General features: G+C 38.5%; 3 protein-coding genes across 9 annotated transcripts; 2 read left to right on the forward strand and 1 right to left on the reverse strand.

The window, feature by feature from the left end:
• Positions 1-7,929: 7,929 nt before the first annotated feature.
• Positions 7,930-9,942, reverse strand: CUNH11orf71 (chromosome unknown C11orf71 homolog). Its single transcript, XM_073903779.1, has one exon. The coding sequence runs from the start codon at positions 9,769-9,771 to the stop codon at positions 9,376-9,378; it is 396 nt and encodes a 131-aa protein (XP_073759880.1). The 5' UTR covers positions 9,772-9,942; the 3' UTR covers positions 7,930-9,375.
• Positions 9,943-9,970: 28 nt separating this feature from the next.
• RBM7 (RNA binding motif protein 7) lies at positions 9,971-37,241 on the forward strand. Of its 7 annotated transcripts, XR_012381512.1 has the most exons (10): positions 9,971-10,201; positions 11,085-11,247; positions 11,882-11,969; positions 14,797-14,887; positions 17,907-25,837; positions 28,977-29,187; positions 33,558-33,634; positions 33,720-33,826; positions 33,922-34,040; positions 35,454-37,240. XR_012381512.1 is itself a non-coding variant. In XM_025893893.2 (5 exons), the coding sequence occupies exons 1-5, from the start codon at positions 10,106-10,108 to the stop codon at positions 18,258-18,260; spliced, it is 792 nt and encodes a 263-aa protein (XP_025749678.1). In that variant the 5' UTR covers positions 9,971-10,105; the 3' UTR covers positions 18,261-26,624. The 7 variants fall into 7 exon arrangements, 1 of the variants encoding a protein (XP_025749678.1); XR_012381509.1 differs by having other exon boundaries at positions 33,720-34,040; positions 35,454-37,241; XR_012381511.1 differs by lacking the exon at positions 33,720-33,826 and having other exon boundaries at positions 33,877-34,040.
• Positions 37,242-37,341: 100 nt separating this feature from the next.
• On the forward strand, positions 37,342-47,429 carry REXO2 (RNA exonuclease 2). Its single transcript, XM_025893899.2, has 7 exons — positions 37,342-37,546; positions 38,513-38,596; positions 41,432-41,509; positions 42,104-42,215; positions 43,577-43,685; positions 45,046-45,099; positions 46,970-47,429. Exons 1-7 carry the CDS (start codon positions 37,400-37,402, stop codon positions 47,097-47,099), a joined length of 714 nt encoding a protein of 237 aa, XP_025749684.1. The 5' UTR covers positions 37,342-37,399; the 3' UTR covers positions 47,100-47,429.
• Positions 47,430-71,692: the final 24,263 nt, after the last annotated feature.

Consider the following 71,692-nt stretch of genomic DNA (forward strand, 5'->3'; position numbering starts at 1 on the left):
TATTTTCAAAATTGCCAGTATGTCCTAATTTGGCAAGTTCTACAGAATGCCTCCACAACAATCTTGAAATTCTCTATGGGGTGGCAATATCTTTTGCTTTGCCTAAAATGAAGTAGACTATGAAAAGAATTTCTATGTAAAATACTGTCCAATATAACCAGATAATCCAGGCCAAAAAAAAAAATACCTGTGTATTGTGGGTTCATTTACCAGTTAATGGAGAGAAAGTTAGGAGTCTATTGGAAAATACTTAAATTGGCAACCGTGATAGCCAACTCTTCACTTTGGCCATAGAGGCTTTGTCAATAAGTTGAAAAAACTGAAATGGAATTAACGTATTATCATTGCACCTGTGAAGCTCAGGGAATGTGAAGGGAATGTGACCTAAGAGATGCTAAACCAAGGGACTGTCTAGATAAGATTTTCTAGAATAGCAGTACGTTGATATGGATACTTTGTTCCAGGATCTAATCTTCAGGCTTCGTATGCCAAGGAGCTTTTTGTAAGGGCCTCCCAATGTAAGCAGATTCTCTGGGACTCTTTTCATGCTAACCAAACTCAAAAGAAGCTGACACATAAAACCGGATGCCAATAATTATGGGGCTTGGAATGCTCAGGTGAGCTGATGGTGTACTCTTTCCCTTATGACAAGCTAGATAGGTGTTTGCTTGGTCAGCTTGGAGCCAGAGCAAGGAAAGTTGATGGATCTCCCTTATCAGTTTTATCTGGCTGCATATCCATCTCTATAGATTACATGTTGTTGTTCTCACATTGGGGCACACTCTTCCTTCAACAGGAGAAAATTCTTACCTATTGGACTGCTTTTTTAGAAATACCACGTAAGTTATCCCTTCTATTAATGCGATCTTCCTTTGATAGGGTTTAAGACAAATGACTCCGCAGAGCTAATATATTTGTTCTTTAATCTAGACTATACCTTGTGCCTGACTATCACCCTTATATATCATCCATGATTATTGTGAAATGATCTACTAAAAGGACAATGTAAGAATTGATTGAGCTATGCTAAGTAGTTAAAAATATCAACATAACTGGGGCACCTGGGTGGCTCAGTCGGTTAAGCACTGGACTGTTGGTTTGCGCTCAAGTCATGATCTCAGGGTCATGAGATCAAACTTCACATAGGGCTCCATGCTTGATATGGAGTTTGCTTGAGATTCTTCCCCCTCTGCTCCTCCCTCTGCTCAAGCTCACGCATGCACTCACACGCGCATTCTCTCTCTCTCTCTCAAATAAGGAAATAAATACAATCTTTAAAAAAATCAACATAACCTAATTGAAGTTAATATGATTAAAGAATAAAGAGAAAAAATAATGGCATTATTAAACTATTTTACAGATGATTTAAATTAAAATTTTTTTATGAAAATGAACAATTATTTTGTAAATTCAGGAAAACATAATAAGCACATATTACAAATCACACAAAATGTCACCACCCAAGAATAACATTTTGGCAAAATTACTGAATCTTTTCTATGCATATTTTGTTCATATAGGTTAGAGCATATAATATATACAATTTTATATCATTTTTGCCAGATAGAACATAAATGTCATTATAACACAATATAAGACAAATAAATTCATCTGTTATTAAAACTTTCTAACCTAATGGCTACATGAGATGTCTTCTTAAATCGGGTATCACAAACTCAAATGGCTTCAGAGGCCTGGTGGGTAATTAAATACGTGAAATGGTTGGTGTAAGATATAAGGGCTGATGGTAACTGAAAATGTAGATCCCACCCAAAGGCATCCAAATCTAATTTTATTGTTATTTTAAAAAATTTTTTAAAGATTTTATTTTGAGAGAGAGAGGGAGGGAGAGAGAGAGTGTGTGAGCAGGGGGAGGAGCAGAGGGGGAGGGACAAGCAGACTCCATGCTGAGCAGGGAGCCCGACAATGTAGGGCTCCGTCCCTGGACCCGGAGATCATGACCTAAGCTGAAATCAAGAGTCAGACGCTGAACCGACTGAGCCACCCAGGTGTCCCAGTTTTATTTTTAAACGTGCCAGCAAAATCAAGTGGAGAAAATAAGCCACAGAACATGTTTAGTATAATACCATTTATCTTGTTTTATTTTATTTTATTTTATTTTATTTTATTTTAAGATTTTATTTATTTATTCATGAGAGAAGAGAGAGAGAGAGGCAGAGGGAGAAGCAGGCTCCCAAGGAGCAGGGAGCCCGATGCGGGACTCGATCCCAGGACCCTGGGATCATGACCTGAGCCAAAGGCAGACGCTTAACCGTCTGAGCCACCCAGGTGCCCCCATTTATCTTGTTTTAAAGCAGGTAAAACAATTCTATGTTCCACTTAGAGATACACTAGGGGTACATGTATAGTAAAAGTTGTTTTTGAAAATAAAGGAGGGAATGCAAAATACCAAATTCAGGACAGTGATTACTCAGGAAATGGTATGAACACAGGGTTATCAAAGCAAGGTAAACAGAAGGGATTTTAAGTGTGGGGCAATATTTTACTTAAGTTGGATGGTAAGTACATGGGTATTGGTTGCATTTTACTTCTTCTGTTTTGTACATATTAAATATTGTATAATACATCTTTTTAAGAAAAAAAAAAAACCCTCAACTGTTAGCCAAAGCAAACTCCATGCTGGATTTGGCCACAGGCTGCCCATTGGCTACCCTAGCATGATAAGTAGTAGAGCGTAGTTACCAAGTGAATGGGCTCTGACACAGGCTGCCTGATCATATTTGAATCCCCATTCCACCACTAAATAGTTTTGTGCCCTTGGGCAGATAATAAAATTCTCTGCAAACTGAGGCACACAGATCAAATCCAGCCCTTTGCCAATTTTTACATAGCCCTCCAGCTAAGAACAGTTTGTACATTTTTAGAAATGATTTATTTATTTATTTATTTATTTGAGAGAGAGAGAGAGAGAGAGAGAGAGAGAGAGAGAGTGTGATGGGGGTGGGGAGAGGTAGAGGGAGAGGGAGAGAGAGAGAATCTCAAGCAGACTCCCAGCTGAGCATGGAGCTGGATGCAAGGCTCAATCTCAGGACCCTGAGATCATGAGTTGGATGCTTAACCAACTGAGCCACCCAGGTGCCCCATGTACATTTTTAAGTGGTTGGAAGAGGGGCGCCTGGGTGGCTCAGTCGTTAAGTGGTTGGAAGAACTACCCACAACCACTGTTGCTGAACTGTGAATGGCTTTGGAAATTAGCTTTTGCTGCAGGCTTGATAATGTTTCCCAATGAATTAAGTCTAAAGCTGTAAGGCAAAACAGCACTTACACACCAAATTTATACTGTGGTAATCTCCACAGCTAGCATTGTTTGAATCACAAGCAATCTCAAGCTGTTTTATGCACTTCCTGTGCTGTTGAAAAGTTAAGAAGCAGGATCTCCATACCCACACAAATTTGTAGTAGACATATTTTCTGAGTTCAAACTACAGCTCCAACAGTGTCTTTTGGACCCGGATGTGAGTGCAAAAAAATTTCCATATTTCAAAATCCATTCAACTGTGCAATTGCGGAGCTTCCACCTTCAATTGGAAGCAATTAATCTGCAACATAATGACATACTAAAAGGTAAATATCAGGAGAAAAATTTAACAGAATTCCATAAATGCCTTCCAAGCAATGAATATGCTCAATTAAAACCATATACTCATGGGCCGATATCAGGATTTGGCAGTACCTATGAAAAGAATATGTCAAAGACATTTTCAAAGATAAAATATATAAAATCTTACTAAAAATCAGCATTAACAAATGAGCATTTGCTATTGACTTTGATGATAGGGAGCACGAACTTTTAAGTTGAGTAGAATGAAATGTCTCCCCCACCCCCGCCAAAAAGAGTTCTATCTTTGCCTTGATAGTATAGGCATCACCAAAAAATGTATAAACTATTAGATTTTGAAATTCATCAATACAAATTTTGTGGAAATTTGTTTTCTCTCGTTACATAAATGCCTACATAATAGCCTCAGTTTTGCCCCTTAGTCTGCAAAGTCTAAGATATTTACTACCTGGGTCTTGACAGAAAAATTTTGCCACCTCCTGTCATATAATGATTGTAAGGATTAAATAAAATAATCCTTGGGAAAGTGGTTCGTGGCAACCTGGTATACACTAAGCACTCTTTCCTTTTTCTTTCCTCATCATCTATTTTGGACATAGAAGCTTTGCCACATTTTAAAAAATTATAAATAGGGGCATCTTAAAGTGCATTAAATATTTATGTGCATAAATATTTGTCCACATCTTGGATTAGGATTTATCTTCAGGTTATGTTCCCAGAGGCAGATTGATTCTAAATTGAAGTAAAACCTTTAAACAAAACTTATTTTGTCTTACCATATTACTCTTATCTGCCCAGATAACTGGATAATTTTAGATTAAAGGGCCTTCAATTTCTGCCCTTGCCTTCCCGGAATGCTCCACTTTTGGATTTTGATTCCAAGAAGAGATAGCCTACGTGAAGTTCATTCATTCATGTAACAGGCATTCATTAAATATCTACTCTTTGGGTAATAGGTACAAGTAAACATAAAAATAATTTTTTTTAAAGATTTTATTTGTTTATTTGAGAGAGAGAGAATGAGAGAGAGAGAGAGAGCACAAGAAGGGGAAGGGTCAGAGGGAGAAGCAGACGCCCTGCTAAGCAGGGAGCCCCACGCGGGACTCGATCCCGGGACTCCAGGATCATGACCTGAGCCGAAGGCAGTCACTTAACCAACTGAGCCACCCAGGTGCCCTAAAAATAATTTTTTTAAAAAAGATTTTATTTGAGGGGGTGAATGAGAGAGGTGGGGAGAGAGAGAGAGAGAGAGAGCACACAAGCAGGGGAGGAGCAGAGGGAGAAGGAGAAGCAGACTCCCCGTTGAGCAGGGAGCCCAAGCCCGGGACTCCAGGATCATGACCTGAGCCAAAGGCAGATGCTTAACGACTGAGCCACCCAGGCGCCCCTAAAAATAAATTTAGACATGTTGTCTGCTCTCAGGGAGCTTCAAGGTAGTAGAAGAGGTAAGACATGGATTATAACTCTAAACCTGGAGGTAGGTGTTAAGCTTCTCCCCAGATACATGAATGGAGGATGAGGGAGGCGGCTCCACAGAAAAGAAAAACCAAGGTGCTCTTAGAGGATAAATAGTTGCTTAATGGACAGAACATCCCATATTCTCTGCATGTTTCCAGCTCTCGGCGTCAGTCTGGTCCATTTTTTGCTTAACCTTTGTTAAAATGGGTGTGTCCTTTGTAATGTAAAGAAACTGGACCAATCTGGATGGATAGAAGTTTAACTGGCAGAAAACAAGAAGTACAAACGACTTCGTTAAGGGGACTAGAATAGGCATAGGCACAGCGGCAGGAAAGAACAGCAGCCACGTGGGCACATTATGAGAAAGAAGGCTGGCAATGTAGCCTGGTCAGATTTTGTAAAGTCTTAAAAGTCAGTTTGTGGAGTCTGCAATTTTTAAGAGTGGCATTGCTTCAGTTACTCTCAGGTCTTTGGGAAGCTGAAGGCAGTATTTTCTTCTCATTTAGAAGTGTATTTTGAAGAAGGGCTGTCTTCAGATATTCCAGTGAAGCTAACAGCCAAGTAAATCATTACATTTTAAAAAAATATTACATTATTAGCATGCTTAAGAAGTAAGTTTCATCAGGGGATGTTCCTAATACCTTCCCTTAGTGACAATACCAGTCTGTATCCTCAGTGGCTGGGGAATCTGCAGCTGCGTGTTTGCCTCCCTCCTCCCACCCACTCACCAAGGACAATGATGGGTAACAGTCATCATGTGGAATAAAGATTGAATCTTATCAAACCACGAGTGAGGAAACCAACCAATATGCCTGACTTATAATAACATTCTGGAAACTTAGCAATTCTGCTAATTATATAAAAGTCCATTTCTAATACCTGACATGGGGAGCCAATGAAACTTCTCAAGTAAGGCAGCATATAGAATTATGTTTCTGTAGAACTGAGGCTCATTTGGAAGAGAGGTAGTATGCAAAAATTTTAAACTTATGGACAAATAAATTTGTGAAACCCTGGTGAAAATGAAGTTAAACAGCTTTCTTTTTCTAAAGGAATTATCAGAACATTTAACATATTATTATACACCATGACTCCCTAACAAGGTGATAAAACACGTACCACTTGTCAAATGTATTGATCTCGTCTTTCGACAAAGAAGTCTATTTCTAAGCTGTACCTTAACAGGATCTGGATTCACTGAAGGAATGAAAGACAACCAATTTTGCTCGCAAGACAGCCAAGCCTCTGACCATCAAAAGTTAACTTACTCATCCTTCCTGTAGGACTTTCCTCCCTCCTTTCCTTTTCTTCCAAGGTACCCCACTTTAGAGGTAAGGCTTATCATGAAATCCAGATACTGAGGGAAAGTCTCCTGGCCTCTTTTTCCTATATCCCTAGTGGGCATTCTTTCTAAGAGCTTTAGTGCTGATGAATAGAGAAAGTAAATATTCTAATAGGATTCCACTTTCAACACATGCTAGTCAGTTACTATGATATGATAAATACGAGACAATAAAAAACAAACAGGAATTTACAATTTTTTTTAAACTAACGTTAAGTATTGATTTTTTGGACTGTTTTTTTTGTTACTCTTAGAAAATGCATCTATTTTCGAATGCCAACATGCTATACTTCACCACTGATGTTAAATATTTGTTTTGTACACTAACATTTTTAATGACATGGACTGTTCTTGGGAAAACTTTGTCTCTACTTCAAGGTAATTTCATTGACAGAGGTTTACATTGGTTCTTGCTTCCATGATACGGTCTTTGCGACTCACTGTAACTTGGACACTAGCACAGATGCTAAGGAGAATTTAGATATTCATTGGCTCAGATTTAAAATGATGGAACATTTATGTGAACAAGGGTCTCCTCCTGTCAAACAAAGCACAATAAACCACACATTTTTTTTCTTTTTTTTCCTCTGGCACATATACACTATTATTCAATCAAAGCCCTACTCCTGATGATCTCACACCTAAACAAACAGAAATGAAATCACTCCCCTTGGGTTCTTCCTTTTCTCATGTGCACTTTTATGCCAGAACCTTGTTTCTTCATTTGCAAATCGCAGCTTTTCTCCTACTCCTAGGGTTAGCTGGCCTGGAACAGCCTCTATTCACGCCTGTTGCCTCAGCATAGTTGATAGCACCCTCTCCCACTCTCGTGTCCTGGTTTGTACAGTAAAATGGTCATCCTGTGTATTATACCTCGTTTTCCTCTTCTCATTCGGTTCTCCACTTCTCATTTTAACAAGTTTATTTTTCAAAGTACAGAATTATAGGTTAAATGGGGGAAGATCTAAGAAGACATAATCCTATTTCATAGTTGATAGTATTCAGCCTCTCTCTGAAGTTTTTGGCTGAACTTACCTTGTGAGGTGTTATTTTTCACTATTAGGCATCTCTAAGTTTTATGAAAACACTTCTTACCTTTAGCCTTAATTTTATTATTCTTCCCAGTCTAAAACTCGTTAACAAATAGATTTGGGATTCCTTTCTCAATTACAGGTTTTTGTAATGCCCAGTCTAAGGCACCCATCGTATATCATCAATGAATCTTTTAGGTTAGAAGAGTATTAGATATATGCTGTCTTTGGGAGACCTGAGAAAATAGTTACTCAAATAACTTTTTGTATGGCATGGTTCAAATGAGGGAACTGGATGGCAGAGCTGCAAGGCTCTATTGCTGACTAGCTGGATGACCTTGGAAAGTTTACTTCATCTCTTTGTGCCTTGGTTTCTGGGCAATAAAATGAAGTATGATATCTCTCTTATGGGCCATTGTGAGAATTAAATGACATATATAAAGCTCCACCAAAGCAGAGACGTTATTGAACTTGTTCACTTTATTCTAAATGCCTAATACAGGTCATATCAGGCACAGAATAAGTTCTCAATAAATATCTGAATAAATAATGAATAAAAGCCTCTACAACATTGCCTTACACATAGCACTCAATAAAACATAGCTGTTATTATCCTTTCAACCATTTTTTTCTATGACCTGGTTTCCAGATCTCTCACCATATTAATCACTCTCTTATGGAAGCTCTTGGGATTTACCAACATTCTTCTTCAGATGTGGTTCTAACAATTCAGTACTGTGTGGTATGTGGTAATTTTGCTTTACCTGATCATAATTATACGTAAGAGTGCACTGGGAAAAAGCTAGTCTACCTGCTTACAGAGTTGGCACTTAAAAAACCCCACTAATTTTCTCCCCATACCACCCTTTAAACCTTAGGAAATATATGGTTAAGAGAATAAAAATATCAGAAAATAAGGAGTGATCAGCCAGGTAGAACCAGGATAGTACAGTGTCATGGAGAGCCACTGCAACCAATGCTATTGTTATCACTGCACCTAATGAACTGTCCAGTGTGGTGATTACCTATTGATTTATTAGCCTCCCTATCTAGAATACATTCCTTGACTGTAGTTTATCCACAGTGCTCACCACTGGGAAGATCTTCAAATACTGTTGAATGGTGAATGAATAAAAATAAACAAGAACATTTGGGGAAGATGCTACAGTGAATTGATGAACCGCTTCCTAACAGGAGACTGTAAGCCTAAATTATCCACCATTCTGTTTCGGGACAACAGACTCAGATTAAGGAAACTGGGATTGAATGCTAATAATAAAATGACAAATAGAAATGTAAAAACTCATTTGGAGCCTTTGGCAGAAAAAGAAGTGAAACTAGCTTAATAATGTGAAAAAGCAGCAAAGTTTAGGTTTGCTTTTGTTTTTGGTTATGACCGAGACTGGAGTTTGCAGATATTCCTGAAGAAAAAGTGGAGGGAGATGGAAAAGGGTTAAAGGCAAGAGGACTGGATAAGCCTCAGGCCCTACGGAAGAGTAAGCCAGGGGAGTAAAAAGAAGCATTTCCTTTTCAGCAGCAGAAGTAAACGTAATGGCAATAGTCTGGGGTAGAGGCGTAGGCCGTTTCCAATCACAAGTCTCAAGGTAGGAGAATCTGCCAGGGTGGGAGAGAAGGTTTGTGGAAAGCAGAGAAATTTGGGTCCATTGCTGGGATGGAGTGCACCAGGGGTGAAAAATGACTGCAGACCTCTGGGAAGGGTGGTTCAGCTTTGTGACTAAGAAGAAAATCTCGTCTACCTCCTTCCTGATTTAATCACTCTGGCCGCCCCAAACCGGAATTCAGCGGTGAGAATCTTCCTCCGTACTAAGCCGTATTAACCTGACTCCTGCGTGTTTTTATATTAAAACGAAAATACATCCCTCTGAAAATAAGACTGCCAAGGCACCAAGGAAGGATTTTAGGGAGGCCTTGTTTACAAGCGAGTCGAGGGGCAGAGGAGGGTATTAAGCCGAGAGGTGCGCTGCGATAACACTTCCAATGGCAATCAGCCGCTGTTGCAGCAGGCTCCCCAGGAGATCCAATTTAAGCCCGGGGGTCGGATACGGTGAGAATCTGGTATGGCTGCCCCGGCTCTGTCCACCAGGTTCCCTTCCCTTTACAAAGCGGGTCGGGCCCCGGCCGCCCGCACTCGTCCGACCGCTCTCGGTACGAACGCTCGGCCGCAGGGCCTGACGAGGAGTGGGTCCTGAAAGTATAGCCTCGGGCCTGGCAACGAGGAAGCTGTCTCCGGAGACCATCGCCAGCGCTAAGGCCGACGGGCTGAGGTCGCCCTGGGACGCGCGGTAGGCCACCCTGGTCCTTTGATCGCCGGCGGACAGGGACACGTTGTTCAGCGCCATCTTCAAACACTGCCCGCAGTGTTTGTTACGTCCCTCGGCCAAGGTGGGCCCTTCGCGGCTCCACAGATCAGTGGAGGCCGTCTCGAGCGCCGCCACCGCCTAAACGAGCGGCCATAGGTAGAGCCGCGGCCGACCCAGGAGCCGCCTCTCCCCGGCGCTCTCCTCGCGAGCATGCGCAGCGCGTCCGTGCGCCGCGGCTCCGGCCGGGAGCGAGCGCGATTGACGTTTACGTCCGTGACGCCCAGGAGGGCAAGGACGTGGGGTTTCCGAGAGTGCGCAGTAAGTGCGACGGCGACGACCCCCTCGGCCTTTTTAGGGAGGGGGCGACGCTGAGATGGGGGCGGCGGCGGCGGAAGCGGATCGCACTCTCTTTGTGGGCAACCTTGAAACTAAAGTGACCGAGGAGCTCCTCTTCGAGCTTTTCCACCAGGTCAGCGGCCGACAGCAGGCTTTTCCTTTCGCTATACGGCTCCCATACGGCCCAGTCCGCCGGTCATGCCCGCCTTCTTGGGGAAAGGGGGTCTGTGGGTCCGGGCGCCCGACGGGTGGGCCGCTTGGGGCCGGAGGTCCACTAGGAAAGTGAGGCGCTCGCTGGGTGTCGCTTTATGGGAAGAACCTTAGTTCACTCCAGGGTGGTGGAGGCTTCCTCAGTGAAGCATTCCCGAGGTAAAGATTCAAGGATCCGAAGGGGCACGATATGTGGGGGTTCTTCGTGGAGCAGGGCTTTTTCCTATTCCTTTGCTTGTCATCCTTCCCCTTAAGGCACTTTGTCTTCGGTTTATCTGGCTAATTAGATTTCAGTTGCTTGTTTAGTATCTGTTTCCATTTAAGTTTTTTTTTTTAATTAATCGCAGCGTTAAAATAATTTAAAATAGACTACTTCATAGAACAGCAGACTCGTAGTGTTTTTGTATTTGAATCTGCATTAAAATGTGTTAAAAATTCAGAATTTCTTGTTCTTTCCAGTTCCATTCTCTAACAACTGGTAATATGTGGTTAATCAGTACAAAAGTGAATTTTTAGTCCAAGGAAACCACTTTTTCTAGCTCTTGATAAACGGTACCTGGAGTGGGAAAGTGGTGGATGTTGGTTGCCTTGTTAAAAAGTCATATGAAATGTAAACTGAGTGACTGTTTCCAGTTCCTTATAGGCTTCCTTCCCCAAATAAGTGAATCAAGTGTTGAGTCATATCTATAGAGTGTTTAATTGAGGTGGAAATCCCTGTGAGTCCATTTTTTAGACTTTTCCTGGTTACATTTCTGTTGTTTTTAAACTTCCTCATTTAAATTCTGAAGACTTTCTTTTGTTTGTAGGCTGGACCGGTAGTAAAAGTGAAAATTCCAAAAGATAAGGATGGTAAACCAAAACAGTTCGCATTTGTGAATTTCAAACATGAAGTATCTGTTCCTTATGCGATGAATCTACTTAATGGAATCAAACTTTTTGGGAGGCCCATCAAAATTCAATTTAGATCAGGTAACTGTTCAGTGTTATTGTTTAGGGAGACGGGTTTTTTGCTGCTTTGTTCTTTGTTTTTAATTTTATTACTCAATTTTTAAAGAACCTCTTGTTGGATGAAAATACTTTAAGCTTTGTGGGTAGTAAGCTTTATATATCCCTGAAACTAGATAACGTTGACAACATGGATTTTGAAAATCGTCATTTTTGAATTGAGTTTGGGTTACTAAAGAGAGCATAAACTTTGTTGTTAGGAAGACTTGGGTTTGGGTTCCTGCTCTGAAAAGAGTGAGGTTGTTTTCTAAAAATACTTTTCCTGGCTGCTTTGTGATTTACATTTACAAATTTTGATTCTGGATCACGTGAGGATGAAACTTTCCATGTATCCAGTTAAAATTTAGTGTGGGGATCAGAATGTTGTGGCCAGATTGGATATTTGTACATTGGATAGTACTTATTTGGAACCCTTTGTTTTGGATGTATCTGATACTAAACACATAATTTTCATTCTGATGAACCTGTAAAGCGGTCTAGTGAAATTTGAAGTTTTCTCTTGTAGCTTCAGTCTACCTTTTTGGCATGTTTTGGGGTAGGAGGGATAAAATTTCAACTTGTTCTGTCAAGGATAATTTCTCAAATTACTTCATTTTAGGAAGTAGCCATGCCTCACAGGATGTCAGTTTGCCATATCCCCAGCATCATGTTGGAAACTCAAGCCCTACCTCTACATCTCCTAGCAGGTAATATTTTGGACCTGTTGTTAAAATCATTTATTAGAAATTTTTTAGGTAGTGATCTCAAAACATACTGAGAGATTTGTTTCCTTCTTTAAGTGCCTACTTCTTTATTTTTCTGCTATATTATATTTTGGATTATAATTAGGTATCTATTTTAAGGGGACTACAGACACATAGTACCCCTAAAATAGATATATATGAACCTATAATTACGTTCATTTGTGAAGACATATACCCATAGCCACATATTTAATATGTAACTGGAAATTTCCCAGAACATTACTTATTCTCTACTTTCAGTATACTCAATTTTCTATTTTATTTTCTTTTAAAAATTCAAATTAGTTTTGATCACTAATTTGTTGTTACTTGCAGTTTAAAAGTACCTATCAGTAACAGACTGGTGGACTAAGAGTTTATAGAATTGGATTCTAGGTCTGCCTCTCTGATTGTGTAATCTTGAAGTAGTCTCATTTCTCTGGTCCTGTCCTTCCATTTGTAAGGAAAAGCTGAATTGAATGCTCTCCAGAGTCTCTTCCAGCTACTAAGGGTTAGAAAAGGTACCATGTTTATACTAAATAATTTTATTTGCTTTGGGAAGCGTAATATTTTACCAGGGACATTTTTTCCCCCTGGTTTATCGGTAGAGCTATTCATCAGTCATAATGGGCTTCATTCAAGAAAGAGTCAACAAATATCTGTCATGTGTCAGGTTCTTCACCAAGTCCTTTGCATTTATGGTTTTATTTCTCACAGCAGTCTTAGGAGGTAGGGATTATTGTTAGTTCTACCTTCTATTGAAAGTGAAGACTGACATTAACTTGCTCAAGTTTGAACTGCTCATGAACAGTGGGCTGGGATTGAAACCCAGGCATTGTGACTGAGCCCCAGCCACTGTCATAGGCTGCATAGTGAAGCTTAAAAGTCTATAGGAAGATACATATATATTTGGCGACTACCTGTTTAATAAGTTCTCTAAAGAAATCATAGAATGTGCTTGGAGAAAGGTCTAACAGGGAGAGATGATATAAATGCATTAGGAACTAAAAGAGGCAGATGTATCTAGATGATAATGAAGGAAAAATGGAGTAGTAGATGATGTTGGTGAAGTAGAAAGAGGATCTTTCCTACAGACCATAGTTAAGATTTGGGAATTTTCTCCTAAAAACAGTAGAGACACATTGAAATGTTTTCAGTAGGATAGTAACAAGAAGAGGTTTGTATTTTAATAAGTTGTTTGGTTCCTGTGGGAGAATGGCTCATTGGAGGGGACAAGGCTGAAAATAGACCAGTTAGGAAGCTATTGGTAGCTAAGTATTGCTATTAGTAGCAAGATAGCAAGGAAGTTATTAGGGTGAGGTTGTTGGTTTGGATTAGGGTGGTGCCAGGATGTGGAGCGAAGTCGCTTCAGTATGAAAAGATAACTGGAAAGTAAAATTTCCAAGAAAGAATAGTGTAAAAATGGTACCTCTTAGCAACCTTTCTTGCCAACTGAAATTGTGTTTAAATACTTCTCAGCACATTTGGAACTTGAAGCATCTCAAACCACTTTTGTAGAAGCTTCAAAGGTATCTCAGGTGGAGGAAAAAAGTTTTACCTCCCTGAGAATTTCTTTGGAAAAAAATATACAAGTAAATAAGTTGTTTTTAATTTAAGGCTAGAGTGCACATCGTTTTTGTTTTCTTAAAAGGAAATTTATAGGGGCGCCTGGGTGGCTCAGTTGGTTGAGCGACTGCCTTAGGCTCAGGTCATGATCCTGGAGTCCCGGGATCGAGTTCCCGCATCGGGCTCCCTGCTCGGCGGGGAGTCTGCTTCTCCCTCTGACCCTCTTCCCTCTCATGCTCTCTATCTCTCATTCTTTCTCCCAAATAAATAAATAAAATCTTAAAAAAAAAAGGAAATTTATACTTTTTACCCCTTTAACATACACGTGTCTAACCGGATTTAAGAAAACCCAAAATGAAAAGATCTAAACTATGAGACAAATCAGTTAGTGATTTGATGCTAAGTATTTTAAAATAAAATTAAAGCACTTGCTAAAGTGACTTTTTCTGTAGAGCAAGCTACTTTTTTAGGAATTGAGAATAGGTATAATTCTTTAAAATTAATATCCTATTTATGTTACAGAACTCTTAATTTCTTGCTCCCCCAGACCTGTTCCTCTTCCCCCTCACAGTAAATGTCCACATAATTGCTCAAGCCAAAAATCTGGATTTTATCCTTTATTTTTCTTTTTCCTTCATCTGTCATATCTAATCAACCAAATCCTTTCATCTTAGTTTTCAACCTAGGCCTCTGCCCTAGTCCTGGGTTTGACAAGGTTTTTTGTTTTTTTTTTCTGTGAAGGGCCATATGGTTAATGTTTCAGACTTTACAGGCCATACTTTTTTTTTCTTTTTCTTTGTCATTGTAACACTACATAGATAAAACAGACAGGAGTGTTAGAAAAACGGGGTTTGGCCCACAGGCTCTATAGCTTGCTTACCCCTGTGCTAATTCTTCCCTCAGCTGGAATGTTTTGTCTCCAGGTAATCTTGTTACTTAGTTTTCACTTCAGATGTGTCTCATTTTTAGAAAGACCATCCCTGACCAGCAGAGCTGAAATAGAACCCCTATATCTATCCCATTACTTGCTTTTTAATCAATTATTATATCACTTGTAACAAGATGAAGTTGTTTTACTGTCTGAATCCTTACCCTTATCCATGAGAGCAGATAGATACCTTGTCTTGTTCATTCCTACCTTTGACACTGTGTCTTGCTCATGATTGGTATGTAGTAAATATATGTTAAACTGATGATTATATGTTGGTTTTCTTATTTTTCACAGGTATGAAAGGACTGTGGATAACATGACTCCATCAGTACAGATAATTCAGAGATCTTTCTCTTCTCCAGAAAATTTTCAGAGACAAGCAGTGGTAGGTTGATATTTCTCTTCTCTCTCTCTTTTTTTTTTAAGATTTTATTTATTCGTTTGAGAGAGAGACAACCAGAGCGCAAGCAAGGGAGGGGCAGAGGCAGAGGGAGAAAGAGAAGCAGACTCCCTGCTGAGCTGGGAGCCCGAATGGGGCTTGATCCCAGGACCTGGAGATCATGATCTGAGCCGAAGGCAGATGCTTAACTGATTGAGCCACCCAGGCGCCCCTTATTTTTTTTCTTTTCTTTTCCTTTCTTTTTTCTTTTTAAATAAAGTAATAATTCCTTTTATTAAAAAAACTAGCACATGTCTTTGTTGTGCTATTTACTCACAGGTACAGACAAGCTAGTCTCTTAGTAGCCATGAAAAATACCATGCAGTCTTCTACAAATTGAATAATTTCTAAGGTGTTACCTAAAAAGTTAGTTTCATGATGAGTAAATTATCAAATTTTTGAATTTAAAACAAATTAGACCTTGATTAGCATCTACTAGAGCTAGAACTGGGGTTACCCAAATGTCTAGACTAAGCCTTTAAGTAGCTTACACACACACACACACACACACACACACACATAAATGAAGTCCCTACAAAAATAAAAATAGTTACAGTGTATTGATTAATTAATATGTGTCAGGCAATATCACCTAAAAGTGTTACATATATTACTTATTTTTCAGGGTAACTGAGATATATGCCCTGTTATATAGGAAAATTAAGGGTTAGAAAGGTCATAAAATTAGCAAAGGCAGGACTGAGATTAAGTTGCAGCCTGCTAAAATTTGAAACCGTGGAGTGTTACACAGAAAATTTAATGAAAAAGAGCAACACAATATAATTAAAATAGAAAACCCAGAAAATCATGATTAGGTTTTTGAAGTATCACGTTATATGATAATTATGCAACGCAACAATACGATGTACACTTGCAAATACAATTCAGTTTATGAAGTTTTCAAAATTTGTCACAAGAAGTTTTTTGTCTTACAAAGACAAAAGCAGAAGTTGTAATTGCTTTTGCCAGTGATTTATGTACTTTGAGGGTTTTAAACTCAGCTTCCCAAAAATAGTCACATTTTGATATATTGAACGCTTGCTGAAACCTTAATTCTTTGAACACCCAGTCTAAATTTATCAGCCAATTAACAACATTATGCTACAAACTTGCATCTCTCTCACGGCTGTAAAAATTTATCACTCATTTACTTTCCTTTGCAAATAAACTAAAATACACTTCTTGAGACATATTTGTTGGGTCTAAAGGTCACTTATAACTGAAGTTAAATAATGTCTCTAGAGGTTGTGCAAAAATGTTGACTAAAACTCAGACATCTTCAAAAAAAAAAAAAAACCCCAAAAACTTAGAATGTTCAAACAGGGGTGCCTGGGTGGCTCAGTTGGTTAAGCATCTGACTCTTAATTTTGACTCAGGTCATCTCAGGGTGGTGAGATCGAGTCCTGTTTCCGGCTCTGTGCTCAGTGGGGAGTCTGCTTGATATTCTCTCTCTCTCTCTCTCTCTCTCTCTCTCTCTCTCTGCCCCTGCCCCTACTTGGGTGTGCATGTGTGCTTGTATGCGCTCGCTCACTCTCTCTCTCTAAAATAAATGTTTTAAAAAATGTTCAAATGATTCTTAAATAATGTTCCAAGTTAGTTAGACTAGCATGATCTCTGTAGGTTGATCACCCATTTTGATTTTCACTGGGCTGAAAAACATGTTTAACAGATTGAAGATAAATAGAAGAACTGCATTTCACATTTGTATTTTTCTTCAGCCATTGTTGGGGGTTGGGGGTGTATGTGTGTGTTTCAAGGACTGGAAATTTATTCTCTGATATTCTTGCAACCTATGCTGAAGAGCTTCTTACCGTACATTCTCCTTAATGCTTAATAACAGTACTTGAATATATTGATTGGACTCTTTGACCAGTTTCCCCTTCATTTCCATTTTTTCTGTAATAACGAGACTGTGAGAATAGGCTTAAAATCTTTGGTGTGTTTTACTGTTCCATCTTTGTCTCCAGTCTTTCATTTTTTTCATTTTGTCACCAAATCCTTTATTTTTTTCCTTTTCTTGAATTCATTTCTTCTTTTTTTCTTTGCCCAAATCGCAGTGTTGGCTTGTGACCCCTCACCTTTTTGCAGGTCTACAAAATAAAAATATAAGTGAAATAAAGTAAACTTGAGGGACCAATATAAGGGGATGTCAACTTTTATGTAAATACCACATATTTTTCTCATTGTGGTATAGGCTATTTAAAAAAATCATGACTGGCTAATGCTTATCCACAGGCAGCATTGGGGACCACTGGTCTAGTCAGTTCGTACTTGTCTCCGTTTTCTCCTCACTAGCCCATCTCACATCTCACAATGTTTCAAAATGAATGTTACAATCCTGTTTTGCTTGTCTTCCTGGTAATTTGATTTTCTATCGTTTGTAAGATAAAGTCTGAATTCTCTAGCCTACTTATAAGGCACTCCCGTCATCTGATGCCAATAAACCTTTCTAGCCTAACTCCATTATTCACTGCTTATGAGATCTGTTATCAGTCAGAATTCTTGCTATTCTACAAACTCATTGTTTCCTTATTATCTTTGCAATTTCCTTTCCTTGGTATACTTCCCCCTTAAAATATTCCATCCACACTTTTAATACTTAGATAAAAATGCCACCTTCGTGAAGCCTTTCCTCATGTTCCTGAGCTCTTGGCTCTTTATGTGTTCATTAGACAGTGATTTACATTATAATCATTTGTATGACCTCTTCCCTTCTAAGTTGTATTCTTGAGGGCAAGGAGTAGTAGTTATGTACAAATAGCTTACAGGTATACATTGGAATGAACAAAGCCATTGTATTTTTTTTTTTTTTTTTACTTTGAGTTCTGTTTAACCTACGATCTATATGGGCAAGAGTAATTTTGCTTTTCCATCATTATGTGTTGGGTTCACTGTGACTAAATATGTATTGGCTTTGATACCTAGAAATACTTGTAGTTAACATTCCCTTTTTGTCTTCTCTTAGATGAATAGTGTTCTGAGACAGATGTCCTATGGTGGGAAATTTGGTTCTCCACATCTGGATCCATCAGGATTTTCCCCATCGCATAGTCATAGTTTTAACCAGTCTTCAAGCTCCCAGTGGCGCCAAGATACGCCATCATCACAACGTAAAGTCAGACAGAATTCTCATCCCTACATCCCGGATCGGCATTATAGCCGTGAACAGTGGTACACCGACCATGGGTCTGATCATCATTACAGAGGAAGCAGGGATGACTGCTTCAGTGAGGATAGGAATCCTGATGGCTGGAGCCACGACTATGACAACAGACGAGACAACAGCCGAGATGGGAAATGGCGTTCATCTCGACACTAACAAGTGTTAAAAGGACGAAGCTGTTATAGGGTCATTCTAGGTCCGAAGTTGTTATAGGGTCATTCTAGGTCCTTTTGGCTAAACTGACCTGGAAATGTTTTGTTAAACTGTATAGAGCAGCTTTACAAGTTGCCACGTTTCTTTATAAAATTTTTAAAACCTATTGCTACAGTCTAATACAGAAATAAGGGTTGTGGTTCCAGTTTTACTACAGTAATAACCTTTCACCTCAGGGTTTTATGAAGAGGAAAGGGTTTTATGCAAAAGAAAGAGCCACAATTCCTAATCATTTTAGACAAATGAGGAAGGAGGATGTATTATATGTGTTGGTTGTATTATAAAGCAAATATTTTAATTATCTGTTATCTTTTTGTATTGCAAGAAGTTTCTTGTTAGTGAATCAGATTTTGGTGTGTATAATGAAAACATTCAAGTTCTGATAGTCTGAATTGACTATCAATATTTTGTTAAATGAGAAAATTAATTTCAGTGATTCATTTTACTAACATTTTATGTAGAAAGTTTATTGGTAAAGTTTGGGGATAAATCATATTTGACTTCTTAGAGAATTCTTAGTGTAAGTTCTGTGACCTGGTCTTTTGAATTTTACTCCAATTGAACATAAAATTGTAAATTTATACATGCTATCTCATTCTAAAATTTTAGAATTTGCTCATTAAGTCATGTTTGATGTATAGCTGAAGTCACTCAGGAAGTTAAATATTTTTAAATGTATTTTTTTACATTAAAAATACAGTGTTAATATAAATCCCCCTTTTCAGGAATAACACAAATGTAAATGCATAGTCAGATAAAAATGGTAAAATGTTTTACTGAAAGTATGCTTTTGTGAGGAAAAAAAAAGGTTCCTGAAGCCTTTAAGTGCTGCCTCTAACACTCAAATTTTTAAAATTCTGACATTTTCAAAGTGCCCAGGACATGTGTATAAGGATACATTTTATTATGGAGATTGTACAGGTCGCTTTTTTGTTTGAACATTTGAAAGAATTTAGTCTTAAACATTTTCTGATTAAAAATTTTAAGATCTTGTTTAGCAGAACTTTTGTGTATCAAGATGCTGTTTCCTCTTTGTTGTAGAACTTGTTTATAAAAATATCATTCCTTGAAAATTTTTGATCCTTTTTAGTATTAATCACAGCATTTGTACTGTTGCTTTTTAATATATTGAAGACAAAAAGGACCGTGCCTTATTTTTTTGACATCACTTACTGTATACGACGTTAGCAATATGCTTCAATTCAGTGATTGCCTAATGTTAAGAATGTCTGTTCTTAGAGCATCCTGAAATACTCCTTTTGTACATATAGAACTTAATATTTTAGAATCAGATTTTTGGTGACGTGGATTATAGTTCTGAGCATTAGCTAACTAGTTCAAGTTAGCCTCTGAGAGTTCACGTACTCTCAGGTCTTCCCTGTTTGTAAATAAAATGCATGCAGTTTTAGGCAAATGGAATTATTTACTCAACATGGAGAGCATTTAGGATCAAAAATTTCTGTTTGCTTTAGCAGTTTAATAGAAGGATTTGTTTCCAATGAGCTTGTTCTCAGGTATCTTACCTGTATGAATATTTGTTAGCTTTTATAGAGATTCACAAAGATGTATTCTGCTTTATTGCAGTTTATCTTTGGGTCAGTTCTTTTCATATTGATTCATAGGTAATCCTGGTTCGGAATAATCTTTTTATTTTTTTAATGACTTGGGACACACCCCTTTTGAGGTTTCAGCGAAACTTTTTCACTTCAATCTCTCCCAGTTGAGGGTAGTCAAACCAATAAATGTCCTGTGTAAAGGGATCAAACAAGACAGTCTCAACAAACTGAATATAGTTAGTAAGATGATTCACGTCGGTTTGGGAGCTGCAGTAGGAAGGAAGAGGTGTTTCTGTGGGAGCAGTTTCTCCCCATGTGTTCCTGAACCACCATTCTCACAAGGTGTTCTGCACAATAAGGGTTCTGTAATCAAGTGTTTTGGTAAAGTTGGGTACTATCTAACATTGGGTGTCTTTCTCTTAGTGACAACACCACAAAGCTTCTGACAAGTACTGCAGTAAAGAAATCTTTATGCTTAACCTAGTATTTTCCGAACTTATTTGACCCTTTTGTGCCTAACACTAAGATATTAAGACCCCAAAGAATCTGACTCAACCCTTCTCTATCCAATCAACCAACATTTTTGATACTACTTTCTAATCATACTTCGTAGGTCCATATTCCTCACACCAACCGCCATCATCTGAGAAGGGGCAGTCATCCTCAACAGGATTATTCCAACAGCACCCTAATGTGCCAATTTATGTAATGCAGTAATAGTACCCTGTATTTTTTTTGTCATAGCCTTATACTGTGTTAATTTTCTTTTTATCTGTATCTCTCTAGGTAGCTCCATGAAGGCAGAGACCATGTCTTACCACTGAATTCTCATTATCCAGTGCCTGGCACTACAGTAATACTTGGTAAATTTTTGATGAGTAAATGAACATTTGTCAAATAATTGAATAAAAAAGGGAGGCTTCAGCATAGTATTCTTTTTTTTATCGGTTTCCTAATCCTGAACCATCATTTCATCCTGTTATAAAAACTCTATATTACAAGATACTGTGCCATTAACACTCTAGAATTCTATTTTTAAAAAATGTTAAGATTTAGATATGTATTCATGAGGTTTTCTTTAAAAAATTGTTTATTATCTTGGTTTGGGAATTATAGTTCTGCTAGTTTTATGGAATGAATTGGTAAGCTTATCTTTTTCTATGCCCTGGCAAGAAAATTGAATAATACAGGAATTATCTGTTAATTTAAGACTTGTTGAACTCATAAAACAGTCTTAGAAATAAATGATTTTCCCCCCATTTTTCCTTATTAGCCATGGGGGAAACTGTTTCCTACTTTCTCAGAAATCAATTTGAATAATTCATACCTTTCTAAAAAAAATCAACCATTTTCTTTATCTTTCCAAATTAATTGATAGAAGTACATGGTATTTCTTACAATTTTTGTTAAACTCTTCCTCCAGTTAGAGTCCAGTTTTAGTTCGTGATATATTTCTTCCTACATCCTGGTCAGACTTGTTAGAAGCTGTGCTGTTTCACAGTTTATATATGTAAAAGCCCCTCACTGCATTGTTTTTTTTGTTTTTTTAAAGCGCATTTATTTGCTTGACAGAGTGGTGGTGGTGGGGGGGGTGCGGCAGGCAGCCTTCTCCAAGCAGGCTCCCCACTGAGCAGGGAGCCCGACATGGGGCTCTACCCCAGGACCCTGGGATCTTGACTTGAGCTGAAGGCAGACACTTAACTGACTGAGCCACCCAGGCGCCCTGTTTTTGTTTTTGTTTTTTTTTAAACATTCTCTTTTAAAGAGATTTATAAATAAAAATCTTATTATTCCAATAGTTACCATTTCTGGTGCTCTTTGTTCCTCTGTGTAGATCCATTTATCCATCTGGTATTCTACTTGAAGTTTTTTGGGTATCTCTTACAGTGTTGGCTTTGCTGGTGATGAATTCTGTTAGCTTTCGTGTCTGAAAAAGTATCTTTCACCTTTGTTTTTGAAATACCTTTTTGTTGGGTACAGAATTCTAACTTGACAGGCCTTTTTTTTCCTTTCAATACTTTAAAAATGTGGCTTCACTGTCCTCCTGCTTGTTATTTTTTCCTGTAAGAAATATGCTGTTAGGTACATAATGTGTCATTTTTCTCTGGCTGATTTTGAGCAATTGGATGATAATGTGTCTTAATACAGTTTTTTCCATGTTCCTTTTGCTTGGAGTTGATTGAGCTTCAGGGATCTGCAGGTTTATAATTTTCATCAAAATTGGGAAAATTTTGGCCATTATTAAAAGTTTTGTCCTCAATTTCCTCTTTGGAAACTCCAACTACACTTATATAAGACCTCTTGATGTTATCCCGTAGCTCACTGATATGCTGTTTATTTTTTAAATTATTTTTTCTCTGTTTCATTTTGGATAGTTGTATTACTAGGTCTTCAACCCCACTTGTCTTTTTTTTTTTTTTCCTGAAGTGTCTAGTCAGCAATTACAGTGTAATCTTCATCTTAGACATTATAGTTTTTCTCTCTAGAAGTTGGATTTACATCACTTCTGATTGTTACTCTTTTTCTTCAGCTCTGTCGAGGTACAGTTGACAAAACTGTAAGCCCGTTAAGGTATACAACATGATTCGATACATGTGATTGTGAGAGGGTTCTCCGCCCCCCACCCCAGTTAATTAGCACATGACTTGGATCTTCTTTTTATATCTTCACTATGTTTACTTAAATTTTCAACAAATGGAATAAAGTTATAGTAATTTCTAATGTCCTTGCCTGCTAATTCTAATATTTTTGTCAGTTCTCAGTTGGTGTCTGTTGGTTCACTCTCATTATTGGATGTACTTTCCTGCTTCTTTGCATGCCTTGTCATTTGGATTGAATGCTAGGCAATATGAATTTTACCTTACTGGATACTTGATAGTTTGTATTTCTATAAATATTCTTGAGCTTTGTTCTGGGACACACATACGTTACTTGTAAACCATTGTATCCAGGACATGATTTAAGATTTGTTAGGCAGAATTTGAGAACTATTTAGGATTAACTCACCCCATAACTGACTGAGGCAAAACTCTTGGATACTGTAACAGGTGCCTCATGAATTACCAAGACTTTTGGTCTGACTATTGGGAACAGATACTGTTCCTGGTCCTATGTGAGTGCTGAGTCGTATTCCCTCTGACTTTTTGGGACAATTTTTTTTCTCAGCCTTAGATAATCTCTTCAAACCTTTATGCTGTTCATTACTCTCATGGATACTGGAGGAAACCTGCAGATCTCTGAGAGTTTTCTCCTGGGCAACTTAACCCTCTTCAGTCCTGTGTACTGGACATTCTAGCTGGCTTGGTTTCCCTAGATTCTCAGTCTTAGCTCCTCAACCCGTGGAACTTGCCAGGCTTTGCCCACCCTGCCCCCAAACCACACTGCAGCTTGGAAATTCCCCCAAGGCAGCAAGCTGAGGCAATCGTAAAGCTTACCTCATTCGTCTCCTGCTTTTCAGGATCACTGTCCTTTCTACCTGGTGTCCAATTGTCTTGTTTTGTGCTTTTTTGTGTGTATTGGTTGTTTTGGGCAGGAGGGTAAATCCTTGTTACTCCATCTTGACTGGAAGTGGAAGGTAATTCCTGGGTTTTGACATGTAGTGTACTCACCATCCTTCCTTTAAATGGTCTGTATTTTTATGTTTGATTTTTCTCTCTAAATTGAGTTGTTTAGATCCTTTTTAAATTTCTAAGTGACTTTTTTTTTCTTCTACTGTGACTTTTAATTTTATAGCTTGTGGACAGAGAATGTGGCCAATGTGACATAAACTTGTAGAGATACGAACCAGGTCACTAGCTGGATGATCACAGGCTTTCTGTAGGTTTCCTGGCAGTGACCTAACTATGCTGACTCATGGCCCGCACACCTATCCTAGGGTTGCTGAGGAGAACCTGGAGCCACACCCATCCTCCTTGGCTGGCCCTTCTGCCTGTGAGTTCCATCCCGCACTATGTGATGTCTGCAAGGTATTTGCCTAAAGGTTTCTTTTCCCAATTTTTATAATGGTTCCATGCATGTTTGAAAAACATTTATTTTCTCTGTCTCAAAATTCTGTTTTTACAAAATTATCTCTTACCTGACAAGATTTGTAAATCAAACATGTTAGAATGAGGAGTCATTTAAAAAATGAAAATGCATCCATTTTAATTTAATACACATAGATATACATTCATCTGCCAATCTTTTGATGTAGGGCCAAGGCCTTTTCCTTACATCTAGCTACACCAGTTGGAGTTTAGTTGGCCTTTCTTGTATAAATCACTGCCAGACTGCGTTGCCTGTAATTTCCATTTTGGGTTTCTTTATAGTGGAATACAAATGCAGAGAAACTTGTGAAGGATTCAAGTTTTCTAGGATTCATATGTATTTTTTTTTTTACAGTTGTCTTGCACACATTTAATCTGACAGCAAATTCTTACCATGATTTATCCTTACTGAATCATTACCAAGTATTCAACTGGTTTTCTAGAAATTGTTATTTTACAAATTCATATTTCACATTCATGTTCTTATTCACTGGCTTATATAATATTCAGGTTAAGAAGTTATATTAATGAGAACTAGCATAAGCAGGTTTGGAACCACTTACCTAGTAAGAGCAAGAACAGGTGAACATAGAGGAGGGGTTGACTAGCACCTAGCTTGCAATATGTCAAGGACAAAGACATTTATTACAGAAAGAATGGAGAACATCAGTTAACCCAACAAATCGGTTATGTGGAATTCAAGGAGTTAAATGTGCTAATATGGTAGATAAGTTCTATTAATTACATGTTTTAAGTTCTGTATATTTTTCTCTTCTTGATCTCTTAGTTCTGAAAGAGATGATTTTAATTTATCATTTTCTCTGAGTAATAATACATCGTGCAGTTAGTGCATATCCTGAAGCGCTGCTAGATGCAAAAAGAGGTATGACGTTCCTTCCCCGTGTCCTGTAATCGGTTATTAATGGAAATATCGTTGACCCATCTTCATGCTATTAACTTTGGACTCTATTCTGTTTTATACTGCTGTTTCACATCTTATTTTTTGTTAATATTGGCCTGCTTTGTTTTTGTCTATTTGTTAATTTTTAATACCTTTATGTCACTTGATTTTAGGAATATCTCTTATAGTAAGGTATATTTTAATTTATTCCTGCTTTACCTACTTGCGTATATAGGTTTATAGGATTGATCACCTTTTCTCTTTTTTTTCCTTCCTTCCAGGGCAGCATTTAATAACCCTGGATGCAGACTGGAATCCCCTTTCAAAAATCAACTTAATGCCCAGTGAATCATGGAATACTACATCAAAAACTAATGATGTAATGTATGGTGACTAACATAACATAATAAAAAAAAAAAAATCAACTTAATGCCTAAACTTTACCCCAGAATCTCAGGGGAGGAGAGTGGTATCAGTATTTTTTAAAAGAGTCTGGTATGTAGTCAGAATTGAAAACCCTAGTGTCATACTATTTCTATTCCTGCAGTGTATTCCTTTAAATTCTCATCCATCATATTAAATTTATAGTCTTTTATCAGACAGACTGAAACAGTTGTAGCAGTCAAGGTAAAATCAGAGTGATAAAGTATAAGGGACTTACTGTGGGGATTTAACCTTACACAGCTGTGATTGCAGGTGGAAAAATCTGCTGCCCTGCATCTGGTGTTGGGCCTGAAGTCATAAATAAGTTTGCCAGATCCACAGCTGGGAAGAAAAGCTGAACAAGAACAGGAGCAGGAGCAAACCGGAAACTGCTAGAAAACAGACACAGAGCTTGCATCTGTCTCTCATCACTCTGCCTTAGATGACTCAGATGATGCCTGCAGGTGTAACCGGCTCTCTTGGCTACAGAACTGCACGTATCTTTGGCTCAGGACTCAGAGAAGTTGGAGGACATGTGGCAGGACCTGGAGGAGCCATGGGCTGGGTGCTGCCCCACGCCAGCAAGGTGAACCAGGAGATAGCAATGTGCATGAGGTACGCTGGCACCCACTGCTGATCCTCTGCAGTGTAAAAAATATGACCACCCTTTCCTTACGATGTCCAAATCTCAAGTGAATTTCTCTTGTGGTCAAAACTACATTGCAGTCCTAACACGAACTATCTGGAGTTAGGCCAAACATCACAGGTTAAGGGCTTATTCCTCTAGATACTGCCCTCACTTCAGACACCAGCTGCAAGGTCAGTGATTCCTGGGCCACCCACACTTCTGACCAGTTGGCTACAAATTCAGGGATTCCCACTAATCCCTCGGGTTTGGTAATTCACTAGAATGACTCCCGGAACTCAGCTAAGAGCTATATTTATGATTACATTTTATTATAGCAAAAGGATACAAATCAAATGAGACAAAAGAGAGACATAGGGTGAGGTCTGGGAGGGTCTCAAATATAAGACTCTGTGTCCTCTTCCCATGGAGTCAGGGTGCATCACCCTCATGGTACATCAGTGTGTGGTACCAGGCAGGAAGCTTATCTAAGCTTTGTGTCCAGAGTTTTTACTGGGGTTTCATTTTACTGGGGTTTCATGATTGATTGAACCTTGGCCATGAGATTGAACTCTCCCAGGAGTTTGGACTGGTATCAAGTGGCTCAAAGCCTCAGCTCTAATCACGTGGCTGATCTTTCCAGCATGGCCAGATCCAGTCCTGAAACTATCTAGGATATCCAAGAATCGCAAAGGTACTCTTCTCACTTGGGAAATTCCAAGGATTTAGGGAGCAGACACAAAGGCCAGTCAAAATCTTTACTAAAGAACACCAACTCTAAATGGAACTAGAGGGGGGTGGGGGAGATTCTGGGAGCCAAAGTTCCGCCCTAACTAACCTGATACAGTGCCAAACCACCACAGCAATATTGTATCTGACACCCTTGCACCCCACCAAGAAAATGCCTTTAGCATGCCTTCACTTTCCTTGCCGCTTCTCTCCCACCACAAGCATATAGACCACCTTCAGTGCTTTATCACAATTACTTGGATTTTAGTTTCAGATTGCCATTAATATTTAAAGATTTTATCTCCTTGGGGTGCCTGGGTCACTCACTTGGTTAAGTGTCTGACTCTTGATTTTGGCTCAGATCATGATCCTTAAGGTGATGAGCTCGAGCCCTGAGTTGGGCTCCCGTGCTGAACGTGGAGCCTGCTTGAGATTCTCTCTCTCTCCCTCTCCTAACCTCTAACCCTAATCCCTAACCCTAAACTACCCCAAAACTCAGTGTTAAAAAAAAAATTATTTGGCTGGGACTCAATAGGGATGTCTCTTCTCTGCTTAGCATCACTGGGGTGACTCAGTTCACGGCTGGATGATCCACTTTCAAGATGGATCACTCATATCACTTTCAAGTTGGTGCTGGCTATTGGCTGAGAGCTCAGCCAAGGTTGTGAGCTGAGTGGTTTGGTTCCTAGCCATGTGGTCCTGCTTGGGCTTCCTTTTAGCATGGTGAATGCATTCCAAGAGTGAGCATTCCAAGAGAGCAAGGTGGAAGTATTTTATAATCTAGCCTGAGAAGTCACTTCTGCTATATTCTTCTGGTCAAAAAAGCCGCAGTGGTCCACCCTAGTTCATGGAGAGGGGACACAGAGCTCAGTGATCAATGAGAGGAGTTTTAAGATCATATTGCAAGAGAAGAATGTGGGACAGGAGCTATGGTTGTGACCATCTTTAAAAATTAAATCTGCCATACTATTCTTCCAGGACCTAGATTCTGCAAATGGCACAACTAAAAACAACTACTGTTGTTTTCTTCTAGCAATTTTATTTTTAATTTTTCCCATTTAAATGCTTAATCCATTTAGATTTTATTTTGGTGTAAATTTTGAAGTCAGGAGCCAATTTAATTTTTTCTCCAGATAACTGCCTAGTTGCTAACAAAATTTATCAGTCCATCTTTCATCACTTATATGAAATGGTGTCTAAAGCCCCCCTTGTATTGTCTATTTCTGGGCATTACAATCTACAAATGTCTGGCTATTCCTGCCCTAGAACCTAATTATTGTAGGACTATTCCACACCCACCCTATTGGTCTTCTTTTTCAAAATTTTGCTGGCTATTCTTGCATGTTGATTTTTTTATGTTAATTTTTCTGTGGCAACTTAGACTGTCTACTTTTAAACCATTCTATTGGTATTTCCATCAAAATAGTGGTTATTAATTTTAAATCACTTTTATCATTAATGAAATTGGGTGTTTGGCTACTTTGTTTCAGCCAGTTCCGTTTTTTCGTGAATTGTTCATAATCTTTGACCATTTTTCTACTAGGGTTTTGATTTTTCTTATTCATCTGTGAAAACTCTTTGTATTTGGGGATATCAGAGCTTTGTTTGAAATGTTTCTTGTAAATATTTTCCCCAGTTACAGGAATCCTCCCCCATCCGTGGTTTTACTTTGTGGTTTCAGCTACGCACGGTCAGCTGTGTTCAGAAAGCAGATGATCCTCCTTCTGACAATCTTTCAGTAGTAGCCTCAGTCTGTCACAGTGTCTACGTCTTCCCCTCCCATCCTCTCAGCACTAGACCTTTTATCATCTCACATCATCACAAGAAGGATGAATATAGTTACAATAAGATATTTTGAGAGAGAAAGAGACCACGTACACATAACTTTTATTACAGTATATATTATGATTGTTCTATTTTATTATTATTGTTGTTAATCTCTTACTGTGCCTAATTTATAAATTAAACATTATCATAGGTATGTATGTATAAGAAACAAACGTAGTATATATAGGGTTAGGTACTATCTTGCATCCACTGGGGGTCTTGGAACTATCTTGCAGATAAGGGGGGACTGCTGTAGTTAATTTTGCTTCTAATATTTTTTTAAGTATTGAAATAAATAGTAAATGTGTGTGTGTGCACATGAGTGGGTGGGGGATGAAAACTATCTTTTCTTGAGTGGTTTCTTTGCGATTTTGAGAATTATACATTCTTTCCCTGTCCCAAAATAAATAGTCACATATTTTCAGGATTTTTTATGCCCTTGTTTTTATATTTAAGTGTTTAATCCATTTGGGAAATTTATTTTAGTGTATTTTGTGAAGTTCTGATCGAACCAGTTTTTTTGCTTGTCTGTTTCTCCCAACACTATTAAACAAATGCCTTTTTTTTTTCCAGAATTCAAAACATAATCAAGAAAACGTAATTTTTCAAGTTGGAAGAAAAATCCAATTATGATTTTGACTATGATTGTGTGAAGCCCACAGATAATAGGCATTCAGGCCTGAATGTAAAATGACTTGTGGCTGGAGTATAAACACATCAAGTCACAGATTGAGGTCCTCTAGTTTCTATTTTAAGATGGGCCTCCCTCCAAATTTGGCGATCTGTAAGTTTTAAATTAAAACTTTTAATTCCTATTCATAAAGAAATAATTCCATTTAAAATTTTATTGTGGTAAAATATATAAAATTTGGCATTTTAACCATCTTAAATTGTACAGTTCAGTGGCATTTAGTACATTCACACTGTGCAACCATCACTCTGTATTTCCAAAATTTTCTTGTCACCCGAAACACACTCTGTACCTTTTACGTAGTAACTTCCTATTCTACTGCCCTTCCCACTCCCAACATTTCAGCCCACAGACTTTAAGCCTCGATGAATTTGCCTTTTCTAGATATTTTCTATAGGTGAAAGCATGCATTATTTGACCTTTTGTGTCTGGCTTATTTCATTTATCATAATGAAAGGAGTAATTGTAGGAAGTGGTTGTTACTATTATTTTATGAGCGAAAAACAAGAAATGTAGACAGTTTTCATTACTTGCCCAAGGTCACACAGATAGCATCAGAATTTGAATGTAGGTCTTTCTTACTCCTAAACTCACACTCTCAAATACCCTAGTACTAAATGTTACCCCCATCCCCGACCCTCCCAAGATGAAGTGTTTTGCTTTGGGAATCACTGTACAGATGGGGCAAAAAAAGTGAAAATAATTTATTAGTTTTTTTTATGTCTGTAATTTTTAAATCCATACCTTTTCTTCTCAGAATGGAATTCAAAGGCTACTTTGAGGTCAGTGCAGAATCAGAAGATAGGAAATGGATGTCTTCCTATTTGAATAGTTAGGATTAGTCATCAAAGTATTCTCTAAAGTGAAGTAGCTATTTCTTATTGCTTTTACAGGAAGCAAACTAGATACAATAAATTTGAAGAATGAAATAGTACTAAGGAGTTTGTAGAGTTTGCCTTTAGAGCAATGCTTACATTGAGCTGTATCAGTAATAAGTTCTGTGAAATAAAATGAGATCTGTACAATGAGGGGAAAAAGAAACAGGTCATTAAAATTTTGGTTGTGGCACAAGATGACTAAAATTCAAAGGTAAATGATAAGCTCTGAAGAGGGTCTAATTTCATGAACATATTTCTGGTGTATTAGTTTACTCTTAGTCTATTTGCTGTTAGTGACAATTTTAAAAATAATGGAAAGCTAATTATGTACTTTTCCCAACAATTACTTTTCCTCGTGTTTTGTTGGTGTTGCAAGATTTTTCCCCTTTCAGAATTACATTCTGAGTGCTGTTATGCTCATTTAAAATTTAATGCAAGTGTTTGAAGGTGGCACTTAATTTACCATGTAGAAATAGAATTACTGCTGTCAGCACTTAACGTTTGAAAAATTTTGTCAGGACAATATAATTATTTTAAAAGCCAGTGTTCATTCAAAGGAGAAGATTTCATTTGTGAAAGTGATCATTCTGAGGCTTGTCCCAGCAGCTGTGCTTCTGTGATTTGTTCTCCCAGAATCTTTTGCAGATACCTTTTTCTCAATTTCATTCTTCTCTACCTCTTTCCCTGTATTTCTTGAGCTTTTCTTGTCAGTGGCATTGTGGTTCTTACTCTTAACAAACTTGTTCGCTCCTATGCTGCTTCTCTTCCATTCTCTCCAAGGCACCAAGAAAGAACCTTTGTTACTCACTTTGTCAACTTGTAGTTCTCTGATTTGTTTCTCAAGCTGCAGCGAAATTTTGTGTGTGTGTTTTTTTAAGATTTTATTCATTCATTTGAGAGAGAGACAGTGTGTGAGACGGGAGGGAGGAGCAGAGGGGGAGGGAGAGGGACAAGCAGACTCCACACTCCATGTGGGGCTCAATCCCAGGACCCTGAGATCATGACCTGAGCTGAAACCAAGAGTTGGACACCCAGCGAACCGAGCCACCCCGAATTTTATGTTCTAATGACCAAATACAATGACATCTTTCTGAATTCATCCTGAGTTTGATACCAAAGACTTCACTCACACCTTCAAATTTTTTCTTCCTTTATTTTCTGTAATGCTGCCTTTTCTTGAAACTTTTCTTATTCCTACCACTTTGACCAATAGTTATCTTTCTGATTTCCTTTTTCTTCACTCACCACTTAAATATAGGCAATCTCCAAAGCATGTTCTGTAGGGATTAGGAATTGTGTTAGGTTATCAAAAACAGAGGCTCAAAAATAGTGGCTTCACAAAGTAGGGAGTTTTCTTTCACCTCCAGCAAGTTTCTAGGTAGTATGGAAGCTCCCCTAAGTCACCACGCATAGAGAGACCAAAATCATTCCTATCTTTCTGCTTTAGCATCCTCACCACTAGTTCCATGCTTAAGATGGTATCATGGTGCAGGATAGGTACTAAGGCTTTAGCCACTGTGCCAAAATTCTAAGTATCAGGAAGGATAAATCAATTCTTTTCAAGAAAACTTTTGGAAATCCAATAATATGATTGGCTAGAACTCAGTCACATGACCACAGCCAGCCACAAGGATGACAAAGTGTCTTGCTAAAACTGAGAAATATGCATGAAGAAAGAGGGGTATTTGATAGGTAATGCTCACTCTCTGCCACAGTCTGTTTTCTCAGATGCTGGCTACGTGATCAGAAATGGTCAGTATTTATAAATGGTGAGTTGGGTCTGTTAAATAATAATGATGATTTATTTATACTATTTATTAAGCACCTGCCACATGCCAGGTATTCTCCTGCCTTTATGCATAGTATCTGAAGCTCTTACAATAATTTTTCAAATGCCATAGTGCTCTCAGTGTTTTGAAGATGAGGAAAGAGTCTCAGAGAGACTAGAGTCTACTTGTTTAAGGAAATATAGGTAGAAATGAGCTGAGGTAGGGTTTGAATTTAGCTAGTTTGTATCCAAAGCCCATTTTTTTTATTATACATGGCCCACATTGAATATTCATGCACATTTTCTTTTGTCCAATAATTACTTAGACTGCTTTAGCCCGATGTCATAATTTCCGGTAGCATTTACCTTGGACTATTCAGAATATATTATAGAGTTGTCTAAACTTGGTTGCAGTGACAATTACTAGTTGATTCAAGGTTGTTATCAAGATATCCAGAAATCACCAAGGTAGCCTGGTAGCACAGGGAGGTGGTTAGATCTGAACAACCTGTGGGTGCCAGTGACAGAAAGGACTCACACTTAATTCTCTGGGACCCTCCACCGGAGTAACACAGGACCTCGGCTCTGCTAAGCCTCCTGCCCAAATACTTGTAGGACTTCTAAACACGCCCACCCCCTAGGACACTGCCTTTGTACCAGGTTGCCCTTGCCTGATTTTCTGTTCCAAGTCTTGAAATGTTACTCCGCGTTTTCATGGAGAAATTAGAGAGGCCAGGTGCGTGGGGCCAGGACTGGTATGCCAGTGGCTGCTCTTCTGCATGGAAGGCCAGTATGAGGAGTGGGAAGAGATACTCCTCTTCGTTCCCATGCCTGCTGCTGCCTTGCTTCAGTTTTGTCTTTTATTTTGTTGTGCTGGTGGAGAACTCAAGCGACATATGTGCTTTTTATTGAAAACGCTCTCTTAGGACACCTCTCCGTTCTCGTGGACCTTAGACACACAACCAGTAGGGACTAAGCCAGGAGACAGTCTACTACATGATAGTTGCATGCTGTCAGAATTACGGTTTTCCTCCCTCTGACTTAGTCCGCTTCCATGCTGCCCTGTGCTCTTTGTTTCTGGCTGCTGCTTCCTTTAGCTGATTTCTCTCCAAGAATACTCCTTACTCTTCCAAGAAATTGGCTTCTTGTGGGCTTGCTTCACCGCTTGGTTCAATATGTGCCAACATGCATAAATCCAGCTGAGAATCTTCTTTACGTGCAAACTGGGTTTAAAAATTAGTTTTGCGAAAAAACGAAGTTCCTAAGGTTGGCCTGAGCCTATAGCTGTGTTTTTTAGACAACTTGCAACCTTCTTCTCTCCCATTGCTCCATCTATCCCGTCTCTGTACATGACTTCCACGTTCACGTCTCCTTCCGTGCGCTCTTCCTGGCTGCCCGCTGGATACCTCTGTGTAGTTGTCCCAATGGAAGTGTGACTCCAACCTTTCCAGAACTCTTACTTGTACCTCTTGCATTCGTTCTCTTTTGGGTTTCTCTCTTATTTTAAAGACTTATCATTCTAGTTGCTTAAGTTCAAGATATTCTTTCTCTCTGGGATAGGCTTACCATACTATCTGTTGTCAAAGTTACCTTTTTTAAGGATCAAATTCAATGTCCAACCTCCTGTATCTCTTCAGACAAAATGAACCCCTTTCCCCTATATTCCCATAGCCCTCTCTAATCCTTTAAAGCATTGGTACAACTCTCTTTATTAAATTTTGTATCTTCTGATTTGCTTCCAGAAATAAATGAGCACCTATTATGTAATGTATTAGATATTTATATGTTTTTGCTTAATCATGCAACCCATTTTACAGATGGAAAAAGTAAAGCTGTTTCCTTATCTGCAAAGGAAGAACTCTAAACCCAGAATGAACCATCTTATTCTTAGATGGTAAGCCTATTTTAATATCTTAAATGCCTACAGTGTCTGGTATAATAAATATCATCTTAATTGTATTTTTACTTTGATATTCTAGCACAGTGTTTGATACACTCCAAGGATTCAGCGTTTGTTGAACTGAATCGAGATAAAATGCAGTTCAAATTTCATGAAAGTCTTTATAGAGTGTCAATTTTATACAAGGTGCATTTTGAAGATTATATTTGGCTTCTATTTTTACTTTTTTTTTACAGTGATAAAGGGTAAAGGCAAAAGATTTATCATCCTTTATTCCCCAGATCACTAGATTGAAGTAAATAGCAGTTGTCAGTAATTAACAGCAGTAAACCTGATGTCAACATTTCTCAAGACTAAGCTCCACAAAGCCGTTGAAAGGAAGAGATATTAACATCAACTGGTAAGTATTCATGAGGTACCTACTGCCTGTTTAAAAATATTTTATAAACTGTAGGACAGTTTACAGGTGTGAAATAGTTTCATTACTTTGGTGACTACTAACTAGTACTACTACCCTTATTATATGGCTCCGTGTGAGTCTTATGAAAGTACACAAATAAATGTGTTTGGAAATAAAAGTCTAGTTAAATAGGATGTAGGTAAAGCATATCAGATAAAGTTCACTAGAACACAATTTTAACAGTGTTAGTTTTATGAACTTGCTGTCACAATTAACAGGAGGAACCAGGGGCCTCTCTTAAGAGGGAGTAGTAGGGAAGGACATTTTAAAAGGTAGAGTTTGGAATAGTTCTAAAGAGGAACCAGGGGGAGTGGGGATCACCTCTGGATTGATTATCACAGTAATCTTTGCTTAGGAAGTGAGAGAGCAAAGCAGGTCTGGGGAAGTTCTGGTGAGAAAGCCCAATTAAAAAAAAAAAATATATATATATATAAATATATAATATTAAAAACCATGTCAGTGCTCACAATAGCCTAAGGGTGGAAGCAACCCAAGTGTCCATCAACTGACGACTGGATCAACAAGATGCCATGTGCCATATATATATAATGAAATATCAGTCAGCCTTAAAAAGGAAGATAATTATGATGCACACTGTAACACGGATGAAATTTGAGGACATTGTGCTAAGTGAAATAAGCCAGACATAAAAGGACAAATATTGTGTGATTCCACCTATATGAGATACTTCGTGTAGTCAAATTCAGTGAGACAGAAAGTAGAATGGTGTTTGCCAAGGGCTGGGTGAGGGGGTTGGGTGGGTGGGAATGGGAAGTTAGTGTTTAAATGGACATGTATTTTCAGTTTGGAAAGACGAGAAAGTTCTGGACATGGAAGGCATTGACGGTCGCACAACAACGTACTTCATGCCACTCAACTGCACACTTAAAAATGGTTAAAATAGGAACATTTATTTTACCACAATTAAGAAAATAAAAGTAAAAAAACATAAAAAAGAACTAGTGATCTCTTAATTAGGGGAGTATTTGTGTGGCCTTGGTCATGTTCTGTTAGAAACATTGTCATTGATTCTGTTTGAAACATCATAGTCTGACTACCCCCAGTGTTGAGAAGCTGACTCAGAGCCCTGTTTATTTAGAAACAAAAAAGTCAAGATAAATGTGGAATGCTGTGTCTGAAAACCTTTTATCTGAATCTCTGCCCCTGGGGTGACAATTAAGGCAGCTTTTCTGTGTCAGTGACTCAAAAGGCTCAGATTCTTTAAGTAAGAGGAGATGTTCTATTCTCATTAAAATGACTCCAAACAGCAAAGTTTATCAGTCTATGATACTAGAGAACAAGATTTCTTAGCACTATAACCTTGTTGTTAATTAATAAAAGCAGTTTTTATAGGATCTGAACAGAAATGAAAAGGCAAAGTCTCTGACCAGAGTTGTGTGGAAAAGACAGAGAAATGATTGAGCCCACCACCGGATGAAGCTGCTTGCAGATTCTAATGTTCCCTGTTCTTGTGTCTGTCCTCATTTACATGGTTGGGATTTGTGAATTTGGTGCGTATGGTGCTCTGCTTTGGGACATTAATCTTTAAGATCACTAATGTAACAATATTACAGACAAAAACCAACAACTGCTAAGTCTCCTTGCGTTATAGCACCATTCACCTAAAATGTGTCTTTATCATTATAAAGTAGTTACTATGAAAACCGAAGTTTCAAAAATGTCCACACATAATTTTTAACTACATAATATTTTAAAATTAAGGTCATAAATTTTCAGGATATAAGTTCTTAAGTGTAAATAGCATTTTCTAAGTTGTAATTTCTAATAAAACTGAACAATGTTTCAGTAGTAACTTTGAAAACAAAAGGTGTTTTGTGAAAATTTAAAGAAATAATACTTTAGAAGGATGATAAAAAGCCCAATTGATAAAAGTTTCTGTATTTCAACTGATTCTACTTTCTATGAATCAAGTTAAAAACTAAGGGAAAAAAGGAAGAAATGTAGACTGTTTCTTACAAAGTAGGCTACAGTGAATAAAAAGCTATAGCAAAACAATGTGACTCATCAGGCAATGCAGTTATAATATATACACATTGTGCACAATAAAAGTCTTTATAAGTATACAATCTGTGCAGGCAATTTCATGACCCTTCAAAGAGTTTCTATGTGCCCTGGCAGGTGGGTTGGGTACACCAAAGGAGTTGAAGGTGACATCCAGTACACTATATGCTATCCTTACAGCTCTGATTAGGCAACAAGTTTCTCTCTCACAAAACCAGCTCACCAGGTACGAATTACTATGCGATGGACCACAAGCTCTGTAATTAGTGGCAATACGGCTTTCAGAGAAAATATATAGAGGGTGTAATTCCAGCCTGAAGTCAATGTTTGTGACAAAGTTGCACTCTGCACACAAGTTTGCTACTGAATAGCCAAGATTTAAGAGATTCGTGCAATTGACACTACAGGGTCAACAGGTTCTGTTGATGGCCGTCTCCTGGAAATGACGGAAACTGTAGCTACATCGGAGATTACTCGATCAAAACCAAAGCAGATTACAGAGCAGGCAGAACTGTTTTTAGTTCATTTTAATTTGCTGCATAGATTCGTTATAAAAGGACAAGATTTAAACTTTGAGGACTTGTAAGGGTGGAGCAGGAAGTCATTACCACTGACACCCCACAGCTGAGCTCAAACAGACCACCTCCCTCCCTAAAGAATAAAGAGCAGCTCTTTGCCAACGAAGGAAAGTCTTATTGAACACCTAATGCATGCTAAGAGATCGCTCACACGAGATCTCAAGGATTTTTAAAGGATTTGACGATAGCCGAATTGGCCTTCTGGCCTAAAAAAGAAGCACACCGCACTGCTGCCTTACGTCGATGAGAAAAATACCCAGTGGGGAGTGGAGGGGCAGGTAGGTAAAAAAAAAAAAGGGGGGGGAGACCAAAAAAGGTAAAAAATTATAAATAATTAGGTCATTTTTGACCAAACAAAGTAAGACTTCTTTTTCAACTAGGCGCTTTGCAACTAATCCAAACTCAGGAAATAACTTCTGTGAAACGAATAAACTTAGTTCTGAAAAACATGCGCGTCCAGTAACATCCGAAAACACGTGGCGGGGGTGGGGAAACTGGTCGGAACACCGGGCGAGACTCCAACTCCCATCATCCCATTCGTCAGCTAAGCCGGGCTGTTCAGGGCCTGCTGGCGCGCAGGATGCTGGGACTCGTGGTTTTCGCTCCTGCGCCTCCCGGCGGGTTTGCGACGTTTAGCGACCATCGCGCCTGCGCCAGCGCCGGCTGAGAGGCTGGGGCCGTGGCGGCTGGTGCCGGGTGATGCTAGGCGGCTCCCTGGGCTCCAGGCTGTTGCGAGGTGTGGGTGGGAGTCGCGGGCAGTTCGGGTCGCGGGGTGTCCGCGAAGGTGGCGCAGCCATGGCGGCAGGGGAGAGCATGGCTCAGCGGATGGTTTGGGTGGACTTGGAGGTGAGTGCGGTCGGCGGGGGTGAGGGGAGGCGAGTGAGGTTCTGCGCGTAGACAGAGTAGCTGAGCCTGTCCGCGGACACCGGCGGGTTTCAGGTGTGGCAGGTGAGCGCCGCCGGGCTGTGTGCTGCACGGGGCAGATCGGCAGGCTGCAGTCCTGTAGGTGTTGGGGATTGTGCTGGGCTGTGGGGTTTCTTTTCCAAAGGGAAGAGTCATCCATATGGCTCCCCCCAATCCCCTCCACCCAGATGTAAACCTCCCTAACGCTTTGGTTCCTCTCGGTATAGGGTCACTGGGGTGGGGGGGTTGGGACAGCGACTTTGCTAGACTCCAGACTCTCCTTCCGCAGTCTTAACAGGACCCTAGGTTGTTACAGCTGGACGGGACTCCGGAGATGACTCAGCCTTACCTCTTATTCCATAAACGAGAAAACCGAGGCCCAGAGAGGATTGAGCTCATTCAAGGTCATGCTGTTAGGTTCTGAGTTAGGACTAGAACCCAGTTCTGACCCCTCGAGGTTTTCCATACCCATGCCGCAGACTCCGCCCTCGGTTGAACTTCAGTTTTCTTATATATGAAATGGGGGTAATAACAGTGCTTTCTACATTAGATTGCGATGAAGATCAAGAGGTGTCATTAATATGAAAACTTTGTAAACTGCAGAGATGTAGTGATGTGAGTAGTCTCTTACCAAATTGAATGCTGTCAGCACTCAATTTTGCTGACTTTGCCATCTGTCCTACAGTAGAACTGGGGTGCCTGACATATAGCAGGCCCTTGGTAAATATTCACTGAATAAGTGACTCATGTTTAGTGTCTTGGGGGCTTGCCAGAGAAGCATTATTGTCTCTTTTATCCTGGCTATGGGATATAAATGGAAAATGCTTGAGGGAATTACTGTTAAATAAAATTGGGTAAAATGGACCAGAAAGATGGTTTGGTGTGTTACATATTTATTTTTGGTTGCAGATGACAGGATTGGACATTGAGAAGGACCAGATTATTGAGATGGCCTGTCTGATAACTGACTCTGATCTCAACATTTTGGCTGAAGTAGGTGATGCCACGTAATACAGTCATACTCTTTAGAGTGTATTAGAAATCTAAATCATTTTTCCCCATCTCTTTATTTAAAAAATAAGAAAACTGAGATCCATACAGGTTAAGTTCCAAAGGAATATGCTAGGTCATGGTAGGGTTGGTTCTGGAACCAAAGTAGTCTGCCTCACAGTCCAGCTATTTTTCAGTTATCCATGCCAAAAATTACAGAAACCTACATGCCCTTGTTTACTGAGACCTTACTGTGTGCCTCCCACAGTTCTAAGTGCTTTACATGTATACACTCTTAGTCCTTGCAACAACTGTAAGGTAGGTAGTTGCACTCATAGAGGAGGACATTTTGGCACAGAGATAATGGGTAATTTGCCTAAGGCCACCTGGCTTATTACTGGGGGAGTGAGGAATTTAACCCAGGTGGTTTGAGTAAAGTACTTCTAACCAATAAGACAGTCAGCTATTGTCCCTTCAGGATTAGTGACTCAGGCCAAAATACCTGTATGTCATCACCTTAATTTTAACTCGATTCTGTGTGTCCAGTTTCTGCCTTCTCAACTAGGATATGTGCTTGTCTAGATCTATATTAAGATTTTAGAATTCCCGTTGAGGCAGAATCAGAATACTCTCTTGTTGATATATTGGGCATGATCAAGGTTTTAACATGCTGCTTTTAGCTGAAACATTAAGCAAACAACACACGTGTTGCCTTTTGGCCACTTATGAAGCATTCGAGAAGTGTGTGAGGGCATCTGGTCTGAAATTGGTCCCTGGTCTCATATTGTCAGGATTTTCGGAGGCCATAAGAAACTCTAGAATGGGAACACAGTGGGGATGTTTGTGGAAAAGGTAGTCCTGTTAAAATCAGTTCTCAGAGAGCAAGAGTGATGTGCTGCTGACACTGGACAGATTTTGTAAATGCACAGTAAGACTTCTACTTATCTTGGTAGGTAAGGGACAGGAGAAGGTATTTATAGATGAATTGTGACTTTTGTGGAGTACCAGGCATACATCCTGGAGTACCGCTTGATACATCAGCTGGAGGAGAATCATGAGACTTTGTATTTCGCATCATAACAACTAGTTCCTTTCTTTCTTTCTTTCTTTTTTAACATATAAATAAAGTGCGTTTTAGGTTTGGTTGTTTTTTCCTGTCACTTGGAATTTAGTATGGATGAATAGTGAAGAGAAGTGTCTTTATTTTGTGAGCCCTACTTACCCTTGGCTGAAGAAGAGTTTTTCCTTTAGACTGTTGATATAATGTGAAATACTGACAGTTTAATGGACCAGTTAGTTAATATGTACCCTGGAGGAAAGTTGGGTCTGTATTCACACAGCTGCAGATGAGTGTGGCATTTGTAAATAGACTCAGATGAGGATAAGAATGTTAAAAAAAAAAAAAAAAAAAATGCTCAGGGCTCTTAAGTGTCCTTTCTGTGGAAAATATGGTTTATTCTTGTATGTGAGTCTGAGGAAAATGTTTTCTGCTGGTAGAAGAGAAAACATCCTACCCTGAAAATTTTTCTGTAGGTAGCTTAGTGTGCCAAACTGGGACCTAAAATAAGTTAGATAGCCTTAGATTAATAGTTTCCTTTTCCTATCATGGTTTGCTGAAATTGTTTTTTGTTTTTTTAACAGTATGAGGGTTTTTTGGTTTTTTAAAAAACTATGTAAACAGAACAAATTTTTTGCTTCTTGGGGATTGCCTTTACCAGTTTTCTTATTTGGCTGAAACTCCCCGTTAGTTTTAAGATGTCAAATAGTCAAATTCTAGTCATTCCTCTCAGTGATCACAAACTCTTTTTACCACCTTAGTAGTAGTAATACCTTGGATTCATAGAATACTTTTCTTCCAAAAGTTCAAAGAACTTTGATATCTATAATTTTTTATCCTCTGTTAAACCTTCCGTTGGGGGAGGGGGGTCAGTTTGTTATTGCCGTCGTACAGGAGAAACTATACCCATGAAGACTTATTTTAATGCCACAAGTCAGGCTTCTGTGACTGCTGGGGCTCTGTCTGAGACACTCAAAAGTTCAATGTTCTGTTAAATGGAGCGGAGGATTTGAGAGCCATGTGTTACTTTTTTTTTTTCTTCTTCCAAATGTTGCCAGTTACCTTTTTAGCCTTTTGATACAAAAATATTGTTAAAATTAAACAGTATAACTTTATCCAAAATGTATGTGTAGAAAGCTGGTTTTTTTGCTCTGTTCTGCTGCTGCGTACTATTCCCCAAAGTTTGTATATTTTCTTGGTATTTTGTATGCATGTATAAATGTGTGTTTTTTTATTTAAGCACGTGTACACGAAATCACATGCACATATATACCGTTCTGCAGTTTACTTTTTTCACTTGGCAATATAGACACTTTCCAAAATGAACTCCTAGTTAGAGGTTGGCAGGCTCTTTCTGAAAAAACAGCGAATAGTAAATATTTTATGCTTGGAGTTCCACATACCTGTCACATGTTTGTTTTATAACTCTTTACAAATGTAAAAATCATTCTTAGCTTGTTGGTTAAAAAAAAAACAAAAACAAAGCCTGGGGCTATAGTTTGCTGATCCTTGACAGATAACCAATGTCCTCTATTAGGCATTTCACTTTTCAGAAGTGTGTGTGTGTGCGTGTGTGTGTGTGCACGCGCGCGCATGCATGCATTCATTTTAGCCATTGTAAACAGTGCTGGAATGAATAAGGACCACTTACAGAGATAACAAAGGGCCCTCATCTCTTTCTCTATCTGTATATTGAATCCTGACAGCAGCATAAACTTCACCTCAGAAACCACGGTTATCCCTGTCAATTCTGGATGACTAATGGCTTTTCCCATCCACAGGGTCCTAACCTGATTATAAAACAGCCAGATGAGTTACTGGACAGCATGTCAGATTGGTGTAAGGAGCATCATGGGAAGGTAACATTACCAAAATAACAGGAGTGCTGCTATGGGGATCAGTAACAAGCGTGTTGCTCCCACATCTGAATCCTATACCATTGTTGGATGGGATTCTGAAATGGGTTAGAGGAAGATTGCTTGGCGAGCCTGGGAGACTGCTTGCTTGTTTATCTGTCATCTTTGGGACCTCTTGAGATCATCTCCTGAATGTTCTCTTTTTTCCTCTCCTGCATTCAGTCTGTCGCGAACGCATTGCGGATTGTCAAGTATTGCTCAAATCAGTCTTTTGGATAAGGTTTGACATCAACTTTCAGAAAAGGGGGAATGCTGCTTTCCTGTTAATAGTTGTTTCTTCCCAGAGCTTGGACTTTGAGCACCATCTTTTTTTGACTGTGTGGAAATGCTATTAACAATCAGGAACATAGCTTATTTGACCTGGATTCTTTAAGAACAAATCAGAGCAAAGATGGCAGTTTCAGTGTGAACTTGAGCCTTATGAAGGGTCCATCTATGGTTGTATTTGCCCATTTTAGCAGTGAAGTTTCATTTCTGGATGCCTTTGAAAACTGACTTGATGTGTTTCTGGTGGGGGCTGGGGATTCTGTCTTGCAGTCTGGTCTAACCAAGGCAGTGAAGGAGAGTACAATGACATTGCAGCAGGCAGAGTATGAATTTCTGTCCTTTGTACGACAGCAGACTCCTCCGGGGCTCTGTCCACTTGCAGGTAAAATCCAATCCTATGTATACCTTGTAGATAGTCTTCCATTGTAGTGGTTCAAGAGACTGCAGTTCCAGAAAGATCAACTAAGACCATCATGCCTTCCACTTACCCTGACTTGGATTATACATCCTAATTTTCCGTTCAAGTTTCCTTATATAATTTATAACATGAGTATTGGGAAACTGCCCTGAAAACCCAACATGGGATCCGGGGTACATAGACTCATTCAGTAAAATTTTCCTTCATGTTTTTATTATGGAAAAATTTCACATGTACAAGAAAGTTGGATTTGGTAATGAATGGTTTAACCTTGCGCCATGTTTGTTTTACCTGTCTGTTTTTTTGTCGGACATTTGAAAGTAAATTGTAGGCATTTTGACACCTCATTTCTAAACACTTCACCAAGCATTTCTTAAGAATAAGGACATTTTCTTATGTAGCCACAGTATCATTATCACATTTAAGGTAATTAAAAATAATTCAGTAACATTTCACATCTAGTCCACGTGCACAATGTCTAATTGTTTTTGAACCAGCACTCAGTCAAGACTCATGCATTTCATTTGGTTATTATTGTCTCTTTAGTCTCTTAATCTAAAATGTCCACCTGTTGTTTTTCTTTTTTTTTTTCTTTTTTTCCTGTGTGACATTGACTTCTTAAAGAAACCGGGCCAGTTCTACTAGGATTTTGAAAGTCCTGCCATTGTCAGAGGAAAGTTAATGGTCTGTGGAGGTGTATTTGCATTTGTATATGTAAATTGATATGATAACTTACACTTTCCTTAAATTTCATTAAAAAAAAAAAGTTTTGACATTAAGTATTAGAGTATATGTTGTATATATATTTTCCCTCTAGTTAGTGTGGCTGCTGTCTATTTTAAAGTACTTATTTAAAATTTAGTGTTTTTAAGATAAATTACTGTATGGAAACATGAATATGGATACGATTTGTTAAAACTGGAATGTGAATAAAGCTTTATTTACTTAATGTGGTTCAGTTAAGTTTTTAGTGTTAATAGTGTGGTTTTCATGACAGTGGGAGAAAATTTGCACGTCTGATATGATCTGAAAAAGTAACAAATAGTTTTGTGCATTATTTTAAGTATGTGGAATGGTAGATTTATCCTTTTGTCCATAGAGAGGCCGTTTATAAATTTATTATGAGCTAGACTGACTACTCAGAAGTCTATACTTGTAACACAATCAGATGCACTCAAACATGATTTAGAAATTCCGAGATGCTTTTAGGAATTACTTGAGATAAGAAAAAAATCATCTCCATTTCAGTACCAGTTAATGAATTTTTATATCCTGTTGTATATTGCTAGAAATACACAGATGCAGTATGCTTCGTGTCTTTCTAGGAAATTCAGTTCATGCAGATAAGAAGTTTCTTGACAAATACATGCCCCAGTTCATGAAACATCTTCATTATAGAATAATTGATGTGAGCACTGTTAAAGAACTGTGCAGGTAAGGGCTATATTTAGGATCCATTAAGTTGCCTCATTTAGCATGTTTTAATTGAGAATTTGTGGAAAGTAATTGAATAGAACGGTAGAACTGCGGGTGCATAACTTCATTCCTTTCTCACTTGGACAGGTCCTTAGTTGATTCTGGACTGGTGAGAGATGGGGGAAACAATGTCAAAAATCTTCTGTATAAATTTCATTAGTCCAGAAAATTTATTGAGCACCATTCTGTGCCAGGCATTGGCCTATGTGCTGGGAACATAACAGATGAAAAGCCTTGAAATAGCATAGAATCTAGTGGGATGAGAGATGTGTAAAAAACACACCAGACACATATACTGTATGATGACCTCTGTAATGGAAATGTGCATATTGAATATTGAGGGCAACGGGGAAGGAGCCCCTAGCTGTTGGAGTGAAGAACGGGAAGTTGGGGAAAGCTTTACCTGGGAAATTTAAGTTGAGATTTAAAGAGGAGTTGGATGTTTTCCTGGCGTTTAAATGAAGCAGGAGGATTCCAGAGAATGGGCAGAAGTATGAAGAAATGAGGGCTGGGGAAGATAAGGGAATTACAAATAGTTCATCAATGCTGGAGTGCCAAGCATGCAGTTTGCAAAATGTGAGAGGTGAGGCCAAATCGTCAAGGGCTTGTATGGTGGGCTGAGTTGGTTAACATAAGGGATGGGTTCCTTTCAAAAAGTGTAAGTAGAGCAGTGAGTGGTACGATTAGGTCATTCTGATTATAAGGTGGCAAGAAAAGAGGGAGATAAGAAAGGAGATTTTTGCCTTATCTTGAGGGAAGAATGAGCTAGGGACATGGCATTTGGGTGGCAGAGAAGGGTGTGGCGAATGTCCCATCTGAGACATCTCTTGGCACGGTATGGAATGCTTGAATGGGGGAGTGAGGGAAAGGAACATCTCTAAAGCAATTCTAGTGTTCCTGGTTTGGACAGGTAGGCAGATGATGGAATTGTTTAAAGATAAAGGGGAAAATAGGAGCAAAAGCAGATTTGGTGGATGGGAGAAAGGAGGTCTTGAGGATAAATGTAGTTTTATATATGTTGATTAGAAATGTCTAATGGATTTGTAGGTGGAGATGTCCAGCAGGTGGTTGGCTATCCATGACAAATTAGGAGAGGGCTGGAGTGGAGTGAATCTAGGAATCATAGACATGGGTGAGCTTGCCTAAAGAGAGTATCTAGGGTGAAGGGAGGGTGGAAAAGAGAGTCCCAGGCAAGGAAACATCTTGATAGTCACAATCCAGAATGCCTTTTTCAGTGTTAATAAATGACTGGAAGGAGGTAATTATCCAGTATATTTGAGACAGTTTCCTTTGAGAGTTCCATTTTTGCTGTGTATAGACGCTGGTATCCAGAAGAATATGAATTTGCACCAAAGAAGGCTGCTTCTCACAGGTGAGTTTGGGTCCTTCCAAGCGCTTGGCAATCTGACACACACATAACCCCCAAATTCCTGACTGCTTAAAACAGTCTGTTCTTTACTCTTTTTTCTTGGGGGGGGGGGAACAAAGGTCAACTAGCATAAAGATAATTTTTTTTTTGTTGTTAAGATTATTAGGAATTCTCGTCAGGAGTCTAGTATTCCTTTCTGAGATGCATAGCGTCTTTAAACACTAAAAGATAGCTTAGTCTGTAGGTATGATGAAACAGTCTGTAATCTTTCTAGTAATGAGCAGTATTAATATTCTTCCCAGCAAGGATATGAATATTGTAGCCACTTAAAATTAATTAGAACACTTTGTGAACAGTTATATAACATAGTTAGCCTAACTTTGAGACTTTTGAGTGTTTCAGACCCTTTCTATTAAGTCTGCAGACTTAGGCACAGGTACACAAGAAATTTGAAGATTTTGTTTATCCAGTGTCCTGTACTGGCTCTTTTACTTTTTTTTTTTTTTTTTTTTAATTTCACCATCGTTCAGGAGGAACATAAGACTCCATTGGGGATTTAGCAGCTGGCTTCTAAGGGCAGCATTGAGTTCATCCCTTTGCTGAGTGCCTACGTGCACAGTTCTAGGCAAACAAAGACCGAGTCCCTGCTGTAAGGAGCCTGGCATGCTAGTGTTTCTTTGCGGGGGGATTGCACAGACCACAGCACGATACAAGTTTAGAATACCTTATCCGAAACAATTAGGGTTTGATGTGTTTTGGATTTTGGAAATTTTCAAGCTTTAGAAAGGTAGTAGTGTATTTGTGGTATTTACCGTTATACAACATGCCTTAGAAGGTCTGAAGAAGCATCCCATGGTCACACACATGGATGTTTCTGCAGCGAAACGTACAGACATGCACACCAAATGGCATAACTGATGAGAATAGCCCCATGTCAAGATTGATCAGGTTTTGCCTCAGAGTGAGTCATAAAAGTACTTTGGATTTTCAGATGTTTTTGGATTGAAGTGTTGTAGGTAAGATGTTGTGTACCTTGATTTAGTCCACTCTCCACCATATATCCAATACCAGGGAAGAAAGCAAAACTGTCGTTTTAGCCACAGCAATAACCATCGTAAAACTCGCACGAACATTTATGCAGTTTATTCTCTAGAAGAAGCCCTTGGCTTATCATTCAGAGCTTACTGATTGACCTGCACACAGGTCTCATAATCTCTGTTACTTGATTTCTCAGACTACAACAGATGGGAGACAGCATGTTGGAGAAGAGAGGGTATTGTAGCTGATGGTAGCACAAATCTCTACCAGGGAGGAGGTAGATCCTCTGTTATGGTTAGGTACTGTCTGATGATCAGTGTTTATTATGACTGAGTCATGAGTCATGTTTGAGCAGGTCAGTATATTTTGTATAGGGATGTGTCTTAAGTATTGCACAGTGTTTCCCGAACACTGTTCCATGAGCTGTTAATGATTATTCCACACATGTGGTTAAGTTTTAGAAATACCGTGTGCCTAGTCCAGCCTCCCCTTGGAAATTCATAATACACATTAGTCCATAAGTTCAGGAAAGGAATGCTTGATCTAGTTTTTCCTAAACTCACAACCCTAGAATTCTTTTTTTCCGTGGAACACTTCACCGTCTTATAGGACAGTTTAGGAGACTTTATAATCTGATATATTTTAGGAGATTTTTTTTTTAACAGCCTTTTTTTTTTTTTTAACAAGGTACTTAAATTTGCCTTATTGAAATGTTCCTCTTGATGGTGTCAGTGGCATTTGCAGTTGACCCTGCTGTTACTTGTAAGAAGTTACGTTGTCAGTTGCTTACTTCCTCTGTGCACATTTCAATTCAGTATGATGTGTTTGCTTGTAGGGCGCTTGATGACATTAGCGAAAGCATCAAAGAACTTCAGTTTTACCGAAATAACATCTTCAAGAAGAAAACAGATGAAAAGAAGAGGAAAATTATAGAAAACGGGGAAAATGAGAAGACTGTGAGTTGATGGCAGTTCTCATGCTGTCAGCACATAGTTTTTGGGAAGCAGCTGCTGGTGGTTGTGTTTGGTTTTGTTTTTTGTTCCTGCTGATTGCTTGGCACAGCACCTTCTTTCAGTTAACTTGCGTCTCCAGATTATTCAAGCAGACAGTACCTGAAATACCATTTTTCTCCTAACATTCTGTTTTCATTTATGACACAGCAGCTCCTCTGTAAGTACCAGGTCATGTCCATCCCTCGGTACATATCTGCATTTGCTTTTAGACCATTTCTTTTGTTTAAAAGTAATAATAATAATAATAAAGCTAGTTCTATTGAAATGCAAATGTTTTTGTACCATCTATTCTTTAGTAGTTTGAAATGGTGGCTTTTTTCTCAGTGGTATGGCTAATGTTTAAATTCTCATGATGACATCAGGGATTGGTTAACTTTTCGTATGTTAAACAGCAGGTGAACTTGCTCTGTTTTGCTTTATACATCAAGAATAGAATAACTGGGGCAAATCTGGGCTCATTGTTATAGTTATCAAACTCACAGAGCTCTGGAATGGCTACTTTTCACTGCACCCAAGAAATTCAAGTCTGTCATCAGAGAGGGATTCTGTAAGTAAGAAGGTTTCTTGAAGAGATATTATGTGTTACGCTATTCCTGTGCTCATTTTATAAAACGTTGGCTGCCCTGGGTGTAATGCTCTGTAAGCCAGAGGGTGTATTAGAATAATCTGTCTATGGAACACAACTCACTCTGACAAATGTCATCCTAAGAAGTCAGAATTGGGAAGGCCCATAGGTGGCTTCTGCCTGTCCTAGAGAACCATTGGATCTCAAATTACGTTCCTCAGCCCATTATGGCCATTATATGAACATAGCTGTGTGATCCTAATGTGTAAGAGTTGCAGATACAGAAATTACTAGACTGTAGATCAGAATTATCATAATTTTATGTACTAAGTTGTTTTAGCTTTGCAACAACCATGTGAGTGGAGAAAGACTTGAACTTTTTCCAAATGATAAGGCTCAAATTCATAAGTATAGTTAAGTGTAAGCTGAAGAAACAAGTCTGCTGAGTTTTCTGACCAGTGTTCTTTCTGCTGTCTGGAGTTGCATGGGTTTTAGCTCATGTGCCATCCTCAGTGGTTTGGAAGACAGGATTGTATCCTAGTCGAGGACAGGGCTCTTGCATCAAACTCTGGCTTCAGATCTGAGCTTTGAAACCTTCTGAGTTGCTCTGCCAAGTTCACTTCTCTAAGCCTCAAATTTCTTACTTATAAAACGAGAATGATGGTACCTGACTTAAAGAATAATGTTAGAATGAAATGCTTCTCATGTAGTTCTGAGCTCAGTGCTTGGTACACAGTGAGTACCCTGTTGTGATAACTGATGCGCAGTGAGAGTGGATTCGTTCAGTCAGGATCTCTGGGAAATGGTGCTATGATTGATTTGCTATGGTGACTGGGGCATTATTTTAAATCCGTGTTCACTTAATGGCCTGTGACTGACTGTATGTTGCTGAGGATTGTTTCACTGCCAGTGTGACCTTGAGCTGACTTAGTGCTTCCAACTAAAATTTGGCAAGATAGTCTTCGTTCTTACTCGTCTCTCAGGAATGTTATAAATTCTAATGCAAGAATAGATAGGAAAACACTGGGCTTGAGAAAGGTTCCAAGGAGGCGGATGCTGCTGTTAATGCTGCAGGGTTTCTCCCCTACAGCTGGCCCGTGTATTCACCAGGTTAACGGTTTGAGCCCCACTGTTTAGTTTTCTTAAGAATTTTAGCTCCTGGTGTTCATTTTAAATCTTCATTCCCATGAATGACCTGCTCACTGATTTAATCCTCTATTCCTTATCTTCCTAATGGAGCAGTATCCCCTGATGGAGTATGTATTAATTTTTAGCAAGATAATTGGCAACCTGTGAAATAAGCAAATCTGGTCTGATGCAGGTCTGTATGAAGCCATGATGGTTCAGTGATCAGTTCATTATTTATTAGTCTGCTTTAAAAAAAAATTTAAATTGGTAGTGCTGGTAACTGATTTCACAGGGGATTCCTGAAGCCATGAAGTAATTTCTGTGAAATGAACTGCCATGCAAATTGGTTTAAATATAACTACAGCCTTAAGAATGATCAGTATGTTTGTTTAGCAGAGCTTGCTGTTCCAGCACTCCCGAGAGCTTTTCATTTAGTGGTTCTTCTGGCTGTCCTGTAATTATCCTGCAAGCTATATTCATAGGATTATGCAGGTATATTTCCCCTGAATTAAACTCATAAGGTGAATGGATTAGTACAGTGATGATAGTCTCCAGTCAGCATTCCTTGAGTGCTCATGGTAATCTTGCCATGACAGTGAGTGTGTGGGCAAGAAAGACCCCTTTTTTTCAGTAGCGTAGCCATAGCAGATAAGGATGGAGCCTGAGACCCCTGTGTTTTTTCATTTACGAAACAATAGATCTCTTTATTAATAAACCAGCCAACAAATTCAAAGGGAAATTGATCGTTTCCTTTGACAGAAGTGGTATTCTTATATGTGTAAGCCTTAAAGAAAAAAGGTAAGAATAGCTAGTTGTAATGTTCAAGTGCAATTTTGTCATTAAATAAATTTTGACACATTGATTGCCTTGTGATAGTTCATGACAGTCCTAGGTACACTAAGGCATTCACATCTTGAAAAATTAATAAGTAGCAGGGACAGTGGAAAATTGGTTGTTAGGATAAGCCCTCTGTAGCAGATTGATGAAAGCAAAAGCTGTTATGTTCTGTATCTTTTGATGAGGCAAAAACTATTAATGCTCTGGACTTCGCTACATGCTGTCTGTCTGTTGTGAGTATTGAGTTTGGGTTATTTGACCAAAGCCTTTTAATTTTATGTGGCTCCCAATTATACCATAGCCACGGTGTTCATGGAAATGAAGAGTTCCTCCTTAGTTGAGTCTTTTCTGCTGAGTAGAGGAGTACTTGAAATTTTCTAAAAGGACAGGTCTTAAATCTACTCAACACACACACACAAGGGTAACTAGTATGGACATTTATTTAGCTTGATGTTTTTTTTTTTCCCCCACAATGTATACCTATATATAAAAACATTAAGTTGTGCCCCTTAAATATATAATTTCTTTATGTCAGCTATCTCAATTAAAGGCTGCTAAAAAGGGATTATAAATCTTCATTCCACTAAAATGTAGACAGATGTAATAGTTGCTTTCATAACTGACTTGTCAAGTCGAGTGCATCTGACCCAAGCTTTAACTTGGTGTCCGGGGGAATGTAATCAGTATCGTTTTGCACCTGGGTTGTAATACCACTGGTATTCTAGGGTACAGAAAACAGGAGTCTCTCATTCAGGAATAAGACCTAGAAAATGGAAAGATTTGGGGAATGTGGAGCAAAAATGTGTTCTTGTGCAAATGAAAACCTACCATAAACAGCCTGCAGAATCTTTGGGGACCCATGAGAGTTTGCATAATTTGGGGTGCATAGCTGTGTGAATTGTACAGCTAACCCCTGAACAACAAGTGGGTTGGGGCGCCGATCCCCCCATGCAAAATGTGCATATGTAACTTTCTGCCCCGAAACTTTACTAATAGAATCTCTAGAGATCGCTTTTCTCTGCAGTGCTCATGCGGGGATGATCAGTGCCACACAGCATTTTAAGTGGGTATTTGCAACACTTGAGCTCACTGCAGTAGCAAAGGTGGTGGCTATGAAATTATTACGGTAGTGCAGTTTATGCAGTTGTTATTTAATACTGCATCTTCATATTTGCTTACATTTCTCAACTATGAATGGTGCGGGGTATGACCTATTAGTGTTTGTGTAAGTTTTGGTAAATTGTAACTTCTTATAATCGATTTGTATATATTTTATGGTAGTAAATGTTAAAGTAGTATCTACATGTAAAAAAAAAAAAAAAAAAGTAGTATCTACATGTATTTTGTGCATTTGTGACATACCCAACCTTTTCTTAGTTTTTTCCATATTTCTAGGCTATGCAGCTCGTCTGTGGGTTATTTCAAATTGTCGCAAATCTCCAAAATTTTTCCAACATGTTTATTGAAAAAAATCCACATATGCGTGGACCCACGCGGTTCAAGCATGTGTTGTTCAAGGGGTCAACTGTACTTAGTGCCACTGAACTCACTACACTTAAAATGGCAAAAATGGTAAATTTTAGGTATATTTTACCACACACAAAAGGATGCATAATTTGACACAACCCATTTTCAGAGTGATCCTTAGGACGAATGTGTAAATGAAAGCCGGCCTGGAGGAGCTGAACTTGTGGATGCTTGCTGTGCCCTTGGGAAGAAGATCTTCTGTTTCCCAATTTGGAATAGCAGGAGGTGGAGAATTTAGGGAGCTGCTTTCTCTTATGTCGGCATCAAATTGGTATAAGGGATGACTGGTTTTATTTACAGACAAAGGAAATTTAACAAATATCCTTTGGGAGCATCTAGCCTTCTTCCTACCTTTAAATTTAGTCCCATGAGAGATGCTTCTGATTTCTGCATCAGGTGTACTTCCTGCACCATCTAGGTTAACTGGCTCATGAAGGCTGCCCTGGCATCCAGGCCTGTTTTGCTTCTGTGGGAAAACCTCTCCATTTTCCATTCTACCTCACCAGCTCTCTCTAGTAGGTAATAGAATCCACTGTTAAGTTAGAGACCTTATGTAGTAAATATTTTGACTCTCCTCTGTCCATATCATTTGTGTCTTTTTCTTTTTTTTAAATTTTATTTATTTGAGAGAGAGAGAACATGAGTGGGGAGGAGGAGGAGCAGAGGGAGAAGCAGGCTCCCCGCCGAGCAGGGAGCCTGACACAGGGCTCAATCCCTGGACTCGAGGATCATGACCTGAGCTGAAGGCAGACGCCTAACCGACTGAGTCACCCAGGCGCCCCCACTCCCGTTTATTTTTCTTTTTTTTTTTTTTAATATTTTATTTATTTATTTGACAGAGAGAGACACAGCGAGAGCAGGAACACAAGCAGGGGGAGTGGGAGAGGGAGAAGCAGGCTTCCCACGGAGCAGGGAGCCCGATGTGGGACTCGATCCCAGGACCCTGGGATCATGACCTGAGCCGAAGGCAGACGCTTAACGACTGAGCCACCCAGGTGCCCCCGTTTATTTTTCTTATACATTCATCTTTACTGTTCAAGGGTTCTAAAGTATTTCATTCTACTTTGTACCTTCTTATTCTGTCCTTACAGTGCTTTGCGAAAGATGTCAACATGATTGCCCCATCATTTTTATATTCATGCTTGATAACTAGCAGAAAGCCAAGTCACAAGAAGAGCAGGACAGATACGAAGGACACTGAAGGGACTTCCTAGCCGTTCCTAGAGTGGAACAGGAGGAAAGGTAGTCTTGTTTGAACTACGTGTTCAACGTAAGCTTCCAGAAATATGGGGGTTGGCCTCACATGCTCCAGGGCCTGCTTTTATAGAAAATCTTGTTTCTTCCTCTATCAGTATTAGTTTTCCACAGCTTTGGGTTTTATAAATAATAAAAATGTTAAGTTATTTGGATACTCTCTAGAGATTGCCAATGTTTATTTTGCCCAATAAGGATGTTAAAAATACCATCTTCTATCACCATTTCAGAAGAGAAAAGGCATTTTAAAACATAACAAAGGGGGCGCCTGGGTGGCTAAGTGTCTGCCTTCGTTCGGCTCAGGTCAAGTTCCCAGAGTCCTGGGGTCAGGCCCCGTGTCACCCCGTGTCGGGCTCCCTGTTGAGCGGGGAGCCTGCTTCTCCCTCTCTCTCTCTGATTTCTCTCTTGCACTCTCAAATAAATAAAATCTTAAAAAATAACGAACATAATTTCAGAATGAGGAACAGGTACTTTAAGTGGAATATATTTAGCTTTGTGAAAAATCCAATTGTGTCCTTATTTTCATTGCACTTCAGGTTGATTTAAAAAACATACCATCTTAATCCTGGGCCTCTATCAGTTACTAGCCTGGAGTTTGGGAATAACTGGTATATTTACGCTTGGGATGGGACATCTCTCCAAAACACTCCTGGGAGAGGAGAGAAAGAAGGTACCTTCTATCCTACCCAAATAATTCTTTTTTTGACAATTATTAAATGAGAGGAGTTGGAAGATAGGCAAAAAAGCCTTGTAGTGGTCTAGTTGAGATGAAATTTTGTGATGTGTTAATGGTCAGAGCATCAAAGCAAGGTGCTTTTTCCATGTGTTTTATACCATTGTTGACCCTGTACAGTCTTTCCAGGTGAATCTAAGAATGCTATGGATTCCTTGGTTATTTGAAATGTTGTTTGTCCAATTTTGACATTCTGAAACTGTTTTTGCCTGACCTTTAGCTAAGAAGTCTTTGATGTTCTAACACTGGCTTTCTGAGGATGGGTGGGGAGAGGGGGCAGGTACGAGTTTTAAAATTATTTTAGAGTTTCAGATAAAGCCTGAAAATTAAAAAGAAAAAAAAACTCACCCAAATTAAATCCCAAATCTAGTTTATGTTTGAAGAATATAGGTAAGTGTTTCCTACGATTAATACTGGTTTTTGAGAAAAGAATGACAAATCCTTTTAAATACTGAGCTCCTGAAAGACCCTTGGAAATGCAGTGTTAGAGATCATGATAAAAATGGTTCTAAAATTAAGTGGGAGAATGGTCCATGCTTTGGGATTTTCTTCTTTGAAAATAGATAAATTACATAAATGTGATAGCAGATCTCCATAGTTGTGGAGAATTAAATTAGATACTATTTAGTTGATAGAAAATAAGTTTTTTGTTTTTTTTTAAAGATTTTATTTATTCATTTGAGACACAGAGATAGAGAGCAGGAGCAGGGGGAGAGGCAGAGGGAGAAGGAGAAGCAGACTCCCTGCTGAGCCAGGAGCCCGATGTGGGGCTCGATCCCAGGACCCTGGGATCATGACCTGAGCTGAAGGCAGACGCTTAACCATCTGAGCCACCCAGGCGCCCCTAGAAAATAAGTTTTATGACTAAAAAATTTATTTTCACTTATTTTGATACATTTTTTGAAGATTCTGATTGTGCTGTTTGTTTGCTTATGAAGTATAGTTGACATACAACGTTATGTTAGTTTCAGGTGTACAACATAGCGATTCCACAATACGTCGCTCAGTGCTCGTGGCAAGTAGAGTCATGATGTGTCACCGCGTGGTGTTATTACAGTATTATTGACTGTATTCCCTATGCTGTACACTTCATCTCCCGGACTCACTGTGTAACTGGAAGTTTGTACCTCTTAATCCATTTTGCCCATCCCCCCACCCAGCTCACCTCTGACAACCATCACTTTGTTCTCTATTTTTAAGAGTTGTTTTTGGTTTATTTTGTTGTTTAGATTGCATATATACGTGAAATCACACAGTATTGCTTTCTCTAACTTATTTCACTTAGCATAATGCCCTCTAGGTCCATCCGTGTTTTTGCAGATGGCAAGATCTCATTCTTTTTTATGGTTGAGTAATATTCCATTGTATAAATATGCCCCCTCTTCTTTATCCATTCGTCAGTCAGTGGACACTTAGGTTGCTTCCATATCTTGGCTATTGTAAATAATGTTGCAATAAACATAGGAGTGCAGGTATCTTTTCAAATTAGTATTTTCTTTTTGGGGGGCATTTTCTTTGGGATTCAGTAGAATTACTGGATCATGTGATATTTTTATTTGTAATTTTTTGAGAAACCTCTATTCTGTTTTCCACAGTGGTTGTACCAATTCTCATTCCCACCGACACTGCACGAAGGTTTCCTTTTCTCTACATCCTTGCCAATACTTGTTATTTCTTGTCTTTTTGATGCTACCCATTCTGACAGATGTAAGGTGGTGTCTCATTGTGGTTTTGCTTCGCATTTCCTTTATTAGTGGTGTTGAGCATCTATTCATGTCTGCTGGCTACCAATATGTCTTTGGAAAAATGTTTGTTGAGGTGCTCTGCTCATGTTTTAATTGGATTGTGTCTTTTTTTGGTGTTCAGTCGTACATGTATATGGAATTCTTTATGTATTTTGGATGGTAACCCGTAATTGAATATATCATTTGCAGATACCATCTCTCTTTCAGTAGTTTGCCTTTTTGATTTATTGTTTGTTTCCTTTGCTATGCAAAAGCTTTTTATTTTGGTGTAGTCCTAATATTTTTGCTTTTGTTTCACGTGTTGAGGAGACATATTCTTAAATATGTTGCAAGGCCGATAGTTACTGCCTGTGTTTTCTTTTAGGAGTTTTATGGTTTCACATCTCACATTTAGGTATTTAATTCATTTTGAATTTACTTTTGTACATGGTGTAAGAAAGTGGTCTAATTTCATTCTTTTGCATGTAGCTGTCCAATTCTCCCAACACCAATTTTTGAAGACTCTTTTCCCTATTGTATATTCTTGCCTCATTTAACTATATGATTGTGAGTTTATTTCTAGGTTCTTTGTCCTATTCCATTGATCTGTTATTTTTTGTGCCTGTACCGCACTGTTTTGATTACTACAGCTTTGTAGTATATCTTTAAATCTGGGATTGTGCTGTCTTCAGCTTTGTTCTTTTCAAGATTGCTTTGGCTGTTCGAGGTCTTTTGTGGTTTCATACAAATTTTAGGATTATTCTAGTTCTGTGAAAAATGCTGTTGATATCTTGGTAGGGATTGCATTGCCTTTGTAGATTGCTTTGAGTGGTATGGACATTTTATTTTATTTTATTTTTTAAATATTTTTATTTATTTATTTGACAGACAGCGAGAGCAGGAACACAAGCAGGGGGGAGTGGGAGAGGGAGAAGCTTCCCACCGAGCAGGGAGCCTGATGCGGGGCTCGATTCCAGGACCCTGGGACCATGACCTGAGCCGAAGGCAGATGCTTAATGTCTTAGCCACCCAGGCACCTCTGGTATGGACATTTTAATGACATTCTTCCAATCCATGATAGTGACATGTTTTACTCAATAGTGACAGTTTTACTTCTTCCTTACCAAGTTGGATGTCTTTTACTTCTTTTTTCTTGTATAATTGCTGCAGCTAGGTCTTTACAGTACTATGTTGAATAAAAGTGGTGAGAGTGGACATCCTTGTCTTGTTCCTGATCTTAGAGGAAAGTCTTTCACTTTTTCACTGTTGAGTATGATGTTAGCTCTGGGTTTTTCATATGTGGCCTTTATTATATTGAGTTATGTTCCCTCTAAACCCACTTTGTTGGGTTTTTATCATGAATGGATGTTGTATTTTGTCAAAAGCTTTTTCTGCATCTGTTGAGATGATCCTGTGGTTTTTGTCCTACTCGTTAATGTGATGTATCATATTGATTTGCAAAATTGGAACCACCCATGCATCCCTGGAATAAATCCAGCTTGATCGTAGTAAATGATCCTTTTAATATATTGTTGAATGTGGTTTGCTGATATTTTGTTGAGGATTTTTGTGTCCATGTTCATCAGGGATATTGGCCTGTAGTCTCTTTTTTTATAGTGTCTTTGTGTGGTTTTGGTATCAGGGTAATGCTGGCCTCATGAAATGAATGTGTAAGTTTTCCTTCCTTTTCTATTTTTTTGGGATAGTTTGAGAAGAATAAGTATTAAGTCTTCTTTAAAGGTTTGGTAGAATTCACCTGGGAAGCCATCTGGTCCTGGTCCCAACATGTTTGTTGGAAGTTTTATTTTTGTTACTAGGAATCAGTCTGTACAGATTTTCTATTTCTTCCTGATTGAGTTTTGGAAGATTGTATGTTTCTAGAAATTGATTGATTTCTTCTAGGTTGTCCGGTTGGTTGGCACAGAATATTTTTGTTGTAGTCTCTTATAATTCTTTGTATTTCTGTGCTGTCATTTGTTTTTCTTCTTTTGTTTCTGATTTTGAGTCCTCTCTCTTTTTTTCTTGATGAGGCTGGCTAAACATTTACCAAATTTTTTTCTCTTTCAAAGAACTAGCTCGTGGTTTCACTGATTTTTTTAAAAAATTTTTATTGTCTCTTTCATTTATTTCTGCTCCATATTATTTCCTTCTGTTTACTAACTTTGGGCTGTTTCTTCATTTTCTAGTTCCTTTAGGTGTAAGGCTTGTAATTTGAGCTTTTTCTTGTTTCTTGAGGTGGGCTTGTATCCCTATATATTTCCCTTTTAGAACTGTTCTCGTATCCCAAAGATTTTGGACCGTTGCTTTTTTCATTGCTTCATTGGCCCACTGGTTGTTTAGTATCATGTTTAGCCTCCACCTTTTTTTTTTTCCAGTTTTTTCCCTGGTAATCAATTTCTAGTTTCATAGTATTTTCATTGAAAAAGATGGCTGATACGATTTCAGTCTTAAATTTATTGAGACTTGTTTTGTGGTCTAACATATCTTTTCTGGAGAGTATTTCATGTGCACTTGAAAAGAGTGTGTATTCTGCTGTTTTGAATGGAATTTTCTGTATGTATCTCTTAAGTCTATCTAGTCTGATGTGTTGTTCAAAGCCACTGTTTTCTTGTTGATTTTCTGTGTGGATGATATATATGCTAATGTGGGTGGGGTGTTAAAGTTCCATACTATAGTTGTATTACTCTCAGTTTCTCCCTTTATGTCTGTTAATATCTGTTTTATGTATTTAGGTGTCCTGTGTTGGGTGCATAGATATTTATAATTGCTATTTTCTTGTTTGATTGATCCCTTTAACATTATGTAATGCCCTTCTTTGTCTCTTGTTACAGCCTTTGTTTTAAAGTCTGTTTTGTCTGGGGTGCCTGGGTGGTGCAGTTGGGTGAGTGTCTGATACTTGGTTTCAGCTCAGGTTGTGATCTCAGGGTCATGAGATTGAGCTCTGCATCGGGCTCTGCACTCAGTGCGGAGTCTGCTTAAAATTCTCTCTCGCTCTGCCCCTCCCACTTGTGCTCTCTGTCTCTAAAATAAATAAATCTTTAAAAAAATAATAGTCTGTTTTGTCTGATATAATTATTACTACTCTGATCTTTTTTTTTTCTTCCATTTGCATGTTTATCTTTTTCCATTCATTTACTTTCAGTCAGGATGTGTCTATAGGACTGAAGTGAGTCCCTTTTATGCAGCTTATAAATGAGTTGGTTTTTTAAAAATCCATTCAGTCATTCTATGTCTTTTGATGGTAGCATTTAGTCCATTTACATTTAAAGTAATTATTGACAGGGGTGTGAACTTATTGCCATTTTCTTACTTATTTTTTGGTTGTTTTTGTAGTTCTTCTCTGCTCCTTCTTTTGCTCTCTCCCTTTCTGGTTTGATGCCTGTCATTAGTGTTGGGCTTCAGTTCCTTTCACTTTATTTTTGTGTATCTGTTTATAGGTTTTTGATTTGTGGTTACCATTGGGTTCATATATGGCATCCCATGTTAGGTTGTTGGTTGGTTAAGTTCATACACATTCTAACAACACTGACTTTTTACTCCCCCTCCATGTTTTATTTGTATCATGTTATGTTTTATATCTTTCTATTTTGTGTATCCCTTCATTGGATTTTTGTAGATATAATGGCTTTACTACTTTTGTTTTTTAACCTGGCTTTATTAGTGATTGAGGTACTATCTTTACTATATGTTTGCTTTTACCTGTGAAATTTTTTTCTTCATAAATTTTTCTATGTATAGCCTTTTTTTTGTTTACCATTTAAAGACTTCCCTTTGACTTTTTTGTAAGGCTGGTTTAGTGGTGATGAACTCCTTTAAGTTTTGTTTGGGAAACTCTGTATCTCTTTTTCACTTATGAATGGTAATCCTGCCATGCAGAGTATTTTCGGTTGTAGGGTTTTTTTTTCTCCCAACACTTAAAATATATCATGCCACTCCCTTTTGGCCTGCAAAGTTTTTCCTGAAAGATCAGCTGATAAACCTATGGAAATTCCCGTGTATGTAGCTGTTTTGCTACTTTTGCTGCTTTTTAAGATTCTCTCTTTTTTAATTTTTACCATTTTAATTATTATGTGTCTTAGTGTGGTCCTCCTTGGGTTCCTCTTGTTAGGGGCTCTCTGTGCTTCCTGGATCTGGATGTCTGTTTTCTTCCCCAGGTTAGGGAAGTTTTAAGCTATTACGTCTTCACGTAAGTTGTTTGCCCCCTTCTCTCTCCTCTTTCTGGGATCCTTATAATGTGAATATTATTATGCTTGATGGTGTCACAGAGTTCCCTTAACCTGTTCTCAGTTTTTTAAATCATTCTTTTTTCTTTTTGCTCTTCAGTTGGGTTGCTCTTCTTTACCCTGTCTCCCAGATTGCTGATCTGTTTTTCTGCTTCTAATCTACTTTTGATTCCCTTTAGTGCATTTTTCTTTTTAGTTATTGCATTCTTCAAGTCTGACTGGTTATTTTTTATATTTTCTATCTCTTGGTTGAAGTTCTTACTGAGCTCACCTGCTCCTTTCTCAAATCTGTTATCTTTATGACCATTACTTTGAACTGTTTATCAGGCATATTGCTTATCTCTGTTTTGTTTATCTCTGATTTTGTCCTGTTTTTCTTATTTGGGACATACTCCTCCGTCTCTTCATTTTATCCAATGCTCTGTTTGTTTCTGTGTATTAGGTAGGTTAGCTCTGTCTCCTGCTTTTGAAAGTAGTGCCCTGTGTAAAGAGGTCCTGTGTTGCCCTGTAACATAATCCCCTCCCTGGTCATCAGAACCACACCCTCCAGTGGTGTCCCCTGTGTGGGTTGCATGTGTAAGTTCTGTTTTCACTGAGACACTATTGCCGTGGGCATGTTTGTTGGTGGGCTGGCCTTTAGCCCAGCTGATTATAATGACCCACTTCACCTCCTCTGGGTGCACAGTGCAAGGTTTGCTCCTCATGCTGTAGAGAAGCCCAACTAAAGCTGCTGTGGGCTCATTGGTTGCTGGGGCTGGTACTCAGCCTAGCAGCCTGCAGTTCACCTCTGCCACAGTTCAGGCACAAAAATGACAGGCCTTGCCCCCTCCACAGCCAACTAAAAGGCACAGCTGCCATGACTGTGGGCATGCTGGGTTCTCTCTCCCCCATCCCCAGGACAGGAATCACTTTGGAATGGTGCTGGTCCTAGCCAGGGCTGCCTGTAGAGTGTAGCAGGGCAGGAGCTGCTTTGGAGGGGCGCTTGCTGAGGTAGATGGGTTGGGTGGGGCAGGTCTACAGGGGAACAGACTGGGTGAGGGCAAGAAAAATGGCACCTACTGGCACTTTTGTTCCCAGAGAAATCCCCAGTGGATCCCTGCCCGTCTGGCACACGTTCTAAGATTGGGTAATGAATCTTCACATATACCCTAGGCACCTTTCAAACTGCTTCATCTGTGCTGTGTCCAGGGCTGAGTTATTTAGTCTGCTGGCTCTTTAAGGGTGGAGTGTCCGTTTCTCTCACCTGCCGGCTCTCCCAAGTTAAGCCCCCTGATTTTTAAAGCTTCTGAAGTTAAGCCCTGCTGGTTTTCAAAAGCAGACATAAGGGAGACTCCTCTTCCCAGGGCACATCCCCAGGGCTAGAGGTGTCTGTGGAGTCTGTCCCCTCTAGTTGCATCAGGGCTTTGCTTTCTAACTGTGTCTTCAGCCCGTCTGCCCTCCTGCATCTGGCCTCCATCTCCACATCTGGCTGTGGGGGATCTGTTTGCCATTCCCCAAATCATTTTTGGATGTAGTTGTGTCTGTGGGGTGACATGAGTCTGGTTCTCCACCATCTAACCCCCAGCTTCCTCTGTGCTATTTTTTAAAAATTGAACATCTAGCCAAGACTTAACACAGTTTCATTTTCTCATGGAGTTTATGTTCTAGTGAGCAAGACAAACACTATATAAATAAAACAATAATTGTGCTATTAAATAAAAAGGCGCCGTGGTGAAGACCAAGGGGGTGGTGTTGAGGGTGGAGGCAGGGCTACTTTAAATAAGATGACTAATGTAGGTTGCCATGATTAGGCAACATTTTAGTCTGGCCCAGAAAGTTGTGAAGGAGGCTGTAGGAGGCATAGAAAACTGTGGACTTGAAGTAGCAAAGAGTTTACTGTATTCTTGGAACTGTCAAAGCTTGGATAGAGCTTAGTGAGCTGAAGGAGAAGGGGACACCCCAGGCTCTTTGAATAGGGCCCTACTAAGTATTTGCTTAATGAATGAGTGAACGAGTGTAAGATTTTGATAGCCTTCATTCTGGCAAATCATTATTGCGTACTAAAATCCCTTATTGCAGAGTAAAAGGTGATCATGAATGAGGTGGTATCACTGTGGATGATGGTCAACTGGTTAACTCAGATTTGAGAGCAGTAGCTCAATTGGGTGCACAAATTTAGGTTCCTCTGGGTTACAGGCCCAGAAATCTGGTTTCATCAGTATACCAACAGTAGACCAGTCCCTTAAGAAGGAACTTACTCCAGGCAAACACACAGAGGGTCTGATGTGTAATTCTGAATGCTGGTTTACATCGGGATCTTTTTCTCTAGTAAGCAAGCTACCATATTAATGTGTGCTGTATGGGGCATCACTTTTTCCAGCATCAGGGCTTTGGGAACGTGGGTTTGCACTTGGAAGTTCCCCTAAATAAATTTACAGAGAAGAAGACTTTAATGTTATAGGTGTTCTCTGGATTTACTATCTTTTTAGGATAGACTAGATTTGTGTGTACTTCTAGGTCACTGGTTTGCTTTTACTAGGCTGCCTTTTCCCTTATATTTTGACAGAGTCTTTGTTTTGTATGTATTTTGTATGTCAGTTTTTTCCTGATTTTAAAATAACAGGCGAATATTTTAGAAATTCACTGTACGAAGAAGACCACTGTTAATACATTGATGCCTGTTCCTTTTTTTTCTATGTGAATTTGTGTATACAGCAGGCTGTATACTTCAAATGTAGTTCTGTTACCATAAAATATTTAAAGCAGGTGAGTCAGAGGTGACACCAAATCATCTTTGAACAGACTTCTGCCTTAGTAAGGTCGTCAAAGTGCCTCTTGGGTTATGATTATAATACAAATATTCTTGAATTTTTTTAATGTGGACAAAGCAATCAGAATACAAATAAATGATAGTCACTTTTGGCTTGTTTCCCTCTCTTTTCTTTTCCCCCTTCCCATACGTTCATCTGTTTTCTTTCTTAAATTTCACCTGTGAGTGATATCATATGGTATTTGTCTTTCTCTGACTGACCTATTTCATTTAACATAAACTCTAGCTCCATCCATGTCACTGCAAGTATCTTAATGGTAGAGAACAAACAGAGTTGATGGAGGGAGGTGGGTGGGGGATGGCCTAGATGGGTTGACGGGTTAAGGAGGGCACTGTTGTGACGGGCACTGGGTGTTGTGTGTAAGTGATGAATCACTGAATTCTACTCCAGAAACCAATATTGCGCTGTATGTTAAAAAAATTTAAATTAAAAAAAATACAAACGAATGAGATGGAGATGCTAAGTAATCTGCTTAATAATCATAAGTGATTCTCTTGAGGGAAAGTGCATCTTAACAGAAATTTATTTTAAAAATGTTTAATAGAATGTTTAAGACTTTGCAAAGACATATGCAGAAGTTAAGAGACTAGAATAATGAGCCCCCAAAGACCTTAACCCAGCTTGAAGTTGACTCTACTATGTCGTTTATACCCCCAACTAGTCTCCCCCATTATTTTGTAGCTGTCCCCAAGGAGCATATCGTTTCTTCTGTGAATATTTCAGTATCATCTCCATAAGATCAGGACTCTAAAAACAAAAAACATGATATGATTTTTATCTGCAAAAAATGGACAATGATTTCTTAATATACAGTAAGTATATACATTTCCCTAATCTGTATTTGACATATACAGTTTGCAGTTGTAGCTAGTGGAATGACAAGATTTAGGTTTGATTTTTACTATATTTCCTTTTCCATACTTAAAATTTCACTGGAGCCAGTAACTGAGTGCATCCCACATTGGAAGGAAGGGGGTGTTCAGCTCTTCCTTCTGGGGAAAGGGAGGGAATCCAGGCAGCTATGTGATGTCAAGAAATACCCCCCCGCCCCGCGTTATTTCCTTGAGGCTGGTAAGGAGTGGAAGAAGGAAGGAAGAACTCAGAGCTGAATAGGTTTCCTGGGCTGCCGGAACTGAGCTGTAATGACTACAATTTTAGGTTTTCCTTTTATGTGTAACTTTATTTTATTTTATTAAGATTTTATTTTATTTATTTGACAGAACGCGAGAGAGGGAACACAAGCAGGGGAAGTGGGAGAGGGAGAGGCAGGCTTTCCGCGGAGCAAGGAGCCCGATGCGGGGCTCGATCCCAAAACCCTGGGATCATGACCTGAGCCTAAGGCAGACGCTTAACGATTGAGCCACCCAGGCGCCCTGAAACGTTTATCTTTTTATTTTGTAACTTTAATGGCATTTATTAGGTGCCTACTATCTAGCATCAACAATTAGTTAGCAAAGCAAAGTTGAGAGAAGTAGAGCACATAAGTTGCAGTAAATAAACTGATTGGTTGTCAGAGAGAAGCCAGAGAATAGCAGTCATCAGTGACAACCAAGACATCTAAGCCTCTTACAGGAATCCTCAGACATTCAGGAGGGACTTGAATTTTCTTATAGTAAAAGAAGAGGTTTGATTTCTTTTCATTAGATCTTCAGGAAAAAGATAATTCCAGAAGGCTGTGGTTCTGGGGTTACTTGTGATGCATCTGAGTGTTCATAAACCAGTGAATACAACGAGATGAATCTATTAGGGATTATAGTGTGAAACAGATTTATTACATGGACTTCCATTTGCTACAGTTATTAACATGTATGCTACAACATAGACTCCAATAGGAAAATAGTTATGTTTAGTAGGAACACATAACTTCTTAAGTTTTTAATTTTAGTTAACATACAGTGTTCTATTAGTTTTAGCTATACATGTAGTAATTCAGCACTTACCTACATCACCAGGTGCTCATCATGGCAGGTGCCCTCCTTATTCCCCATCACCTATTTAGCCGATTCCCCTCTGCCCCCAGCTACCTCCCCTTGGCAAACCATCAGTCTGTTCTCTATAATTAAGAGTCTGTTTCTTGTTTTGTCTCTCTTTTTTTCCCCCTTTGCTTGTTTGTTTCTTAAGTTCCATATGAGTGAAATCATGTGGTATTTGTCTTTCTCTGAATTTCACTTAGCATTGTACTCTAGCTCCATCCATGTTGTTGCAAATGGCAAGATTTCATTCCTTTTTATGGCTGAGTAATATTTCATTTCATGTATATACACCACTTCTTTATCCACTCATCAGTCAATAGACACTTGGGCTGCTTCCATAATTTGGCTATTGTAAATAAAGCTGCTGTCCTTTTCCCATTGGATATTCTTTCCTCTGTTGAAGATTAGTTGCCCATATAGTTGTAGGTCCATTTCTGGGTTTTCTGTTCTGTTCCATTGACATATGTGTCTGTTTTTTGTGCCTGTACCATACTGTTTTGATCACTACAACTTTGTAATATAACTTGAATCTGGAATTGTGATGCCTCCAGCTTTGCTTCCCCCCCCGCAAGATTGCTTTGGTATTTGGGGTCTTTGGGGCTACATGTAAATTTTAGGATTGTTCTAGTTCTGTGAAAAATGCTGTTGATAACTTTGAGAGGGATTGCATTAAACCTGTAGATTGCTTTGGGTACTATACGCATTTTAACAATATTTGTTCTTCTGATCCATGAGCATGGAAGAACACATAATTCTTTATTTGAATGGCTGGCCATTTAGGTTTTTTAAATTAAACTTTTTATTGTTATTTTGCTTATTTTTAGCAGTAGTGAACTGCTACCAAAATTGCTAATTGAAGGCCAACAGTAATAGAATTTTAATAAGCTCCTAAGTATATACATTCAAAGGCTTATGAGGTTTGTTTTTCCTCAGGTTTTTATGAAAATATCTTTCTTTTCAGTTTCCACATTTACTGAATTAAGTGTAACTCTCAGTTCATTCATGGCACATTATTATTGATTAATGCAAAACCCTCTTGTTTTATATTAATGCATTCCCCATCTCTACTGCCATTAACCATCTCTACTGTCCAACTCCTTAATCTCTGTTATATGTTCCTCCATTCTGTCTTTTTAATTCTTAATGTGTATGATGCTTCGTGTGTGTTTTAACTTGATATAGATGGTATTTGGACTTTGTATGTGAGTGGCTTCCTTTAGAATTTTCTCTGAAGTATGTATTCAGGAGTAGGATTTCTGGGTCATTGGCTATCCCTGTATTTAATTTTTTCAAGTACTGACAACAGTTTCTTATAACGGCTGCAACAGTTTTAGCTCTGACCAGAAATACAGTATTACCATTTTCTGAGATCTTTGTCAATACTTGGGTTTGTATGAGCTTATAATTTTTGCCATTTTGTGTACATAATATGTACTGATGAAATTTGCATTTCTCTGAATATGAGTTCGAACATGTCTTCATGTTTCTTGCAGTATTGTTCCTTCTTTTGTAAGTTGTTTTATTCATATATTTTTTACACTTTTCTATGAGATTTTCTTTTTCTTAATGGTTTTCATTTCAATTATTTCCTCCCCATTTTCTATCCATGTGTTGACTTCGTGTGTGTTAACTTTCTTTAAACAGAGACTTTTAATTTTGTTATTGGAATGTCTGTCACTTTTCTTCTTTAAGTTTCGTTCTTTGAGAATATTATATAGGAAATAGTTCTCTACCTCAAGATCATGAAGATATTCTCCTATGAATGTATCCTTTTGTTAACTTTATACCTTAATTTTGCTTTTCATGTTTTGGTTTCTTTTTTTTTTTTTAAAGATTTTATTTATTTATTTGAGAGAGAGAGAGAGAGAGAATGAGAGATAGAAAGCATGAGAGGGAAGAGGGTCAGAGGGAGAAGCCGACTCCCCGCTGAGCAGGGAGCCCGATGTGGGACTCGATCCTGGGACTCCAGGATCATGACCTGAGCCGAAGGCAGTCGCTTAACCAACTGAGCCACCCAGGCGCCCTCATGTTTTGGTTTCTAATAAACCTGGAGTCCACATATGAAGACTGAGGTAAGAATTCAACCTTATTTTTTCCATGGAGTGCACCAATTTTCCATCATTTGCTAAGTAATCCATCGTATCTCACCAATTTGTTGTTATGACTTCTTTCAGATACCAACTTTTTATATACAGAAGGATTTGTTTCTGGGCTTTTTATCCTGTTACATTGGTCTTGTCTGATTCTATGTCACTATTTTTTGTTTTGCTTTGTTTTTACCCTCGTTTTGTACTAGGTCTTAATTTCTTATAAGGTCTTTTAATGGGATAGTGATTATCCTGGGTTTTCTATGTGGATTATAAAGTCAGCTTCAAATAATAACAATCTCTTGCCTGTTATTTCTTTTTCTTATTACATTGCCAGAATGTTCTATACCATGTTGAACTGTACCTGTGGTGGTGGTATTTTTGTCTTGTTATTGACCTTAAAATAAATGCATCAAATGTTGTTCCATTAATTATGATGTTTGCTATAAGCAGGGCATTAATACATAGCCATCAAAAAGTTAAAGAAATTCAGTTCTATCCTTTTTTTTTTTTTTAGAAAAAAATGATAGTTAAATATTGAACTTTATCAAATGTCTTTCCTGCATCTTCTGCAGTAGTCATGTATTTTCTTCTTGACTCCATTGCTCTGGTAAAATCCATTTATAGATTTTCTGATACTAAATCATCTTTGTATTTATAGAATAAACTCTTAATAAAATAAATACTTAATGAAAGTATTATTAGGGTTATTTTTCAAACTCCTAGCTAGATTCTGTTAGCTGATATTTTATGTGAGTTTGCTTCTATCTTTGTTAGTGAAATTGGCCCATAATTTTTTATATTGTCTTCATCAGTTTTTTTTTTTAAGGTTTTACTACCCTGAAAAATGGACATCTTTCATAATTTTTCTAATTTTGGATAAACTAGAGCTTATCTGTTTCAGTGCAACAGAACTCCCCTGTAAGACCTTCTGGGAAAAGTTTCTCCAAGAGATTGTTTTTCAGATTACTATTTTAGTTTCCTTTATGTTATTGGTGTATTCAGGTTTTTTACTTCATGTAGTACTAACATTGTCATTACCATATTTTGCCTAATCTGTCTTGTAAGTTTTCAATTGGGGTATATTTGCATATAGTTTTTCTTACAGTACAGCTTTTTAAATCTTTATGATCAGTATAATTTATCCCTGGATTTAAGTATATTCTGTTCACTTGCATTTTATTATTGTTTTGTTGAACAGACTTTCTTGAAGTTGTCTGTAATAGTCTTCGTAAAGAGGGAGCACTGGGTGTTATATGCAACTAATGAATCGTTGAACACTACATCAAAAAAAAAAAAGGGAGGGGAGCTTCTGGCACCCTTACTTTCTTTTTCTATACAGTTTTATTGTTTTATATGGGGGTCCTACCCTTTATTATTTTCTCACTTTTAGTTTCTTTGGGTGTGTTTTCTTGCTTACATTTTCAGCTCTGCTCATTTTTCAATTTTACTTGTTTGCATTTGGAGCCCCGAATTTTCCTCTAACAAACTTCTCTTAACGAGCATCCATATAGAACACTGCCCCCAACAACTTCAGGATCAACTTTCTTTGCAAGCACCCTATAGTTTAAACAAATATTAGAAGATGGAAATCCTTCAAAGAATGTTATCTCATAACAATGCAATTAAGCTATAAATCAATAACTATAGGGTAATTAGAAAAATTTAATATAATTCCAAACAACTTAGGTCACAGAAAATTTTAAATAGAAATTAGAAAACATTTGGAACTAAAATTAAGATAGTGGAAGCACTACAGATAAAAACTTCTAGCTAAGTGGTACTTTGAGGGAAAAGTACAGCTGTAAATCCTTATTTTAACAAAGGGAGTAATAAAGTTGTGAGCAGAAATTAATGAAATAGAAATGCATATTGAGTACGGAATATCAAGTAAGCTCAAAGAAATGCTAACACTGACACATGTTTGTTAACAGGAGGCACATATAAATGGGAGAAAGGACACAACCAGCTGCTATAAACAGTGGAAAGACGAGAAAATACTGTGGATTCCACGTAAAGGCTACAGTCTAAACATCACCTTATACCCATTCAAATGGTAAAAATCAAACGTCTGACAGCATATATTGAATGGAGTGGATCTGGATCAACAGTATCATGTAAAGCTTTGTGCTGGGAATGGGAGCCATTTTACAAAACAGTTTGGCATTGTCTTAACAGTTAAACATTTATATGCTTTACCAGCGCTCCCAGGCCTAGGTGCAGAAGAAACCTGCAAAATGCGTAAAGTAGTTCCTAGCAGCTTTATTTGTTAAAGCAAAAAACGTGGCAGCAATCCAGATACCCACAAACAAGGGGGTGGATAAAGAAAGGCTATTCCCAAATAATTATGTTAGCTATTAAAATGATTGAGCTAAATGTATATGCAAAATTTCTGTTACATAAAATTGAGTGAATAAATAAGTTCCCAAAAGGTTAAATGTACCGTGATGCTCAGTGTAAACAAAAAAATATACTCTCTTGGAATATATATACACACACACATACATATACACATACACACACATATATGGTCCTGCCCTGTGCAATAGGGATTAGACTTCATGAAATTTTGTTGGGTATAAGTATAGTAAAAGCTGCTCCATCTTACAACATACGTACACAAGACCCTTGAACAATATGAGTTTGAACTGCGTGGGTCCACTTCATGTGGATTTTTTTCCCAATAAGTATATTGGAAGGTATTTTAGAGTTTTGTGACAATTTGAAAAAACCTGTATAGGAACCGTGTAGCCTAGAAATATAGAAAAAATTAAGGTAGGTCACGAATGTATAAAATATATGTTGATATTAGTCTATCATTTACTACCACAAAATATGCACAAATCTATTAGGAAAAGTTAAAATTTATCAGAATCTGTGCACACATTTAGAGACTGTACATGGTGCCATTTGCAGTTGAGAAATGTTAAATGAAAAGATGCAGTATTAAATTGTAACTACAGAAAATTAATTGTCGTACATACTGTCCTACTGTAGTAATTTTGTAACCACCTCCTGTTGCTATTGGGGTAAGCTCAAGGGTTGCAAGCATCTGCTTAAAATGCCACATAACACTAATCACTTCTCTGTAAGCAGTCTTTCCATTAAATTGCATCTCACAATAAAAAGTGATCTTTCTTGGTTCTTACGTATTTTTCTTCATGTTTAGTTCAATACCATAAACCTTGAATAACACCATGGGACTCATACAGAGTGCCACCAGTGATGCTGGAAGTGCTCCCAAGAAGCAGAGAATAGTCGTGACTTTATAAAGAAAAGTTGACTTGCTTGATATGTACCGTAGATTGACATCTGCAGCTGGGGTTTCCTGCCATTTCAAGATAAATGAGGACACTGTAAGACCACTGCAAAAAAGAAAGAAAAAGGAATTTGTGAAGCCATCTCGGCCAGTGACACCAGCAGGCACAAAAATATTTCACTTTTTTGCGAAATACTCTGTCTCATACTGCAAGTACAGCTTTTATGTGGATGCAGGATCACTGTAAGAAAAATTATACCTGTCGATTCTAATAGGATTCAAGAAAAAGGGAAGTCATATGACAACTTCATTTATTTATTTATGTATGTATGTAGGCTCCATGCCCAATGTGGGGCTTGAACTCATGACCATGAGATCAAGAGTTGGATGCTCCACTGACTGAGCCAACCAGGTGCCCCCATTATATGACAACGTAAAAGGAAGATGAAGGATCTAAAGCAGAAGAATTTAATACCAGCAAAAGATGGTTTGATGATATTAGAAGTTTGGCTTAAAAAATGTCACACTAACAGCAGAAGCAACTTTTACCCAACCAAGAGGCAGCAGGTGGGTTTCCAGACATTTGTAAGAAAATCACTAAAGAGAAAGGATATCTGCCTGAACAGGTGTATTTTTTGTTTTTGTTTTTTGTGTGTGTGTTTTTGTTAGTTTTTTTTTTTTTTTTTTTAGTGGAGATGAAGATACCTTGTTCTGGGGAAAAAGTGCCACAAAGAACATTTATGAGTAAGGAAGAGAATTGAGCACCAGGATTTAAGGCAAGAAGGGATAGGTTAACTTTACAATTTTGTGCAAGTGCAGTTGGGTTTGTAATCAGGATTGCGCTTATCTATAAAGCTGCTAACCCCCGAGCCTTAAAGGAAAAAAGTAAATACCAGCTGCTAGTCTTCTAGTTACACAATAAGAAGGTCTGAATAATAACAGCATTCAACATTTATTCTGGATTGGTTCCTTCAGTGCATTGTCCCTGAAGTCAGGAGGTACCTTGCCAGGAAGACACTGCCTTTTTAAAATCCTTTTAATATTGGACAATGCCTTGGGTCACCCAGAACCCCATGAGTTTAACAGTGGAGGCATTGGAGTGGTCTACTTGCCTGCAAACATAGTGTCTCTAATTCAGCCTCTAGATCACGAGATCATAAGGACCTTTAAGGCTCATTACACATGGCACTCTATGGAAAGGATTGTCAACCTGATAGAACATCATGAAAGTCTGGAAGGATTATACCATTGAAGATGCCATCGTTATAGAGAAAACCATGAAAGCCATCAAGCCCAAAACTATACATTCCTGCTGGAGAAAACTGTCTAGATGTTGTGCATGACTTCACAGGATTTAAGACAGAGCCATTCAAGGAAATCATAAAAGAGATTGTGGATATGACCAAAAAAAAAAAAGTGTGTGGTGTGGTGTGTGAAGGGTTTCAAGATAATGGATCTTGGAGACATTCAAGAGCTAACAGACACCACACCAGAGGAATTAACAGAAAAGGACTTGATGGAGATGAGTGTTTCTGAACCAGTGCCAGACTAAGGAAGAAGATGTAGCAGAAACAGTGCCAGAAAACAAATTGGTATTAGACAATCTGGCAGAAGGGTTCTGATCATTCAGGTTTGCTTTTGACTTCTTTTGTGCTATGGACCCTTCTTTGACATGGGTACTGAAACTAAAGCAAATGGTGGAAGAAGGATTGGTACTGAGAGAAACATTTTTAGAGAAATGAAAGAGCAAAAGAGTCAGACAGGGGCTCCTGGGTGGCTCAGTCAGTTGAGCGTCTGACTCTTGATTTCAACTCAGGTCATGATCTCAGGGTCGTGAGATCAAGCCCCACATTGGGCTCTGTGCTCAGTGGGGTGTCTGAAGATTCTCTCTCTCCCTTTGCCCCTCCTCACACACTTTCTCTCTCAAATAATAAATTTTTTTTTAAAAAGTCAAATTATGTATTTGTGTAAAGTAACATCAAGTGTGTCTGCCTCCCCTTTCATCTCCTCCACCTGTTCACCTTTGCCACCCCTGAGACACCCAAGACCAACCCCTCCTCTTCCTCTTCAGTCCACTCAATGTGAAGATGATAAGGATGAAGACTTCGATGATGATCCACTCCCACTTAATGAATAGTAAATCCTCATGCTGTTAATACACTGATTTGTTAAACCTATCTGGTGTGTGTGTGTGTGTGTGTGTGAAAGCAAGAACTGTAGATGTTTTTGGGTCATCATCATCATCATCGCCTAAGTATTCATCATGTAGAACGTCATGTGCAAGACTTATATGGAAGTGGATAGCTTAACCTTACATAGGCATCAGGTGAGTGATATTTAATATACAATTACCAGTGTGTTTTCTTAGTTTTATGACTTGACTTTCAAAGAATGACATCACTGTACAGTATATCTCTATCTCATA

The sequence above is a fragment of the Callorhinus ursinus genome, unplaced genomic scaffold (assembly GCF_003265705.2).
Source record: "Callorhinus ursinus isolate GAN/ISIS: 27379988/994484 unplaced genomic scaffold, GSC_fseal_2.0 scaffold19, whole genome shotgun sequence".
Taxonomy (NCBI): Eukaryota; Metazoa; Chordata; class Mammalia; order Carnivora; family Otariidae; genus Callorhinus; species Callorhinus ursinus.

Bases quoted from the DNA above. Each gene is read 5' to 3' on its own strand.
- CUNH11orf71 (XM_073903779.1), bottom strand. From the start codon at position 9,771: ATGGCGCTGAACAACGTGTCCCTGTCCGCCGGCGATCAAAGGACCAGG.
- RBM7 (XM_025893893.2), top strand. From the start codon at position 10,106: ATGGGGGCGGCGGCGGCGGAAGCGGATCGCACTCTCTTTGTGGGCAAC. The intron at 10,202-11,084 runs GTCAGCGGCCGA...TTTTGTTTGTAG, and splicing joins TCTTCGAGCTTTTCCACCAG to GCTGGACCGGTAGTAAAAGT. The intron at 11,970-14,796 runs GTAATATTTTGG...TATTTTTCACAG, and splicing joins ACCTCTACATCTCCTAGCAG to GTATGAAAGGACTGTGGATA.
- REXO2 (XM_025893899.2), top strand. From the start codon at position 37,400: ATGCTAGGCGGCTCCCTGGGCTCCAGGCTGTTGCGAGGTGTGGGTGGG. The intron at 37,547-38,512 runs GTGAGTGCGGTC...TTTTGGTTGCAG, and splicing joins TGGTTTGGGTGGACTTGGAG to ATGACAGGATTGGACATTGA. The intron at 41,510-42,103 runs GTAACATTACCA...TCTGTCTTGCAG, and splicing joins GTAAGGAGCATCATGGGAAG to TCTGGTCTAACCAAGGCAGT.